The sequence below is a fragment of the Mesoplodon mirus genome (genome assembly GCF_964341445.2).
Source record: "Mesoplodon mirus genome assembly, chromosome: 18".
Classification (NCBI taxonomy): domain Eukaryota; kingdom Metazoa; phylum Chordata; class Mammalia; order Artiodactyla; family Ziphiidae; genus Mesoplodon; species Mesoplodon mirus.
The window spans coordinates 54318808-54390896 of record NC_138994.1 but is presented as its reverse complement, the minus strand read 5'-3'; the positions used below and the strand labels follow the sequence as shown (position 1 = coordinate 54390896).

The 72089-nt window shown below is 46.0% G+C and overlaps 1 protein-coding gene across 2 annotated transcripts; it reads right to left on the bottom strand.

Moving 5' to 3' along the window:
* Positions 1 to 15019: 15019 nt before the first annotated feature.
* Positions 15020 to 30042, bottom strand: LYRM9 (LYR motif containing 9). 2 transcript variants are annotated; one of them, XR_014291961.1, is made up of 5 exons: positions 29997 to 30042; positions 19119 to 19261; positions 17135 to 17227; positions 16094 to 16244; positions 15020 to 15249 (listed from the first exon to the last, which is right to left on the bottom strand). XR_014291961.1 is itself a non-coding variant. In XM_082604860.1 (4 exons), exons 2-4 carry the CDS (start codon positions 19242 to 19244, stop codon positions 16227 to 16229), a joined length of 237 nt encoding a protein of 78 aa, XP_082460986.1. In that variant the 5' UTR covers positions 19245 to 19261; positions 29997 to 30042; the 3' UTR covers positions 15020 to 16226. The 2 variants fall into 2 exon arrangements, 1 of the variants encoding a protein (XP_082460986.1); XM_082604860.1 differs by having other exon boundaries at positions 15020 to 16244.
* Between the last annotated feature and the right edge of the window lie 42047 nt (positions 30043 to 72089).

Here is a 72089-nt window from a genome sequence, read left to right as displayed (position 1 = left end):
ATCATCCACTTCTTCTTGCTTACTTAATTCTAGCCATGCTGGTCCTCTTGCTGTTCCTCTAACAAGCCTATTATGGACCTGCTGGGTCTTTGCACTTGCCATTCTCTCAGTCTGGAATATTCTTCTTCCAAATATCCACAAAGCTCACTCCATTTCATTCAGGTCTCTGCTCAAATATCACCTTAAGAGACTTTCTTAAGGTATGAAGACTCCGTTTAAAATGGCTCTCCCAACCCTATCCTGTGCTACTGCTTTACTTTATTTCTTTTCATAGCATGCATCACAATCTGACATTCTTTCTATCCATCCATCTATCTATCCATCATCTATCTATCTATCTATCTATCTATCTATCTATCTTTATTTGCTTACTGACGATATACTCTTTCCCCCAATGCTATCAGAATATTAAGCGCCATGAGAGCAGGAATATTTTCTGTTCTATTCACTATTGTATCCCCGGTGTCTAGAACAATTCCTGTACACAGTTCATACTTAATAAAGAGTTGTTGATCTTACCGAATAAATTCAAACAAGAAATATTTACTGAGTGCCTACTAGGCACCAGGCACAGTGCTAGGCTCTGGAGATATAACGGGGAGAAAAACAAACATGGTCCCTGCCCTTATGGAGCTCAAAGACCATCAGGAAAGACCAACATTAACTAAATAATCACAGAAATGAAATGGATAGTAGCTTCTGGGCCTTGAAGGAGAAATACATGGTGCTGGGGAGCTTTAACCTAGTCATAGGGAATTAGTCATGGAGGTGAGGGAAGGGTTCCCAAGAGGCAGCTGTGACCAACCTGAGAAATAAGGATTAAAGGTGGTTCAATAGGTGAGGAGAAGGGAGAAAGGGCCTTCCAGGTACCTGGCACTTCCTGTACAAAGACCCTGAGAGGTTAGGGAGCTTGGCATGTTTGAGGAGCTGAAAAAAAGATGGGTGTGCCTGGTGGCAGTGAGTTAGGCAAGGAGAGAGGCAGGCAATGAGGCTGGGGTGCAAGCAGGGAGCTCACAGACTAGGTCACACCAGCCAAGTAGGGGACTGCTCTTTACTTTAAGAGCAAAGAGAAGCCATTGAAGGTTGGTTCCACCTTTTAACCACCCAATGTACATGGAACATAATAAACACTCAATAAAACACGCTTGCATGTTGAAAACAGTCCTACATGTTACTGGTGGAAGTGTACATTAATCCAACTTCTATACAGGGCAACTTCACCACACCGTTCAAAATTACAAATATAGGGCTTCCCTGGTGGCGCAGTGGTTGAGAGTCTGCCTGCCGATGCAGGCGACACGGGTTCGTGTCCCGGTCCGGGAAGATCCCACATGCCGCGGAGTGGCTGGGCCCGTGAGCCATGGCCGCTGAGCCTGCGCGTCCGGAGCCTGTGCTCTGCAACAGGAGAGGCCACAACAGTGAGAGGCCCGTGTAAAGCAAAAAAAAAAAAAAAAAAAAATTACAAATATAAAAAATATATACCTTTTCACCCAGTAATTCCCTTCTTGGAACTTATTCTACTGATATACTACTTGCCCATGTATGAAATGACATTTGCTCAGGGTTATTCACTGCAGTGTTGTTTCTAACAGCAGAAGAATGGAGACAAACCAGATGTCTCTCAATAGGAGATTACTGAAAAAGTTGTGATGCCTCCACGCAGTGGACTAAAATGAACCACAAAAAAGGGATAATGAAGCCTTTAATGCATTTTTAAAAAAGAATTCCAAGACACATTATTAAGTTTTAAAAAATCAAGGTCAGAGTTTGTAAATGACTACCATTTGTGTGGGTTAAAAACAAAAACAAACAAACAAAACCCCGAAACAACAACAAGAAACAGGCACAGGGAAAAGAAGTATGTACAGCTTTTCTGTGCTTAGCATATCTCCAGAAGGAGACCTAAGAAACTGGTAATGTTGCTTGCCTCTGGAGAGGGAAACCAGATGGCCGGGGAGTGGGTTGGAGGGAGACTTTTACAGTGAACCTTCTGAATTTTGAGCCATGTGAATGTCATACCTATTCTAAAACTAAATAACTTCACATAACAAGCACTCATTGGTTAAAGGAACTAATGAACTAGAAAACTAATTTATTAAACAAATGGCTTCCATCCAGTACTCCTCTCTGCTATTTACGGTACGTGGACCTCTCACTGTCGTGGCCTATCCCATTGCGGGGCACAGGCTCCGGACGCGCAGGCCCAGCGGCCATGGCTCACGGGCCCAGCTGCTCCACGGCATGCGGGATCCTCCCGGAACGGGGCACGAACCCGTGTCCCCTGCATCGGCAGGCGGACTCGCAACCACTGCGCCACCAGGGAAGCCCCTCTCTGCTATTTAGAGGAAAAGGTTTCAGGAATTCCTAGCTTCTGCTCCTTCCCTAATTCCTGGCACAGTCCCCATGGGGAATCCACCAACAGAGGATCCCTTGCGGCCTTTGGAAAGGCAGGTGGGAGGAAAATATTTATTCCAGTCAATTGGCATAATTTCCAGGAAAGGCCTCCCTCTTTCACCTTGAAACCACGCTTGTCACGCGGCCCCACAGAGACACATCAGTTGGAGGCCTTTGCCAAGCTTGTTTAATTAGGTTCCTTGCTGAAAAGCTGCGCCATTGGTCTCCGAGGTGCCAAGTGGCCCCAAAAGATGGAATCACTTCTCCACAGGGAACTCTTGTCAGAAAGGCTGACATTTAACGCCTTCCTGCATAAAAACAAGCACCTAAAAGTTATTTGCAATACTGAGAAAAGCAAAGTGGTCATGCCAGAATGTCTTGAGCTCCCGAATTACAACGACCCAGAGAGCTGGTCTGTGAGTTCTGATTAAATTCCAGTGGAAAGGCCAGTGAACAGCACGGGTTCGTGTCTTGGGCAGCTCGGTGTCATCACCCGGGCTTGATAAGGAGGATGAAAGGGAGAGCAGCAGGCTCACCTTCAGAAGGAGCTCCCTGTTCCTCTGGGACCAGGAGGCGGCTCCAGGTGCTCCAGCTACTAATGAAGGAAAGCAGCTGGGCTCTGCCCTGGAGTCCCCTCCAGAAGGCCTAAGGCTTAGGCAGGCATGCGGGTCTAGGAGGGGCCCAACAACGAAAGGAGCAACAGAAAAGAATGAGAAGGAGGTGAGGAGTGGGGATCTTCAACCCTTCGTCTCCGTTTGTGCTATAATGTGATCCTTTCTATAGCAACTTTATGGAGAAAAGGATTACCGCCCCCTGCATACCTCATTCTACAGAAGAATGGAAGAAACAGATAATAGAATCAATGATTCTTTGTGCATCCATAACTATTGCTACCCTGAAAGGAGACATTAATTAAAGCCGAAAGGAAAAGATGAAGGTCATGGGTATCAGGGATCAAAGATCAATGAGCAAGTTACTCATCTCTGATTGGTCAACCCAGAGGATGCTGAACTTTGCCTTGTGCACAAGGATACTGCCCAGTACTATTGGTGATGTCTTTTGAAGATCACTGAAAATGTCTTCGCCAACCCAAACAAAGCTGAAATGACCAACAAGGAAAGTAAAGGGCACCACAGCTCACCTGCCTTTTCATAGTGATGGTTTCTGTCTACCAGGACCCAAGGTTCAATTCACTTCCAGGCAACAAGGACCTGCCCAATCCCTCTCTCTGCCCACAACAGCTCACTGAGCAAGTTCTAATTTCTATGATGAGCACTGGAGGGCTTGCCCCACAAGATCCATCAGGTTCTGATCCATCATGAGAACTTTTGTTTTTTCCTGTGGATTAAGAGTAAGAAGTTCTCCTGACAGCTCACTTAATGCAAGTGAGAACTAAATGAGATAATGATATGTGATAGCTCTTTGAAAAAGTTGAAAATTTTATATTCAAATGTCATGATTCTATTGTTGTTAACAACGGTGATTGTTTCTTGCTTTTCCCAGTTAATTTTTTTCTTTCCTGTTCTTAAAAAAAAAAAGAAAATAATAATTGTGGCATCCTTCTCAGGAGCATGGGAATGCTGTTTAATGAGAGCTTTCTAAACGGCTGTTTATTAATGCCCACAGAATTTCCTCTTTTACACATCTCTGTTGGAATGGAGAGCCCTCTAGGGAATGGAAGGCATCATCTACTCTTTATGAAATGCCTCTTGGGTCTGACTCAGTGTGGATGATAAAGTTGGGTGACTAACATGAACGCATGACTTCCCCCAGCTGCATTTCTGCCTTCTGCTTCCCGGACCCGGCCCTCTACCTCCAACTTTTCCTTGACTCCATCTGCAGTGCTTGTGAAGCGGTTTTAGCCCCTCCATAATTTCTATCAAGCCACTCTAAAGCTGCCTTACATAAACGTGCAGTCCACTAAAAGCAGTATGATGGTTGCCCAAATGCAGCTTCAGACCATCCCTTAGCTGCTTCCCTTCCAATCAGACTGTTACTCCAAGCCCCTCCTGTCAGGGGACTGTTGAGAATGCACACAGCGACTACCCACTGTAGCAGCCACCACCTGGCTGAGTAATCCAATTCAACCCGGCAAAACTTGACTGAATGTTGGAGTCACACAGACCCAGCATCAATCCTGGTTCTACCATTAATGTCTGTGAGAGCCTGGGCCAGTCCTTCACTTCTCTGAGCCCGTGTCCTCATCAGTGGAAACGTGAATGCTTCCTCACATGGTTGCTGCCAGAATTCGAGGTAACATACACCAAGCACCTAGCTCCATATCAAGTGCCCACTAAATACACACAGAAAGGGTGGATATTGAGTAAGTGCGAGAAACATTCTAGAGACGCTAGAATTCTTCGGGAGAGATCAGGGTTGCCTGTGGATAGAGGTCAAGAAAGACTTTGCAGAGGAGCCTTGTAAGAGCCTTGAAAGAAGGGTGAGGAGTTTGGCAGAGGGACTGAGGGGAGGGCAAACCGCGCAGGGGAACAGCACGAACAAAGCTGGGACTAGAGCCCAAAGCACTGGGCCCACTGGGGCAGGTAACAGGATGCAGCTGAAGCAGAGTAGGATTGGGGAGGGAGCCCTGGGAGAGGAGGCCAGAGCCAGGAAGAAGCTAGATCAGAAGCGCCTTTCAGGGTCATTGTTAAGTCGTAGGGGACATGGTTTGGCCCACAATATAGCGAGATTCTTGTCAGCAAGGGCCATGTCAGAATACATTAATTACAATAGCAATTGGATAATGAAAGTTGAATGTCGTATATTAAAACCCCCAAAATGCAAGGGTCTCTGAACGATGGAGACGTTTGTCTTCTCTAATCAGAGAAGATGGCAGAATAATGAGAAGATGAGGAACAACGATGAGACTGACCGGTTTAGGAGAGCTGAGTGAGTCCTTTGGATGCTTCTCGTATTGGTGCATTAATGATGCTGTGAAATGTAGTTCCTGTCTAGTCCCAGAGGCTTGGCTGGCAAGTCAGGTCTCCAAGTCAAGTCACACGTCCTAAACAAACAACCTTGGAGAGTCTTTCTATTTCAACTCTCACTGTGTTCTTACCACACGCAGGGCATTGCTTTTGGCTTTGGGGGCACAAAGATGAACAGGACCCAATCTGTCCCATAGGAACTTACGGCACAGCTGGGGAGACACAGACAGGCCTCAGGGCCCACCCCAGACTGGTACCCACAGCGAGTGTTCAAAGATGGTCAGAAGCTGGCTGAGGCTGGGCCTGAGGGGTTTTCTTCTGTTATTATATTAGACCCGTGCTTCATTTTATCCATGTTGGAGCGGCCATCTTTTTAAAAAAAATATATGGGAGTTTTTTTCCATTGGGGAAAATGTGACAAATTCAGAAAGCTAGAAAAAACTACCCATAATTTCACTACCACTCTTCACATTTTGGTGGATCTCTCTCCAATTTCCATTTCTCTACATGGGCAAGTTTGTCTGATGGTGTGTTTGTTAAATGATCTCACTGTACATACACTTTTGTGTACTACTTTTTCTCAGGAGCTTCATATCATAGGCATTTTTCTTTTCACTAAAGATTTTTTTTTTTTTTTTTTTTTTTGTGGTACGCGGGCCTCTCACTGTTGTGGCCTCTCCCGTTGCGGAGCACAGGCTCCGGACGCACAGGCTCAGCGGCCATGGCTCACAGGCCCAGCCGCTCCGCGGCATGTGGGATCTTCCCGGACCGGGGCACGAACCCGTGTCCCCTGCATCGCCAGGTGGACTCTCAACCACTGCGCCACCAGGGAAGCCCTAAAGATTATTTTTAATGATCATCTTTTAAAAACCTCATGACATTTGATCACGTGACTATGTGAGAGTCTACTTGGTCACGTCCCTTATTGCACTGCAGGCTGTGTGGTATCCAGTGGTGGGCACAGGCTTTGGAGTCAGGCAGACCCGCGTCCTCTCCAAATCCCATTCTGACACTTAGCTGTGTGGCTTTGGACAAGTTACTTAATCTCTCTGAACCTCAGTTTTGTCACCTGTAAATGAAGACAGTCAACCACTTTGCATGGTTTATGAGGATCAGAGCTAACACATGTAAAGCACTAAATAAAGCAAGTTAGAGTCCTAGAAATGAATGATGTTCATCTTAAATTGGAAGATCTCAGAGGCCAGGACCTAAATCTAAGCATTTATACAGAGAGCCTAACACAGCCACCAACACACACAGGCACTTTTGCAGAGAGAGCCCCCAAAACGACCAATGGGACACCCTCTACAGCCGCAGCCATCCAAAGGTAGCGGTACAGGAGGAAGAACACGGGCTTTGGAGCTTGACCGTGCTGGGTCTGAATCTCATGTCTACCGCTGTGTGCCTCCGCAACTCATGTAACCTCTCTGAGCCCCATCAATGGGAATCATAAAGCAGGACTTTGTGAAATTTCAATCAAATGAACTATTGCATGGAAAGTGCTTCATGTGACTGTTACCACAATAGGATACAAAACAGCCATTTCACTCCCAAAATGTCCCTCAGGCTACCCCTTGATAGTCACACCCTCCCTCCACCTCTAACCTCTGGTAACCACTAATCTGTCCTCCACTGCTGTAGTTTTGTCTTTTTGAGACTGTCATATAAATGGAATCATAACCTATGTACCTTGGTTACATGTAATCTATGCTTCTCTCACTTGGCATAACGCCTTTGAGATTTACCCAAGTTGGTTCATGCATCAACAGTTAGTTCCTTTTGATTGCTGAGTAGGATTCCATGTCTGGGCCCTTTGAAGAGAATACTCAAGACATCCTTGGTGCTATTTCTTTGTGAAGGTTGCCTTAGTGAAATTCAAAGCAATTGGTTCCAAGTAATAAATGATGTATTTTAAAATAGTTTCTTCAGCCATGTGCTCCGTTCTTAGCTAATTTTTACCCTGTGGGAGGGTGATCCCCAAAAACATATAATCTAAATGTATGTGCTTCCCCAGTTGGGAGATGAATCATTGAGGGAGGAGTACAGTAGCTATCACTGGCGTCCAGCCTCCTCACGTGCTTCTCCTGCCTCCAGCCAGGTTCTAGGCTGCCCACGTGGTCTCACAGGCAGCCATACTGTGGATATTCTGTGACAGCCTCCAAAGCCATCTCTATGCCTACATCTGGTGGCCTTGGTTTCAGCTCTCTGATGCCTTACTACTGCTCCCCATGAAGAGAGCCAGCCATGTCTTTGGGGGTTCTTCACTGCTATGTTCACATCACTCTCCTTTTTTTTTTTTTTTTTTTTTTTTTGGCCACACCGCACAGCTTGCAGGATCTTAGTTCCCTGACCAGGGATTGAACCGGGGCGCTCGGCAGTGAAAGCACAGAGTCCTAACCACTGGACTGCCAGGGAATTCCCCACATCACCCTCCTTGATTTCACTCCTGGGAGCCCATTCATTCCTGTGGCTTGTTTCTCCCGTCATGATTCCATTGCTCTCACTGAGAAGATACTCTCCTGATCAGAGGTTTGGGTTTTTTTCAGCTTCACGGAGATATAATTGACATGCAACATTGTGTAATAGCTTAAGGTGTACAACATGTTGATTTGATGCACTTATATGTTGCAAAGTGATTACCACCATAGCATTAGCTAATACCTCTATCACCTCATAAAATTACCATTTATTTTCTTGTGTTGAGAACATTTAAGATATATTCTCTTAGCAACCTTCAAGTTTATAATACAGTATTAGTAGCTATAATCACCATGCTGTACATTAGACCCCACAGAACATATTCATCTTACAATTGGAAGTCTGTCCAACACACCTCCTTTTACCCCACACCCCAGCCCCTGGTAACCAACACTCTACTCTCTGTCTATGAATTCAGTTTTTTAGATTCCTCAGATAAGTGGTATCATATAGTATTTGTCCTTCTCTGTCTGACTTACTTCACTTAGCATAATGCCCTCAAGGTCCACCCATGCTGTTGCAAATGGCAGGACTTCCTTCTTTCTCATGACTGAATAATATTTCATTGTATATTTACATATATCACATCTTCTTTATCCATTCATCCATTGACAGATACTTAGGTCGTTTCCATATCTTGGCTATTGTGAATAATGCTGCAGTGAACATGGGAGTACAGGTATGTCTTCTAGATCCTGATTTCAATTGCTTTGGAGATACACCCAGAAGTGGGATTGCTGGATCATATGATAACTCTATTTTTAATTTTTTGTGTGTGTGTGGTACGCGGGCCTCTCACTGCTGTGGCCTCTCCCGTTGCGGAGCACAGGCTCTGGATGCCCAAGCTCAGCGGCCATGGCTCACGGGCCCAGCCGCTCCGCAGCATGTGGGATCCTCCCGGACCGGGGCACAAACCTGCGTCCCCTGCATCAGCAGGCAGACTCTCAACCTCTGCGCCACCAAGGAAGCCCTATTTTTAATTTTTTTAAAGTAACCTTCATGCTGTTCTCCATAATGGCTACACCAATTTACATTCCCACCAACAGTGCACAAGGGTTCTCTTTTCTCCATATCCTCACCAACACTTATCTCTTCTGGCCATAGTTATAATTCTTTTATCAGAATCCTGAACAAAGTGACCTTGCTCTTGCAATGTCATATTGCGACCTAATTATTAAAAGTCTTTGATTTTTATTCTCCCTCAGTCCCTGACTCTAAGATTGATGAGAATGGCTTCTCCTGAACGTTTTTAGTGTTGCACCTCAGTGTTGCTTCCAAAGTTGTCCTTCCTTCAGCCAGTGTCTGACTTAAAGCATATTGTTTTTTTTTTTTTTTTTTTTTTTTTCCTTTTTGCGGTATGCGGGCCTCTCACTGCCGTGGCCTCTCCCGCTGCGGAGCACAGGCTCCGGACGCGCAGGCCCAGCGGCCATGGCTCACGGGCCCAGCCGCTCCGCGGCATATGGGATCCTCCCAGACCGGGGCACGAACCCGTATCCCCTGCATTGGCAGGCGGACTCTCAACCACTGCGCCACCAGGGAGGCCCAAGCATATTGTTTTTATCTTCCCAAAATTTAAGTTCCCAGCTCACTGGGTGTGGTGGATGGTCTCCAAAGGTGGCCACCATCAATGTCTCTCCTCATTGTATGTGCATGCTACTTGTTCCATCAAGATGTACAGTCTATTTCCTTTTCCCTTGAATCTCGTTCTGACCACCAGAACAACACAGAAGTGTCACTCTAGTCCTAGCCTTTAAAAGGACGTGAAAAAGGTGAGGCTCTCATGCTCTCTGAGGAAGGTGGCCACCATAAAGAAATGCATGGTCTTCTAAATGAGAGACCACGTAGGGAAAGAGGGAGGCCCCATAGAGGAAGGCCATGGTGCCAGACATGTATTTGAAGCCTTCCTGAACCTTCCAGCTCAGCCCAGCCACCATCTGAATGCAGCAGACTGAGTGACCCAGCTGTCACTACTTGTCACCACCCAGACAAGCCCTTCCTGAATTCCTGACCAACAGAATAATGAGAAATAATGTCATGGCGGTTCTGAGCCACTAAATTTTGAAGTAACTTGTTACCCAGCAATAGATAAGAAAAACATTGAAAGACAATCCCCCAAGTTTTCAAGAGGCAGCTTTTGCCCTTTTCCTTGCTTCAGCATCTCAGTCCAGAGCCAAACCTGTGTTTCAACTTGTCTTCATGCCTCCCAGAAGGGCTTGAGGGTCTTCGTGCAAATAGAATCCCTGGTAGCTTCTGTCATGTGCCCTGACCTGCCAACCCCCACCTGTGACAGGAAGACATGATTCCTTCTCTCTCCTCAGATTTCTGTTATGATGGAAGCTTTCAGGGAAAAGTGAAAATGAGTTTGCTCTCCCTAATCAGTGAAATAATGTACAGAAAGAAATCAGCCTGAAAGCCCAAACTGGCTCCAGACAACCTCCAGTGCAGGGAGACCCCATGCAATCAACAAGCATAGGAGCTACATTTATTTAGTGCTAGCTGTGTGCCAGGCTCCAGCTAAGTATGTTTGGTGCAGCATCTCATTGAAATCCTCAGAACTACACTGGGAGACAGCTATTATTTTTATCTCCATTGTACAAATGAGAAAAGTGAGGCTTAGTAAGATTAAGTAACTTTCCCTAAGTCACATAGCTATTAGCCCATCTTTTAACAAGATCAGATGTCTTTTTCTGGGTTGTGGTAGCCATATACACACCAGAGAGACACCTCAGCTCAGTGCTTTCAGCCACAGAAAATGCCAAGGAGAAGACCCCAGAGCTTTCCAACCCTTTTCATTCCCTGACACACATAAAAAGTGACAACATAAGTAGGGCACACTGGGATAATGGGTTAAGGTTGCTTCAGGTAGAGGTGACAAGCCTAGGGCACTCCAGTTGGGAAACTCAAACTTTTTGTAATCCAAAATCACTTCATTTCCCCAAGTCCTTTGTACCTCTTAGAGGGGATGAGGATAAAAAAATTTTTTTAAATATAACTTAATGTAGATAGGTTATCATCTCAGAGCCTTTGGAAGAGCAGCCTTCAACCTGTAGAAAGGGCCCAACCTGGGAGATGTGTGTTCTGTTTTTCTTTTTTTTGTTAAATAAATTTATTTATTTATTTTTGGCTGCACTGGGTCTTCGTGGCTGCACACGGGCTTTCTCTAGTTGTGGCAAGCGGGGCTACTCTTTGTCGCGGTGTGTGGGCTTCTCACTGTGGTGGCTTCTCTTGTTGCGGAGCATAGGCTCTAGATGCACGGGCTTCAGCAGTTGCAGCACGCAGGCTCAGTAGTTGTGGCTTGCGGGCTCTAGAGCACAGGCTCAGTAGTTGTGGCGCACAGGTTTAGTTGCTCCACGGCATGTGGGATCTGCCCAGACCAGGGATCAAACCCGTGTTCCCTGCACTGGCAGGCAGATTCTCAACCACCGTGCCACCAGGGAAGCCTGAGATGTGTGTTCTTGAGATGTGACCTTGGACAAATGTCTTAGCCTCTCTCGGCTTGTTTCTCTCTGAAGAAAAGTGAGAACTGCGCCAAAGGATTACAAAGTGAGCACAGTGGGTAAAGAAGGCATGAGGATTGGCCCTCATTCCCAGTAGAAAAATTCAGCCTTGGACACCACTGGAGAGAGAAGACAATTGTTCCCTTCAAGAGAAACTAATCAAGAAGGAAAGAATTTTCTAGAAATTAATGATAGTTTGGGTGTTACCTTCCAGATGCTTTGGGATTTATTCAGTTTTCTCCTGGCATTTTATTTTATCTTTAGGAGTTTTACTGATGTAACTCACATACCACACAATTCACCCATTTAAAGTATACAACTCTGTGGTTTTTAACATATTCACAGAGTTATACAACCTTCACCATAATCTAATTTTAAAATATTTTCATCACTCCATAAGGAAACCCCACTCTTCCCAACACCTACCCCTCCCAGCCCCTAGGCTAATCTACTTTATGTCTCCATAGATTTGCCTATTATGGATATTTCAGATAAATGGAATCATACAATACATCTTTGTATTGTGCGACGGGCTTCTTTCACTTAACATAGTGTTTGCAAGGTTCATCCATGTTGCAGGGTGTACCAGTACTTCACTCCTTTTTATTACTGAATTACATACTATTGCATAACTATACTACATCTATTTATCTATTCATCAGTTGATGGATATTTGGGTTGGTTTTTTTTTTTTGCTATTATGAATAAAGCCATGAACCTTTGTGTACAAGTGTTTTGTGTGGATGTATGTCACTTCCCTTGGGTATACGCATAGGAGTAGAATGGCTGCGTCATATGGTAACTCCAAGTTTAACATTTTGGGAAACTTTCGAACTGGTTTCCAGAGCAGCTGCCCCACCTACACTCCCACCAGCAGTGTCTGAGGGTCCCAGGCTCCTCAAGCAGCAGTGTCTGAGGGTCCCAGGCTCCTCAAGCAGCAGTGTCTGACACAGCCAATCACGCACAGGGGCCTGGACCAGAGAGAACATGAAATCAGCACTGCAGCTAAGATGAAAAAAAGCATGAGCTTTTAAAAAAAGCATTTACCTACATGCCTAGAGGCTGGAGGTTGAGGCTAGACTGACAGGTTGGAGCCTTGGGCAATTCTCTTTATCACTCCAATTCAAGAATTTTAAAGATTTACGGTAATACTAAGTTGAAAATGTCAGAAAAACATGTTTTCAAAGTCATTCACCATTTCTCAGCCAGACTTGTCAGCAGCAAATGTTATGTGTGTGTGTGTAAATGTGGGCTAATGTCTATAAATAGAAAACTTTCAGGATAAAAAAAAAATTTTACTTTGATTAAAAAACTAGATTCCTGGGGCTTCCCTGGTGGCGCAGGGGTTGAGAGTCTGCCTGCCGATGCAGGGGACACGGGTTTGTGCCCCGGTCCGGGAAGATTCCACATGCCGCGGAGCGGCTGGGCCCGTGGGCCATGGCCGCTGAGCCTGCGCGTCCGGAGTCTGTGCTCCGCAACGGGAGAGGCCCGTGTACCGCAAAAAAAAAAACCAAAAAACTCGATTCCTATGGATAATCATGGGTGCCCAAAATGAAATCTCTCCATACATCTCCAGAAACCATACAGATCAATAAGGAGAGCAATTAAACCACCCATAACACAACCTTAATGAAACTATAGATGGAATTTTTGATACATAAGAGGTGCTCAATGTTCGCTGAATTAATGAATAAATGGCAAAACAGCAGAGGAAATGAAGTGTGATTAACATGCTAGATCCACATTCTACTAATTCTGACACGCTGGCCTTATGAGCCAAAATCAATAGGAAAATGTAATTGGGATCCAGGTTAAGGCCTTAAATTTAGGTACCCTACCAACACCTGGCATGGTGCCTTGCACGCAGTAGGAGCTTCACATACATTTGCTGAATGAGTTGAAGTCATGATCCTTGCCACTGGAACTCACTATCTTGTGGAAGAGAGAGACCTTTAATTCCATAAATACCATCCCGTCTGAGAAGTACAGGGGTCTATATGGGTAGCAGTGGGTCCCAAAGGAGGGGCATGCCCTTGAGTGGGCACTTGGATAGCTTCATTCAGGATCAGGTTTCTCCAAACCTTCAGAATATCTCTATCTCTACCTCCTGTTAAGCAGCTGCTGTCAATACCATGGAGACACAGCATCTCTGAAGAGAATGAATCCCTTTCCATTGACATCTGGGGAGGCACCCGTTCCCTTTCAGCTTTGAGTAATGAATGCACAAGAGGAGCTTCATTAGAACTCTGAAACTGACTAGGGCTCATAACCTTGAGGTTGGCTGAGCCCAAGAGCCCCTGTGCCCCCTAATTTCAGCCACTGGCCCAAAGCAGGCCTCTCTAATCACCGGTCTCACCTACTCCTATTCCCAAACTGATGTGGGTTTTCCTGCCCCCACTGCTGACCTCCCTCTTGCCGCGTCCATGATGTTCTCTGACACCCTTGTACCTTGCAAATAAATTCCTCACTCTCCCAGCACCCCAGCCTGTTCCTGCCATATATATTTGCCCATGTTTCTCCTCCCATCTGGAATGCTCTACTTGACTCACTTATTCACCTGAAAAAACATTCTTTTCTCTATGAAGACTGAGCTTAAGCATTACTTCTCCTATGAAGGTGTCCTTTGCTTCCCCTAGCATCGTGTCTTCTAAGATTTTTTTCATGTTAACTGCCAAATGCAAACCAATGAGATGACACTGGTTCTTTAAAAAATGAATGCAATCTTAGGCCAAATTAACAAAGGCATGGTATCAAGAAGGGAGGTAAAAATCTACTTTGTATTCTGCTTTATTCAGTGTACATACAGAAACAGTGATTTTCAAGTATGGTCCATGGACTCCTGGGAATCCCCGAAATCCTTTCAGAGGATTCTCAAAGTCAAAACTACTTTCATAATAATATTAAGACTTTATTTGAGCATCAGTGATAAGAACACACACACACACACACACACACCAGTGCTTGGCCAAGAAATAATCACCACCTCCCAGCCTCCCCCATTATTAAAAAGCAATAAACACTCTAACAAAAGAGAGACATCAGGTTGCCTGGTATTATCATTCTCCCATTCAACAAATGCTTACAGCTCTCCACCTGGGCAGCAGACACACAGCTGGCCCAGAAGATTTTGCACTGACCAGCACATGGTCCCTGCCCTCCAGGGGTTCACTCTCAGGTGGGAGACAATTATATAAAGAGATGATTGTAGAACTGTCTCTTCCGTCCACAGGGTCTCAACCACACTGAACAGCGTGGGAGTTCCTGAGCAAGTCGTGCTATTCGGAGCCTTTGCTTAAACTGCCCCTCTGCCTGGCATGCCCCTCCACTCCCGCCCCACCCCCAAGTTAGCAACGGCTGCCCACCCGTGCCCCCTTCTCTGACAGCGTGTTTCCCACTGCCGCAGATCCCAACTGGAAGAGGGGAGATACCACCACCTTAATTCAAGTTCTGAAATTTTATTTTTACCTAGGATTGGACACTTCGATTAATGAATTAGGACTCTGAAGAATGATCCCTCCCAGGCGGCTTTCTGTTTGCCTATCTCTAATCCTCAACATCCAGTATGACAGCACACAGTAGGGAACAACATACACCAGAGCTTTCACAAACTGATGTATTTACTTCATTATCTGCTGACCAACTGAGTGCACTACCCCGACATTCCCTGCTGCTCTCCCTCCCTCCTCCCTCCCTCCCTCTCACTCTCCCTTCCCTCTTTCCCGGCTGCTCTCCTTTCCCTCCTAAATCTATAGTGTTTGGTACATTCACAGACCTGGCTTAGCAGTTTTGTGACCTTGAAAAGGGGCTCAGCCTCTCTGAGCTCCCTTCTCCCTGGCTCCCCAGGCCGGGTTCTGGGTGAAGCACTTGGTGTACATTACGGCTCATGACTCCTCACCGTGGCCCCGAGTGGTAGGTACGGTCATTACTCTGCTGGACAGACAGGGAAACAGGAGCTGAAGGAGAGGAGGTAAGTGACCCAAGAGTAACTTGTGTGGAGTTGGGATGTGACCCAGGTCTGCATTCTCCACCGATTTCAGGCTCACGATAACCTCATGACTGCTGGCTTGCTCCTCCCCGCTTTCCTGCTAAGATGGAGTAAAGTAGGCAAGGGCCGGTCAAAACAGATCACAGGTTCACACAGCCTGACGTGCCGCCATCTACTGCAGCTGCTCTGGCGTTCTTTGTTTCGCCACTCTGGGACACAATAAACCCCAAGGTGGCAAGGACCAGGGTTTCTGCCTCTCTGGGCTGGTGTCAGGAAGAGCAGCTGCTGGGCGGACCGCTGGGCACAGTGCAACTGCGGGGGCCTGGGGTGACAGGCAGGGATGGGACCAGCCCACAAGGAACTAAGACCTGATGTGGAGAGAGCTAGAGAGATGTGTGAGCACTGCGGGAGCAGCAGAGGACGGCTTCCTCAGAGGGATGTTTACTGGCCCCACCCCATACCGTGTCCTACGTCAGGCTCTTTGATTTCATCTTATCTAATCCTAATGAAGGAGGAAACTGGACTTGAAGCCAACACCCTTGAAAAGCCGCTGAGCTGAGATTCAAATCCAGATCTGTGTGGTTCTTAAACCTATGCCCTGCCCTCTGTACAGGCAGCTATATGAGGGCACACCAGCCCTGGGTCTCAAAGAATGATGCCCAGAGTAAATGAATCACTTTCAGTGCAAAGTGAGAAAACACATTCTCCCCAAATCTCACATCATAACCAGCTGGAAAAGCAAACATAAAGGAGACACTGGAGACACAAACATGGTAAGAAGATCCGTCTGAGCAAATATCAGCCTCTCCTACCCCTGATTTCCTGCTCCCAGCCAACGAGGCTAGTGGATATTCCAAAACTGCTGCCGCTGATTAGTGCCAGGCGAAGCGAGGGCTCTCAATATCAGTGTCTCCAAGGCAGCTGCACTCACTACGTCCTGGGGTCTCAGTTCTGTTTTTTATACTGTAAGACAGAGAGATCATTACGAGCGGGTGAGGGAAGCCAGCGGGGGGAAGGAGGACCCGGGAAGTCCTGAGAACCGTGGTCACTAGGCCTCAGCCGCCTCCTGCAAGGGCTTCTTAGAGGCAGTGGAACCCGGTCAGCAGGCATCAGACAGTCAAGTCTCTAGTTGGTTCCAGTAGAAAAGGAAGCTGATGGGGTTGGGGAGAGAGGATAAGAAAGACACTGGGAACATTGGAATTGAAAATTGTGGTGTGTCCAGTCTTCCCTTCAAGCTGAGTCTCGTTCAGAAGAAAAAAAAAATCTCCGGTTATAGAAGACAACATTCAGAAACCAACTAGTCCGATCACTGAGTTTAAAACACAAATCCTGGACCCCACCTCTGGAGATCTGATTCGGAAGGACAGAGGGGTGGGGTGTGCGCCAGCTCTCAAGGCTGTTCTAATACCAGTGTAAGGACCAGCAAGCCTGTCTGTATTCCTGACTGCCTTCCTGCTTCTACCAAAACAGACGCTCGAATGTTTCCTCCGCAACCCTGCCTCGCCCAGCTTTCCTCTCTGAGCCGTCACAAGGCTGCTGCCAGCTTTGACACTACTGCTACCAGCAGGACTGTTCTCTTCCTTCTTCCTGTGGCCCCATCTCAGCTTATTCAGCACTGAGGCAGAAGTTTGCCTTCAGGGATTAAGGATGCGCACCCCCTTGCATTAAACGCAACCAGAAGGGCCTCTGCCATCACCTTCGGGCTTCTGGAGGAGGGGAGCGGCTGGTGAGGGGAGGGGGGCCTCCACAGCGCTGATCGGTCTCAACTGTGGGGCACGGGCGACCCCTGGTGGTCACGGAGATTACAGCCCTCAACCCCAACTCGCAGGTGGAAGTCCAAGCCGAGCACTTACCTTGTTCAGGATCCAGTCAGCATCTTCAATGGCTCTTTTAATAATCTGCTGGATCCTCTCAGGGTTGTCTTCATCCGAATGAACTCGGAAACTCTGGAGGTTTAAGCATAGGGAAAGATGACTAGGCAAAAATCACAGGTCTGGCAGCTTCAGAGCAGCAGCTGTGGGCCAGGCACGCTGTGGGCACCGTACACTCAGCATCACTCTTACCCTCCACAGACAGTTATGATGATCCCACCCTGAGAGGAGGAAACAGGCTCAGAAACTCTAACTTGCCGTTAAGCAATGGCACCAGCATTTGAATCCTGGACTATCTGCCTACACAGCCTGTACTCCGAACAGCAGGGCAGCCGTGAAAAGGAAGACTGGCCCCAAGTTACCCCCAAATCAAGCTGGGCCCAAAGGTTATCGGGTAGCAGAGGCCTAAGGGAAACTTCCATCTCTCTGCTTCGTTTGCTCTTCCCAGGAAGCTGCTTTCACCAGGCTGAGCTCTCTGCATGGCTTCACCACAGAGAAGAGCAGAGTTTCTCCAGACCCATCTTGGAAAGCCATGCAGGGAAGGGAGGGGCAGTGGAGAGCGTGGCTTTGGAAAATCCAGCCAGGCCCAAAGCAGAGCAATGCAGGGCTGCTGTTTGCTTTGACCAGATGTTCGCCTTTGAAAAGCAACATGAGGGCCTCCCTGGTGGCGCAGTGGTTGAGAGTCCGCCTGCCGATGCAGGGGATACGGGTTCGTGCCCCGGTCTGGGAGGATCCCATATGCCGCGGAGCGGCTGGGCCCGTGAGCCATGGCCGCTGGGCCTGCGCGTCCGGAGCCTGTGCTCCGCAACGGGAGAGGCCACAACAGTGAGAGGCCCGCATACCGCAAAAAAAAAAAAAAAAAAAAAAAAAGCAACATGAGATTCAGGTTCACTGGTGTGGCTCTCATGGCCCTTCAAAAGAACTGGTTACTTCCTCTGATATGTCACTCTCAACCCCACACGTCCTCCTACTTATCTTTAGGAGCACCTCAAATGCTCACCTCCAGGAAGTCCTCCCAGACTCCCTCAGACAGCTAACTACTCCTTCTCCATGTTTCCACAATCCTCTGTTGCTACCTCTATTTTTTTTACTTTCCATACTATATTTATATAAATTTTAGCCTTTAACTTTCTATTTGGAAATAATTTTTAATCTACAGAAAAGCTGCAAGAATATTACGAAAGCATTCCCTACCAGAATCACCAACTGTTACTATTTTGCCACATTTGCTTTATCATTCTCTATATGGGTTTGTATAAAAATTTTTGGAAGCATTTAAAGTTTCAGGTGTCATGCCCTTAACCCCTGAATACTTTGGGTGTGTAAGCAAGGGCATTCTCTTACATAACCACAGTAATCAAATTCAGAAAATTAAACACTGATATAATACTGTTATCTAATCTACAGTCCATATTCCAGCTTCATGAATTTCCCCAATAATGTCCTTTACAATCATTGCTTTCTGGTCCAGGATCCAATCTGGGATCACTCCTTACACTTAGTTGTCACGTCTCTTTAGTCCCCTTTAAACCAGAACAGTCGTCTGCCTTTGCGTTTCAGCACGTTGACACATTTGATGAGCACAGGTTGGTTATGTGGTAGACGGCTGCTCAGTTTGGGTTTACCTGATGTTTTCTCATGATTAAATTCAGGTTGTGCATTACTGGCAGGTATGCCTGTCAAAATGATGTTATGTCTCACACTCTATTTTAATTATCTGTTTAGCTGCCTTATTCAAGCCCTGGCACAGAGCTGCTGTGCTGGGTGCATCCTGTTTCCGGAACAGAAAGCAGAGAGAGGAGCTGAGCTGGCCAGCACTGCTTTCCGGTGGCTCTTACAGAACTGCCACCCCCAACCCCACCACCGGAAAAACCATCCCTGCCCACTGCCCCTGGCCCCCAACCCTGTGATAGGCCCCCTATTACAGGAAGCCCCCCACCCCAAGCCCAGTGGACCCTACTCCCACCTGCCTGACAGCATGCTTATAATGCTCCTGGATGCCCTTGGTTGGCAGCTGCCGGCAACAGCGCAGCAGGTATCGGTAGAGCTGCAGCGGCCTCTGGACCAGCTCTGCCCCCGGCAGCGGGGCCATCTGCAAGACCTCGGTCCCTGGAAAACACAGAGCATCACTTCTAGGTATCAAGCCAATACTCAGCCCTGGCCCCCAGCTTCCAGCGCTCTGCGAAGCAGGCGTATTTGATACAGTGCGGAGCCAGGTCCCCAGGGAACCCAGACCCCCAGCTCAGGCTGGGCATTCGGTCCTGCAGAAGTCTCAGCTCAGAGCAGGCCTGCAAGAACCAAAGGTGAGAGGCACAGCCTCATCCTGTCGTCTTCCTTCTGGAGACCAGCTTCAGGTGGTGGATGAGGAGGTGTCATGCCAGGAGGAATAAGGGAGATGAGCAGGAAGATCCTGCGTCACAGTCACTGAGAAACCAGCTGACTTCAGGCAACAGAGGGAAGAATGCCCAGAGGTCTGAGCCTCGCTACTCAAAGCGTGGTCCTGGACCAGTAGCACTGACATCACCCATGAGCTAATTAGAAATGCAATGTCACCCCAGACCTACTGGACAGAACCTGCAATTTAACAAGATGCTCCAGAGGATCCTGCCTGGACCTCTACTACAGCATCTTGCCTGGTGCCCCTGCCTGAAGCCTGTCACTCCCCAGATGCCTCCACAGTGACACAAGAATGAGTTCTGGAACCAGTTTCTCAGCTCACCCCAGAGTCAGACACAAGGAACTTCTCCCAGACCCTTTCAGCCGGCAAGTAGGTTACCTCTTGTGCCTTTGCACACACAGCCCCCTCAGCATGGAGCTCCCTTCCCCGTCTCCTCCATGTGAGGAACTTGTGTTCATCCTTCCAGGGCCAGGTCAGTGTCACTTCCTCTGGGAAGCCCTTAGTGACTGTCCCTCCCTGGGGGGGTGCAGTGCCACGTTCCTGGAGCTGTAACAGCGCTTCCCACACTGCTGGGGATTCATCGGCTGCCAGACCTACTGAGCCTGGCCCGGGCCCCAATGCTTCGTGCCCTGTTTGTTGAACTGGACTGAATGGAATCTGTTATCTCCTCTGCACAGATTTCCCCTCTCTAAGAGAGAAGCTCACTGTGTTCCAAATGGAGAAGCTAACAGACCAAGATTAAGTGAGGGGCCTTAGTTTTAAAGTAACATAAAAAGAAGACAATCCCCACCCACTCAAAAAAAGAGAGAACCAGAATACTAAATCTAAATACTAATCTATCTCAAACTAGGAAAGGACACTTACTAAGGAGCTAGTTTCAGAGGCTCCTTCATTCCATTTCCAGCATATGATCTTCCTGGCAACAATAAATGTCTGTCTCCACAGTTTAAATTTGCCCATTGCTCCTGGTACTATGGCCTTTCACTCTGACACTGGGGTGGGCAGGTGGCCGCCTGCCCCCCACCCCAATCCTCCCACCTGGTAACATCCTGGGATGAGCCACTGGGAATCCACCCTTCCAGGTCTCAGCCCACAAGGTCTGGGTGGGGCTCCACTCCAGGCCTGACCAATCAGAGCCCTTTATCCACATGGTCACGAGGACTGGTTCACAGATGGGCACGTGACAAACTGGTCCAATCAGAGCAAACCTCAACACCTCTGCAGGAGTGAGTGGAAAGGCTTCATTCTTTCCCTCTAGACTTGCTGAGAGGACTTCACCCTTAGGAAAGCCATCTTGCCTCCTCCTGAAGCCTGAGATTGAAGCTACACAGCAGACGGCAGAGCTGAGACCCTGATTGAAACCAAGTCTAAAGAAGTCGCCTGAGTCCCAAAACCATGCACCTGAAGGCAGTCCCAGATTTGCCTAGGGTCCCAACAAACCGCAGGTTTGGGTTTGTTGTTTTGTCACTTGCAACCAAGAGTCCTAACTGATGGACAGATCTAGCCCTCCGAAATTCTGCTTCACCAATGAGCTCTGATGGTTCCAGCTCTAAGGAAGAGTGCAAACAGGGCAGGGCTCTTCAAGGTTCTCTTGCCACATATATCAACCTTCCAGTCCGACTAGTCACACTTCAGCACAACAAACAGAGGGGAGCCACATATCATGGGGACAGAGACCTTCAAGGGCTACCACAGAGGACATACCACTGAAGACTAATGGGCAGACTCCACTGGCAGGCTTTCCCAAACTATATAAAGTGCTAATCAAATATTGTAAAATGCTAGTCGTGTAACAGATGGTTACCATCTGCAGTCTTTAAAATTAACACTTGGAAAGAACACAACTTTGTTACATTACTTAAAAACCCAAGCAATACTTAGAAACCAACCCAGCAAGTATGGGCGGGAGATTATTTTCAGCTCAATTATAATACTTAGTCATTCTCAGTAATAACTAGAAGAGAATGCCTGTGTGGGTCCACTCAGACGAGTTAAACTAAAAATGCTTTAATTTAATTTGAAGCATGGGTTTGCTATTAAGGCACAATGAACCTCACAGCATCATTGCTAAATCTGTAGTCAAACCCTGTAGCCCTGGGAACCCTTGCTTCGCATATCCTGCTCTTTGGATTTGACCTTAGCCTCCCCACCTGAGCTCCCTGCCTCTGTAAAGACCCCTCTGTCTTCCCAGGCAACCAAACCAAAGCCATCACAGAGACAACCTGCTTTCTCCTCAGTCCGCATGCCACTGGTCTCTAAGTCCTACCAAATTCTACCTCTGGACGCCCCTCAAATCTGCCCCCTCCTCTCTATTTCCACTGCACATCCTCGGTTCAGACTCTTATCACAACTCAGGCAGACACCTGCAAGAGTTCCCAGCAATCTATTGTTCGACAATCTATTCTCCACTCAACAGCCAGAGTGAATCTTGCCAAAACATAAATCTCAGCATGTCACGTTCCTGCCTAAAACCCCTGATGTCCATCCCATCCCTACCACTCATGACAACTTTTCCCAAAATGTGGGACAAAGATGAAAATATTTTAAGCAGTATATGGAACGACATCTTTTTATTGTCATGCTTTTACGTTTATTTTCATGTGTAATGAGAAAAAAAAATCCATAATCTTATAGGTATTATGGCTTACAACAGTTTAAAAACTGAACGGGCAGAAAAGTGATTTTTAAAAATGTATCAAGCAAGTAAGAATGTAATTGAAATCTGGATATGCCAGGAATCATGAAAGTGGTACTGAACTTTGGAAAAGCACTGGTCTATGGTATCAAATCCATACTGCTTTCTATGGCCTCCAAGACCCCCTCTTGCTCTGGCCCCTGCCCACCACCCCACATCACATCACCCAACACTGGCTACTGAGTCCAGGCAAACTGAACTCTGATGGCACACGACAGCCTGTGTCACGTTTGCCTGCTATAGTCTCAGCACCGTGACAGAATGCTTGGCATATAACAGATGTATTAAGGTTCTCCAGAGAGGTAGAACCAATCAGATACATATACAGAGACAGAGAGAAAGAAAGAGATTATAAGAGATTGGCTCACATGACTATTGAGGCTGGAAAGTTCAAAGTCCACAGAGCTGATATCCCAGTTTGAGTCAGAAGGCCAGAAGCTGCTGCAGAAGCAGGAAGAGCCAGTGTCCCAGCACGAAGCCTGCATCAGGCAGGAGAATTCTCTCTCAGTAGGGAAAGGTCTATTCAGGCTTTCCCGTGCTTGGATGAGGTCCACGCACGTGAGGGTGGGCAATTTACTTTATTCAGTCCCCTGATTTAAATGTTAATCTTATCCAAAAGCACCGTCACAGACACACCCAGAATAATGTTGGGCCAAATATCTGGGCGCCCCATGACCCAGTCAAGTTGACCCACAAACTTAACCATCACACATGGCTTTCCATCACCTAGTGAATAAAGTCTTAAGCTCTTTAGGCTGATGCCAATTCCGAAAGCATCCTTATCTGCCCAGATTCATCCCTCCTCACTCTTCTACCTGCCAGGCACATTGACAAAAACCACCTATAGTTCCTTGAATGATAATAACAATCATCATCATCATCGTCATCTTTTACAGTTATTATTACAACTGCCTTGCTGAATACTTATCATGCGATAGGCACTATTCTAAAAATGCACAAGAATTAACTGATTTTAACCTTCTCAGTAACTCTACAGGAGGTACCATTATCCTCTCCTTTTACATATAAAGAAATGGAGGCAAAAAGAAGGGAGGAAATTTGTCCAAGGTCACACAGCTGTGAGAGCAGAAGCCAGGCCCTCCATATGGGAAGTCTGGCTCCAGAGCCCGCGGTGAGTGCTGCCTGGAACACTAGCCCCTGCCCCAAAAGGACTTGTATTCATCCTGTAATACATTTCTGTGGTTCTTCCTAACAGCTTCTTTCACCCCCAATTTTCTTTTTAAGGGATGACTCCTTCCCATTGAGTGTGGCCTGCTGAGACTGCCGCCAGTGGCTGCATCTCTCCCGACCACAAGGAGAGCATCAGACCCAAACTAGGCCACTTGAGTATATGCCACCTCTGGAAATAGGTTCCTGAACATGGTTACAAAGAGCCGGCAAATGAGTTTATGCACCCCTGAGAAGTGTGTCCTGATCAGCTTCTTCCTGCTCTGAACTGTCCTTGAAGGTCCTGCTGCCTGGCCTTCCAGAAATGTCTAGGTTCCTGAACAGTTCTCTAGGCTTCTCCCTTGATTCTGTGAGCTCCTAACACTCTTCCAGTGATTTCTTTTCGGTTAATTCCTCCTATCCCTCTTACCCCCACACAGAACTAGACTCTCTTCTTTAGTTGTGTGTCCACAGGCTGTTGTATGTGCAGGAATCACCCTGTGTTTGCCTGTCCATCTCTCCCACCAGCCCACGAGGGCAAGGACTGTGTCAGATCCTCCACCTCAATGCCTCAGTGCCTAGCACAGTCCTGAGCACACAGTGGGCTCCTCCATCAATGCTTGCTGACTGAATAACCTCAAAATCCAACCAATCCCCAAGCTTGAGGAAACAACAGCTCAGCCTTCTCCCTGCCTTCAGGCCCTGGAGGTCCAAATGTGGCCGAGACAGCCTGTGCTCCTGCCCATTATAAAGTGAGGACCGCTGCCCTCTGCAGGGTCCTCCATGCCTTGGTACTCCTGGCCATCACCTCTGGCAGAAACACCCTCCCTTTCCCACCCAAATACTCCAGGCCTCTTCCAGTCTCCTCAGCCTCCCTCCAGCTCACCAGCAGGAACTCCCGCAGGCCACTGACGCCTCCTACCTCACTCAGTCTGGAGAGGCCATCAGACAAGAATATCCTTGGCTCCCCACCACCATGAAATTCAGCCTCGCCTGAGAGCCGACTGATGCGTTAGGCATGGTGCAGTTTTACAACTACCCTCTGACAAAAAGCATTATAATCCCCACTTTGCAGATGTGGAAACTGAGGCTGAAAAGTGGGCTGACATGCCCTCGGATACACAACCAGGGAGTGGTGGAGCTGGGATGTGGGCTCCGGCTCCAGCTCCAGTGCTCTAACCTCCCTGAGTTCTTGAAGGAAAGGGGGCCCCTCCTTTTCCAAGGACCCATTAGGCTCTCAGAGACTCTCTCCAGGATTAATCCAACACCCTTCTGAAACGTCGACTCTTCAATCCCTCCCTATGCTCAGCCAGAATGAGCCTCTAAAAACAAAAATCTCATCTGTGAGCCCCTTGCTTGATATCCTTTAATGGCACCCACAGAACAAACTCTAGGGTCATTAGTATGTATGCATGGTGATGGAGGGGTGGGGTGTTGAAGACTTTCCCCAATCAACCACCAACTTCTATCCCATCTGTAACCAAATCCCCACGCACTCTACGTTCTTCCCGGCTCAGTCTCCTCTGTCACTTTGTCACTCCCACAGTGCCTGGCACACAGTGGCCACTAAACAGAGGGGTGTCAGACTGAATCCTCCCTCTCCCCAACAACTTTCAGGCCACTTTTCTGTCCCTGAGTACTGACTGAGTGGAAGAGTGAAGCATGTGGGCCCCAAACCATGGCAAGGCTGATGTGAGGATTAAATAAGAGACATAGATGCCTGGTTCATGGCAGCAGCTCACTGAATATGAGGTTCCTCTCCCAGGCCCTTCTCTGCCCCTGGAAGAGCAGCAAAAGGCAAAACAATACGTTATGATGCCCTTTTAATGCTTCTACCCAAAATAGGAATGGCCTGCTAAAGAAAGCCTCTGGTGCAGACTGAGGTCAGAAGAGGTTTGTGCATTTCATTGATTCAGTTAGCTCTCTATACATCAGAGAGAAAAAGAAATACATATTTTTTTTTACTTTTAAATCAAACTACAGATCACGTGAAACTTTTTTAGCTTTTTCCCAAATCAGAACTGAGTTCTGGTTACTCATCCTGCAGCCACCAAAGTAGCAGGCTCTCAGGAAAAGGTGTTACCTTGAATGAATAGAAACAGGACAAAGTAGGCCACCTTTCAAAAGCAGGATGCCAAAGAGCTGAAAGTGACCTTCTCCCACTTGGTGTCAAAGAATCTCTTCTCATGGCAGGGAGTCACCCACCTTTTCTCCCTCAAGGCAGGGCGCTGAAAGTCCTTTCGCTTCTGAGCTAAGATCTGCCCTGTAAAATTCTACTCACTGTTCTGAGCTCTGCCCTTTGGGGCTAAAGTCTCCCTAACCTACCACCAAGTCCAGTCTGTCATTATTCAAAGTCAATCATCCCAGCCCCCCAGTCATATCTTTTCCGAGATAAGCATCCTGAAGGTACCGTAACCCCCAATGCTTCTCCTTCTCACCGCCCTCCTCTTTCTGGACACACACGCATCCCTTCATTATCCATCTCACTCTTCAACATATTGTCCAGAGGGAAAAACCATGGTTTGCTTGTGTTCTGACCGGCTCCGTGGGCACTGGCGCTCACATGGCAATGCCACCTCCTTTACTTGGGAATCCAAGGAATGCAGCCCAGACTGCATTCTCTGCTCTGGCCCTCACATGGCCCTGGCATTCCCCTCAAAGGAACCATTTTTCCACGAACTATTCCTAAGTCTGTTTCCCCATCTTGTATTTTATTAGTTCCGTCCAGAGTCACAATCTGCCACAATCTCTGGGATACCTGATCTTGTCTGTTATCCAACTCAATTCAGCACAACAAAAGCACAGAAACAATCACATACGAGGTAAAAAGGGGGTACAAAGAGAGAGAGTAAGCCCAGCAAGCTGTGTCAGTCACCCATGCAAGGCCATTCTGAGCATCTATCCCATGTGTGACTCTGGACTCAGCCCTAGGACCACAGAGATGAACGGCCTGACGTGTTACATGGCTCTCCTACCCCTGGCCTCTGCAGAGCTGATGGCATGTCTTACTACCTACCATTCAGGGAGTGATTAGCATATGTCAGGAAGGTGTTGACAGCTTTACATGTGTTATCTCAAGTATCCTCACAACAATCTTATGGAGTAGGTATCATTAGCCCCATTTTACAGATGAGGAAACTGAAACTCTTGAGAGGTTAAGTTACTTGCCAGAGGCCACACAGCTAGTACATGGTCAGGTAAGGAATCAAACCTAGGCCTATTTTATTCCAAAGCCCCTGCCCTTACCCGCTTCTAACACTACCTATGTCTATATCTGAGCCATTCGCAAATGCTGCCCAGATCAGGGCTAAGGACCCCACTGAGAACTCTCCCCAGGGCTCCTTCAGGACCAGGTCCAAGCATTCATGAAAGCACCTGACTATACTCTATCCAGTTCTTGGTTTTCAACCTTCTCCATAAACCCTTGTTCCATGCTTTTCAGAAACCCAAGGACCTCATCTATGGCTTCCCCCTGCATACAGATGAAAAAACAAGTCCCAAGACTAATGTCAATTACACAAAGAAAAGGGGCAACTAGAGAAATACTAAAAACAAAAAAAGCTTTTAGGAAACCCAAGGAGAATGTGACAGAATAAAGGAAAAGAGTGAAAATAAAGTCACAAAGGGAATTTCCTGGGAGCCAAATGGTATCACCATTACAGATGCTGAGAAACAGGCCTTCGGCCCCATTTAATCCCACTGTCTTTCCCTAACCTGTGCCCTGACATAGGGCACATAAAAATAAATGGGGAAAAAAAAGTCATACATTAAAAAAGAAAGAAAAGAATGGAACTACAGAAAATAACCAGAAATTATGCCTCACTGAGCACTGATAAAGCTAAATTAAACCTGCACAGGACACTGTTTAAATATGCAATTATTCTTCTGGATGGGTAGAGTCGCAGTATAGGAACAGAATGGTTCTGCTCCCCCCAACTCCGGGGCTCCAGCTTGAACGCATGTTCTCCTAAGCTAGAAACGGGGAACAATCCTCGCTCCTCCAGTCTCTCTCCCACATGGTCAAGGCTCTCAAGATCCAGCCCCATGGACACTATCTCGGTTCCCAGCTTTATAACAATGCCTCCTTATCGGCCTCTCTCCTTCCAGTCCAGCCCTCACAGTGCCACCCAAGGACACTTCCTAAAAAACACACCCTTCTCCAAAACCTCTGTGGAATGTTCTTTATCCAAGGCCCTCTGAAGTCTGGTTCCCACTTCTCTCATTAAATTCACCTTCTCTGGTCTTCAGCTTCCTCCTCTGTAAACTGGACAACAGAATATGTACCTCATGGGGGGTTTGCAAAGATCACTCAAGCTAACATCAGTACACTGCCTAGCCCAGGGGCTGGCACGTGTTCAGTGCTTGGACGTCTTACCCTTTCCTACTCTACCTGACTACCTGTGTTCCTTGCTGTTTGTCAGCTTCTGGAGGACAGAGACTATATTAGTCACCCCTCCACAGTCAACAGTGCCTGGGACATAACAGAAGCTCAATAAATGTGTGCTGATGGATTCCCACTTACCAAAGAGGAACTAAAGCCAGGAAGAAGGGGACTGTCCTGAAGTCACAAAGCCAGCAGGTGGCAGAGGCAGGTCTCAAACTCAGATCCTTTGGCTCTGAATCCTCAGCTCTTTCTACCACACCTGCTGTCTCAAAGGATCCTGAACATCACATTTGTCAGCCCAAACCACCCTGGGCCTTTACAGTTTGAAGTGAGCCTAGTGAGCTATTCCAGCCAAAGCAAACCAGAAACATCATCCAAAAGCAAACATGCTGGTTCCAGAGCAGAGCAACCAGCAACCTCAACTGAATCTGGTGATATGAGACTGCTTTGTGCCAATGGACTTGCCCACACAGGCCACAACACACGCTACTCGAGGGCCAAAGACAGGAACTGACGTATTGTACAGCTACCAGGTGTCAGATACTGGGCTGGGTACTTCAAAGGGCCTACTTAAGCTCCAATCCTGTTACTCCCACTTTACAGAGGAAGAAGGCTGAGGCTCAAGGTCACACAGAAGAACCAGCTAAGAGCCACAGCTGGGCTTCTCCCTTCCTAACTCAAGCTCTTTCTACACACACCCAGGGCCTGTCTCCAAGGACCTTTGAGCTGAAAGCGCCTGGTTTACCCTTTTCCTCTCGTGCTTCTCCTCCCTCCCTCCGGCCTCCTTGCTTGTCCTCACAAACCCAACCACTCTTCCAGGCACCCACGTGGCTCACACGCCCATGTATCCAAGTCTCATTTAAGAAACCTTCTCTGGGGCTTCCCTGGTGGCGCAGTGGTTCAGAGTCCGCCTGCCGATGCAGCGGACACGGGTTCGTGCCCCGATCTGGGAGGATCCCACATGCCGCGGAGCGGCTGGGCCCGTGAGCCATGGCCGCTGAGCCTGCGCGTCCGGAGCCTGTGCTCCGCAACGGGAGAGGCCACAACAGTGAGAGGCACGCGTACCGCAAAAAAAAGAAAAAAAAAAGAGACCTTCTCTGACCACACTATAGTCCCTTCTTTTCTTCACAGCATTTCTTTTTTCTTCAAGGCATTTTTCACCACGATATATATTTACTTATTTGTTTGTATTCATTCCCTCACTGCAACGTAAGCTCCACGAGAGCAGGAAGTTTATTTTGTTCATGGCTGTATCCCTAGTACAGTACAGAGTCTGACACACAGAAGGCACGTGTGTGCTGAAATAGTCATTGGGCACCAAAAAGGTGCTAGCTGCTGGAGTTACGGAAACAATCAAGGCAACCCCTGACGCCACAGAACTTACACAGTAACAGAGGATAATAAAAACCAAGTATTCAATTATACCTAAATACTACAAAGTGGAATTCAGGTCCCTGAGAGACTGGCTCATGGGGTCCCTCACCCAGTCAAGGGTCAGAGAGGGTTTCTTGAGAAAGGAACATTAAATCTGAGGTCTGAAGGACGAGTAAGGTGTGGCTGGGTGGACGTGGACGTGGACGCAGAGAGCGCAGTCTGCGTCCTGCGACTAAACTAAAAGACACTGAATTGCGCACTTGAAGTCGGTGAACTGTATGCTGTGTAAAAACAAACAAAAGGAAAGATTAGTCCTAAGGGCTCAGGGGTTTAGGCCACGGAGTGACTTGATCAGTTAGGCAGAAGCGTAAATCAAAAGGTGAAGGTGACTCGAGGTAAGCGCGCTCACGGGGTGCTGCGGGCACTCGGCCCGTGCAAGGGCCACGACTGCTTTTGAAAATGGGCAAACTGAGGCCGACGGCGGAGACGTGTGCCCGTCAGGAACATTCCACCGGCGGGTCCGGCGCCCGCAGACCCCTGGGCTCCCCGTGGCGCCCCCAACCCCCCGGCGTGCTGGGCCTCCTCCGCCCGAGCCGCCCCCCGCGAGGCCTGAGGCACGTCCAGGAGCCGCGCTCCGGGGCACACGGCTCTCCGGAGGCAAGAGGGTCGGGGAAGGAAAGGCAGCGGCACTGAGTCTTCCACAAGCCGCGCCAGGCCTAAGACGCCCGAGACCTCACATCTCCAGCCACTCCCCGCCACCACGGGTGGCTCAGGCCCCAGTCCACCCACCCGCGCTCCCGCCCTCCGCCGGAGCCTAGCGGCTCACCAGCCTCCACAGGAAAACGTCAGCTTCGGACGCGGCGGACGCAGCGACCACCAGTGCGCTTGCGCCCCCGGATCGCCGAAGCACCGCCCCTGCAGGGCGACTTGAGCCGAGCGCCCTCTATCGGCCGCGTGCGGGACTTGGGGTCTGTGAATGAGGAAACCCTACTGGGTGCCCTTTCCCTGATCTGAGTACACCCGGTTGAAAAAGAAAGCTGTCCCACTCACAACCTTCTTTACCTTAAACTCCCACTCTTCCTTTTGGCTTTTGCTACCTCGGATATAAGCCTTGAAGACAGGCTCTCCCCATTTTCCTGAGTATGGTTTGCTGCTAAAATTTGAGGGGTGTTCAAGATCTGTGAAAAGGCTTGCAGAAGGACTTTTCCTAAACCACTCTTGTTGATGACGGGAATTATATTTGGATGGGAATCTGCGTTTTGAGTCATTTCATCAAATTACAGTCCCATAACACCTGTCAAAAGAATAAATATGAGAGTAATAGGCATGCTTCCTTTCAGACCCATCTATAATTATAATTGAGGAAAAGAATACAGAATTTAAACTCACAGCGACTGCCAGTATCATTCTTTGAAAATGAAATAATGTTGTTTTATTAAATAGGCTCTCCCCGCTTTCTAATGTTTAGAGCTAAAGTGCTTCTCTGAATTGATTTAAATACAAGTTTTATATCCTGAAAGAGATAAAGATGAGTCTTTATCTTAAGACAAACCCCCTGTTCAACGATGCTACTGATCTTCTCTCAGCTGATGCCTGAAAGGGAGTTAGGTTGTTAGTGGATAATATTGCTTCTGTTCACGTCTCTCTTCTCTAGGGCTTTTTAAAACTATTTGTAATGAAAAGGCCGATTTCCTTACACAGACAGACTCCATGTGTAGCTGATTTAACAAGGTAACTTTTTATTTTTCCTTTTTTTTGTTTTCCTTTTTCTTTCTTCTTCTTCTTCTTTTTTTTTTTTTAAGGAAAACACTGCTCCCTGGTGGCACCTGGGGATCTCTTTTCCTCCTTTAAGGTAAGAAAAGCAGGAGATATTTCCTAACAGAAGTGTTTTTTAAAGTTTTTCTCTTTTTTTCCTAACCTCCTTTAGAGTCTCCTTCCCCACTTCCTCCCTTCCTTCCTTCCTTCCTTCCCTCCCTCCTTCCTTCCTTTCTTTTCTTTCCTTCTTTTTTATCCCGCTTCACCTAACATACTAACCTTCCTCCAAATCATTTGGGGGTTCCTCCCCTGAAATATTCAGATAATGACCTCAATCCTTCCATTTATTTTCAATGTGTAGACTTGGACCAAATATATCTGAAACATATGATTGTACCCTCATAAATCAGCCCCCTTATTTACACACGCATAGTCAGAGGCACATCGTTAGTGTTGATCCAATTGACAAATCATTAAGCTTTTAGAGCCCTTTTAAGGAACTATCTGCAGTCACCATCCATTCCTGTTTTCAGCCTTAGGATCACTTAATATTTTGAAGAAATATTACAGTCTGTTCTTTGGCCCTATCTCTCTTTTGTTCCTTGATCGCTGTGTTCCTGCATCAGAAACATTGTTCTAATACCTAGATCTTATAAAATATTCAAGATGCAAGCTGTTCACTTTACCTCAGAAAGTCTCCATCTTCAGAACCATGGGTGCCTGTTCTGTCTTTACAAACACACGAGATTTTACCTTTCACAAACATTCCTTATACGCGTCCAAGAAAAAAATAATAATAACCCAAAGTAGAGTAGGCTTGGATACCAATTTCCAATTGTTTTCCAAATCGTTATGGAAACCTAGATTGTGAACTAATTGGATTATAATACTTTTAATATGACAGCAACCTTAGGTTCTCACAGCTTGAGTAGTAAAACTGAAGAATTCGTACCAGTCCAAACCTTCACTAAAATGACACCAGGCCCACAATCTAATGAAAACCCAACCATTCTTACCACGTCATTTTCCCTTCCACTGACATTTTAGCAGATGAACACCCTCATGTCAGACGGTGCATGATATTTCGAGATGAACAGAATTGAAAGACTTTTTTACTTGAGAACTTTGTCACCCAAGAGTTGGCTGTCCAGGGGACATTTTCTCCCAGGGGCGTTTATCGACTTTCCTAAGAAATACATCATTCTGTTCTCTTGATTTCTGACAATATGTCATTTAACCTGACAACTGCAGGTTTGTAACCATATTTGTGGGGAAAGTTACAAGTCCTGAAGTTTCTTCTAGTTTAAACCTGTTTTTAGATTTCAAAGAGACAAGATACATTTGCATCCTCTGATTAAATCAGGTTATTGTCTCAAAGGCTGACCATGTAAATAATTCAGATTCATTCATCACTGTACAATAGATTTAATAAGCATAATAAACACTTTGAAGAAAACACTTAGGACGCTTGGTCTGCCCTTGTTCTCATCCCCCATTATCTCAGATTTCCTTGTGAACAGACTGAGTGGTACTATGGGGTTCTCCTCTATTCAAAATATGCAAAGTTGCTATTGACCAGTTTGCAATTTGCATGTCTCAAATCCTGCCAGAACACAGGGTGAGGGGCATGAGGTGACTGGTGAATGTGCCAAAAGGGGACATCAGGGTGAAAATGTTCACCCCAGTGAACAGATCTTCTCCACCCTGGGGTATTGCAAAACATAACCCTCGCTGACTACTGAAGATTTCTTTTTTTAAGACAATGAAGATATTGGGTATGAAAGGTTACGTGAAATCTCAGACAACTGGTGTCTTTTTTCTTTAATTGCTGGGTTGAAGAACGGGATGAGCAAGGATTTAAAGATATTTATAAAAAGAGTAAAGAGGGTGGGGGCTTCCCTGGTGGCGCAGTGGTTGAGAGTCCGCCTCCCGATGCAGGGGACACGGGTTCGTGCCCTGGTCCACATGCCGCGGAGTGGCTGGCCCCGTGAGCCATGGCTGTGGAGCCTGTGCTCCGCAATGGGAGAGGCCACAACAGTGAGAGGCCCGCGTACAGCAAAAAAAAAAAAAAAAAAAAAAAAAAGAGTAAAGAGGGAGAAGGGTACAATTGTGACTGTTTACAACACACACTTGGAGAGTAATTTACCACCTGGGTTTTAGCCTTCCTGGACCTCTCTCTGTCTTGTGTTACTTTCTGCAGCTCCATAAATCTAAACTTGCTGACTGGTATATATCATTCTATATTCTTAGTGAGTTCTGTGGTCATATATTTACAGTGGCCACACGTGAGACCACACTGATGATCAGATGTATGTTATCTCTGAATACTGAGTCTCTACTTTTTCATCTCTTGAAAATATGCTCAATGTCTCATGATTTCAGATTATAAATAACATGCACACAGACATGAAATTTTTTGTATAAATCTGCTTTGGAATGGAATTTTTCCCATAAAAAGTATATGTGCCTCCTGGGTGTGTATATGGAGATATTAACAAAGGAGTGAATGTGCTTGGGAATATTTTTCTTTTTTGCATTTTGATGGCATTTGACTAAAGATCCACTTTAAAATCATCATGTTCGCAAAGGGTAATTCTGTTTCCACTGACTATATCTGCAGAGCCTTAAGATGGCCACAGACAAGAATTAAATGCCACAGTTAATAGAAATGGAGACTGTTTGAAATGATCAACTTTATTAAATAGGATTATTTGGAGGAAGATGAGAGACAAAGCATAGAGGGCGAGGTGGGAGAGAGAAGAGCGGGACAAAAAAAGGAGAGAAGTAGAGAATGAGAAAAAGTAAAAGGAAGTTATCTTTTTGATCCTTCCCCAAAGAGAAAGGCCTGATAAAGTTAAGTGAAGCAGCCCTGAACAAAAGAGCATCATTAATTAAGAGAAACCATTATTCATTTTGGCCAGGAAGTAAGGTGTTTGGTCAATCAAATAGGTAGTTAATAGTTACCTTCCACTTCAGCGAACATTTGTTCAGACTCCTCCACGTGCAAAACTCCGTGCAAAGCCCGGAGTCTTGGCAGAAGGCTCTGGGCTCCATCTCTCCCAGTTCTGCTCTCCTGTCCTTCTCCACTTTTTGTTAGAAGCACATCTGATCTTGACACTGTCCTCCTTTAGCCCCTGTCATGGCTTCTCAATGTTCCCTGAATAGATATTCCAGATTCCTTACCACATCCAGCAAGACCCTGCAGGGTCTGCCCTCTTAGGCTTCGCTTGGTGTTCCTGGTCCCCTGCTGGGGCCACTGTGGGCTTTCAGACCCTCAAATGCCCCATGTTCCTTCCATCCTGCTCCTCCTTTAGATCAACTTCCCTGATGCCCCTACTCCCACTAGACACTGGGGCAGATAACCCTCTCCTCCCAGACAGTAGCCTGTACTTCTCTCCGAGGCATGCATCACAGTTTATAATTATATAACCTTAGTTTGGGTTCCCCCAGAAGAAGATGACTTTGAAGCGAGGATTCGAGAGCAAGTAATTTATTTGGAAGGTGAGCCTAGAAAATATCCATTAAGGGCAGTGAGACAGGGAAGGGAAGGCAGCCCATAAAGAGAAACTTGCCCAGCAAGTTACCACCAAGGGAAACAAGCTTCATCCTGCTGGGGAACCAATGTGGAACACACACCTCAGTTATCCCACCGGAGGGTCGTGGGACCCGGGGTAATTATACATCAGTCCCTGTTAGTTACTGGTTGAATGATGCTCTCAGCAGCACTGACCCCCTGATACTTCTGGCTTGCAATGCTCTCAGGCAGAGGTGCAGATGCTGGCAGTTGCAAGTCAGCCAGGTATGCACAATGTAAGGCTCAAGGAATTATGGGTAAGGCACTGACGGTTCTGCTAGTTACATACACATGTACACTCATATTTAATACATACGCATATTCGTATGTTGTCTTCATAGAGCCCCATGAGAGCAAAGACTGAGTAGCAGTGTTGCAGTGTCCCCGTACCTGTGCCCCGCTTCCTGTGGTCCACCATTAAAATCACGCCCCCTTACCAACACCCTCAACTCCCTGGTTCCTCTTGCCCTCTGTCACACGTGCTCTGGATGACCCTGTCATCCTCCTTCTCCAACCTGCACCCAAGTGGATTAATGTTGGGAAAATGACACAATAGAGCTGATGAGTTCCACTTTATTTTTTTTTATATTTATTTATTCATTTATTTATTTTGGCTGCGCCGGGTCTTAGTTGTGGCATGCGGACTCTTAGTTGCGGCATGTGGACTTCTTAGTTGTGGCATGCGGACTCTTAGTTGCGGCCTGCGGACTCTTAGTTGAGGCATGCACGCAGGATCTAGTTCCCTGACCAGGGATGGAACCCAGACCCCCTGCGTTAGGAGCGCAGAGTCCGCACTGGACCACCATGGAAGTCCCATGTTTCACTTTAAATTTATGCTCCAAACGCAAAGGCATACTGGATGCTGCCTGGAAAGAAAATGACAATTTCTCAGAACTCCCACAGCCCACCTCCACCCTCCCTCTCCGCTGATGACCTCATTGAAAAGTTAGACACCCTCAGTCAAGCACTTCCTCCCCTTCTCACCCCTTCTCCTTTTCTCCTGTTACAAGGAGGACAGTGTCCTTTTGCCTTTGAAAACACCAGACCCCCTGCTGGTTCTCTGTCCCCTCTGCCTTCCTGCAGTTTACCCCTCTCTCCCACATCATTAACCTCCTCTTCTCCACCTGTTCATTTTAAGCAACGTACCACCGTGGTCCAGAGGCCTTGCTACTCAAAATGGGATTCACGGACCAGCAGCATGGGCCTCACTTGGGAGCTTGTTAGAAATGTAGAATCTCCCACCCCACATCTACACAATTAGAATCTGCATTTTAACAAGATTCCCAGGCACGTTAAAGTTTGAGAAGCACTGGGCTATTTATCCAGTCTATTTCTCCACCCCCCACCACAGCCAAATTTTATCCATTCATTTGACATAGGTTTAATACCTACAGGTACCAAGCGATCTTCTAGGTTCTGGGGATACAGAGAAATAAAACATGACAAGATCACTGTGCACGTGTGACGTCCTGGTGGCAGAGAACAGCAAAGAAAGAAAGAACACACGATCAGATCATAAATAAGTGTTTTGCAGAGAAATAGCATATAGTCATGTGATAGTCACCAGAGGGCTACTTCAGATCACTCCAAAGAAGTGACATTTAAACAGAGATCTAGGGACTTCCCAGGTGGCACAGTGGATAAGCAGCCGCCTGCCAGTGCAGGAGACACGGTTCGATCCCTGGCCCGGGAAGATCCCACATGTCGCGGAGCAACTCAGCCCTTGCGCCACAACTACTGAAGCCCACACACCTAGAGCCCGTGCTCCGAACAAGAGAAGCCACCGCAATGAGAAGCCCACGTACTGCAACGAAGAGTAGCCCGCGTTCCCCACAATTAGAGAAAGCCTGCGTGCAGCAACAAAGACCCAAGGCAGCCAACAATAAATTAAATTAAAAAAAAAACAAAACAAAAAAAAAAACTGATATCTAAGTGAAGAAGCCATCATTAGCTGTCTACACATGCTGTCTCATTTCTTCACTCATTCACCCCTTCACCCTTTGGGGGATACAGTAGGCTTCCATCTTTATGCCACTGAAGCTGCTCTTTTCCGGATGTGCAGACTCAACGGCCGTGGCTCACGGACCCAGTTGCTCTGCGGCGTGTGGGATCTTCCCGGACTGGGGCACGAACCCGTGTCCCCTGTATCGGCAGGCAGACTCTCAACCACTGCGCCTCCAGGGAAGCCCAACTGGAGTTGCTCTTAACAAGGTTTTCAGTGGCTTCCACATTGTCATAAGCCATGGCTCATTCTCTGTCCTTAGTTTTCTCTACTTCCCAGCAGTCTTTGCATCAGCTAACGACACCTTCCTTCTTGAAACATTGCCACATTATGTTAGTTACGTAATTAACATTTTCTTCGCCATATAGTGTTCAACATTAGCTCTTGTTAGAAAAAAAGACTTTTGTGAGTAAGAGAAGAGAGGGCAGAGAAGATAAAGGGGAAGGAGATAAATGAGATATATTTTATTCAAGCATAAACATGTAATTCCAAATCAGACAAAAAAATACATTTTATGTTTTTAAAAAATCCTATGTCGTGTCTGGTGTATCTGGAAGTGAGAGACATAACGGCTTTGATCCAGGTCACAAAGGAAAAGGTTGGTTCAGTATTCCTTCCAGACCAGCCTCTCTGAGCCCTACACTAGTTCTCAGGGGACCTGGGCAGGAAGGAGAGCTGGAGGGGGCTAGGAGGCTTCCTGCAGGACCGCGAGTCTAAATCCCCCTCCCAGTCCTGGAAGGCAGGTTGGTGAGGGACAGGGAGATTTCGGAGGAGGAAGATTACTTGCTGGAAACTACAGAATCTTACCCAGGAGATGGATGGAAGGTATTATTAGCCTGCTGATGTACGGAAAGACCTAATTCAGCACCGGGAAGTTGGTTTAGGGATGTCAGTGTGTAGTGTACCAAAATGTAGGTTCATAAAAGTAGAGGACAGTCTATGTATCACATTTACCACACATGGATTGTTAAGGTATTTCTTTTTTTTTTTTTTTTTTTTTTTGCGGTACGTGGGCCTCTCACTGTTGTGGCCTCTCCCGTTGCGGAGCACAGCCTCCGGACGCGCAGGCTCAGCGACCATGGCTCACGGGCCCAGCCGCTCTGCGGCACGTGGGATCTTCCCGGACCAGGGCACAAGCCCGTGTCCCCTGCATCAGCAGGTGGACTCTCAACCACTGCGCCACCAGGGAAGCCCTAAGGTATTTCTTTTTAATTACCAAATACTGTTAAGCCCATCGGGAGCGCTGCCCTAGTACTTGCATGCTGAAGCTTGGTTCCAGTCCACAGGGCCACAGCCACCGATACATGCATACGCCATCATGGTTGCTTGACACCCTGACTTTGTGGTTCTCTGCCGCCCTGGATCCAAGCTCACCAGCACTTGGCTCTCTGTGGTTATGGGGATATGTTCAAAAGTAAAGAAAAGCTCAGAGGTTAGGAGATGGTTACAGCTTCATGCCCCTGCCTACCACAACAGCAGAGGAGAGTAGTAAGATCAAAAGAAGAATATATTGTGACACGTGAAAATTATATGAAATTCACATTTCAGTGTCCATAAGTAAAGTTTTATTGGAACAGAGTGATGCCCATTCATGTACATGTTGTCTCTGACTGCTTTTGTGCTTTGATGGCAGAGCTGAGCAGTTGTGACAGAGACCACGGGTCCCTCGAAGCCCAAAATACTCTCTGGACCTTTAGAAAAAAAAAATTGGCCAATCCGTGGTCTGCAAAAAGCGGTGCAGGTGTTTCAGCCTTGGATGCTAAGTTCTGTGCAGTGGAGCCCTGACCTACCTTTGCAGCATTCCCTCTAGTGCTTTCCTTCATGTCCCTCCTGTAAAGGCCATGGTAAACATCTTGTTCCTCATTTAAATTTCATGCTGCTCCACCTCTGTGTTTTCTTCTTGCTGTTCCCCTCTTCTAGAGACCACACCCTACACTCTCAGTTTGCTTTTATGCCAATTTACCCCAACCTTCACGCAGGCCTTCCTAACTCCCTCAACTATAATTTATTCCTCCACCCTCTTTTTTGGCCATAATTCTTTCTGTACTGTCTCATGGCACACCAGTTCTCTACTTTGCATTATAATTATTTATGCACATGTTTTATTTCCCCGCTAGACTATAAACTCCTTGAAGAATGCATTGGCTCATTACAAAATTAGCATTCTGAGAACCCTGATTTGCATCACACATAAGATCTCTTGTCTTCAGCAAAAAGGAGTATACTTATGACACATATAATTGGCACTTATCACACAAATCAGTGATAATGGGGAACAAGGGCAAGACGGTTAATTAAAACCCACAGCAAATTCCTCCAAAATTCATTGGCCTTCCCTACCATTTTACCAATATGATATGCACTGGTTTGTATTAAACCCCCTTTCTGCACACTTTGTAGATGTGTAACTCACCATAAAGTGAGTAGCAGCAAAAAGACCAGAAGTGAATAATCCACCAGCTGAAATCATCAAGCCTCCAGTAATGGGAAGCTTTGGGGGCCTTCTTTCCAGGGAGGGTTATGAGCCTCTGAACTTTCCACCCCCGGGGCTGCATAAAGATTTGAATTTGTTTGTATGTCATTTGAAACTTAGACATGGAATAATAATCTTTTGGTATGACCCTGATACTCAAAAGAATAGGCAAATTTAAAGTTAAAAAATAAATCAAACAATCAAGTTCCCTGCACATATGTTTGATAACGAAGGCCAAATATTCTATTGCAAACATTAATTCAACAAGAGATGATAAGGAAATAAAATAAAGATGAAGAGTAACCCTGCTTGCCAAAGCACCATATGCGCTTGGGATGATTCTCTGCACCCATGACTAGTGTACACAAATATTGTGTTAAACCTCTCCTCCTAATAGCCTCATTTCTCACATGCTCTTCGGAGGGAAAAATGTGATGCTAATTTAAGATGACTTATCCTGCTAAGCACATAAATAAAAAATAGTTCAGAATCCAGAACATGACAGAACTCCCCTTTCACATCTAATTAAGTACTTTTAATTGGCAATTCAATTGGCAGACTGTATATTTCAGGCTGGAGAGAGGAATGCAGAACAGACCCCTACCTAGTAAGATCCAAAAGAGGAGATGTGGGGCATAGACAATTGCTTTATCGTATGAGATGCCGAAATGGGATGTCAGGCGACTATCTGTACATCTGGGAAGGAATTAGCAGTGAACAGGGCAAATGCTAGAGGGTCTGATCATGATTATAAAATGTCATTTAGAAAGATATTTACATTGTTAATTAAGCAATGAAGCTGATAACTGCTACGCTGTAAATTGTGCTAATTACCCCAGTGCCTTGGAAGGTTTTCTAATCAGCCAGATCAATAGGCTCCTGGTTTATGCTAATAATGCAGTGTCATCCTCCTAAGTGCTTTGCTTACAGCAGTCTGAACCCAGTACAGCTCCCGCCTACTGTCCTGTGCTACAGGCAGCCAGCATTCATCTGTCTGCCCACATCACATTGGTGAGGCTGATGCCCGCTCACCCCCATGGCCCACAGCGAGGAAACAAGAATCCCACCATGCACTGCGCCTCCACCAATTGTTCAGGAGAGAGGGCTGAGCCTTTGTGCTCTGTGAGATTTTTATGTGGCCACAGCCCTGTTTTCTTCCGACCATTAGAAATATCACATAGTCCTGAGAGATAAGGGCCACAAAGGAAGACCCAGATGCAAGTCTCTGCTCTGCCATTGCCTTTGATGAGATGACCTTCTTTGATGAGATGGTCAAAGAAGGTCAAAGCGGAGACCTTTTTCCAGTCTCCTTTGTAGCCATCTCCAGCCATGTGACTAGGTCCTGAAAATGGGATGTGAAGAGATGGGAGATGTGCTGCTTCCACCTTTAAAAAGGTCATCTCATCAAAGAAGCAGGACACACCAGTTGTTTCCACGAGGCTGAGTGTAGACCAAGTGAGAGGGTCAATTCAGTTCAACTACTGGGTGGACTTTTAGGGTTTTTTGTTTGTTTAATCACTGAATTAAGTGATTGTTAGTATGAACAGACTGGTCTTTTGAGCCAGAAGAACCAAACCGCTTCCAACACAACATCAGCCTCTCTGGAGCCCCAGCATGACAATAAGGGATCTGAAATATGTGATAAACGACAGAAACAGTCTAATGCCACGTGCTCTCATGTGTTCACCTGGCTCTTGGTCATCCACAGGAAGGCGGAGAATGTGCATGAAGGAGACCCAGAAATAATTCCTTTACCTCTTCACAATCTATAGTTTTTATCTTTTTCCCCCATTGAAATGCAAACCAAAAATCAGCAGCTGGTAGCCAAGTGGCCTGGTTTGAAGATGAATTTTCTGTTTCTCTCTCCTTCCTTGGTAGGTGTCCTAATGAACAGTCAAGATCCCACTTGGAGGGTAAACAGGGCAAAACAGAGAATTAGCAAAGGGCTTGGGTAACTCACGGGTTGATAATCTGTCTCCAAATTACCGAGAGTCAACTACACATGAACTTTAAGCTGCAGCCAAGGGAGAGCTCGGAGGTGGAAAGTCAGGGTGAGAGAGATGCAGAGGCCCAATAAGGGTGGGAAACAGCTGGCACCCATTTCTTCTCTAGAGAAACAGAACTCCTTCTGTGTGCCTCTGCATGGGGCTCCCCAGCTTTCATTGCCAGCTCCGGGGCCCCCATGGGCAGAGCCTCTGAGTTCAAGGCCAGCTCCTGTGCTGGGCTTTGGGATGGGGCCAATTTGTTGAGTTGTTTCAGTGCTTTGATGTGTAAACTAATCATCAGTCATTGTGCTCTAATTAAACTTAAGTGGTGCAATGGATTTGCTGTCATAGAGGCCAGGGCCCTTCCTGGACTGAGGGAGGGAGGGGCAGTGTCTGTTGGCCGAAAGCAGCCTTGCCCCAGGAGGGCAGAGAGCGAGGAAATGCCAGACAGGAATATGAAAGGAGCTGGAAACGCTGTCTTGGGTCCAGAAGGTTGGAGGAAAATGTGACAAATCAGAAACTAGGGCAGGTCTATGAGTCTCTGATTTCCTGGGTGATGTCGCCCTCAGCATGAGTGTCTAGACATAACAAGCTCGGGTCAAGTGGGTAATCACAAGGTGACCTTACTGTTTGCCATGGTAACAGACCTCTCAGGGGCCAGCTGGCCCTGGTATCGCCAAAATGTAACCCAGCTGCATAAGGTGGAGGAGCTATTTCCACCTCCACAAGCCAAACCCGCTGATCAAAATGTACAGGGAAGGTAGTATCAGGACTCTTTAGAAACTGTAGATCCTGATGACTATTTACTCACCCCTGCCCCCTTGGTATTTGTATTCTAAGTTAAAAGAAGTGTTTCTAGAATTATGAAGGGGAGAGTGGGTCCTCCTTCTGAAGGAGAGCCAGAGGAAAGGGGGAGAAGATGGTCGTGGTACAGTTGACATCGTGACATGTGTCCTGGGAGTAAAGTCACTGGTCCTAGATCTGACTCTTCCCTGGCTCAAGTGATCACCAAAGGGCAGGGAAAAGGATGTTTTTTATGTCCCTTACTGCTTCCACATTTTGTGAGAACTCCACATGGATAATACTGGTTTATTTGTACTGTTGACTCAATGTAACTGATAAATCCCATTCCATAGAGACAAGGTAATGGCATAATGACAAAACTCTTCTCTTCGTCACCCATGTATTCATTCAGCAACTATTGATTGAGTATCTAGGCACAAGGCATGCTATACGATCAAGGCTGTGCAAGATACAGATGAAAGAATTCATGCTCTCAGAGGACAGACAAGATGACCATACATGATTCAACAACTGCAAGTAATTCAATAGAAAATGTAACTTGGCAAGAAAAAAACTAGGTCAGGCATATCATATGGCACTATCTGGACATCTACAATAAGACAGTATAAGAAAAGAGAGTAGGGCTTCCCTGGTGGCGCAGTGGTTGAGAGTCCACCTGCCCATGCAGGGGACACGGGTTCGTGCCCTGGTCCGGGAAGATCCCAGGTGCCTCGGAGTGGCTGGGCCCGTGAGCCATGGCCGCTGAGCCTGAGTGTCCGGAGCCTGTGCTCCGCAACGGGAGAGGCCACAACAGTGAGAGGCCCGTGTACCGCCAAAAAAAAAAAAAAAAGAAAAGAAAAGAGAGTATAACCAACAAGGTCCTACTCTATAGCACAGGGAACTGTATTCAATATCCTGTAATAAACCACAATGGAAAAGAATATGGAAAACAATATGTATATACAGGTATAACTGAATCACTTTGCTGTACACAAGAAACAAACAGGACATTGTAAATTGACTTTACTTCAATAAAATAAATTTGTAAAAAAAGAAAAGAAAGTGTGGCAGACACTGCTGCTTCTGCCCTCCCCACACCCCCGTATCTGTTCTTTCCTTCTCTGGCAATAGAATTTTGATCTTAGATGTTTGACCAGATGAAAACGACCTTTTTCCAGTCTCCTTTGTAGCCATCTCCAGCCATGTGACTAGGTCCTGAAAATGGGATGTGCTGCTTTCACCTTTAAAAAGAAAGTGGCCTGTCTTCCCTCTTTGCCCCTTCCTGCTGCCTAGAACGCAGATGTGGCGGTGAGCCTTCACCCGTGCAAATAAATGGCGACATACTACAGGTGACAGAGCTACTGGCCAGCAGGATCCTGGGTTTCCCACACCATGAAGGCACCTTATCACTGTGGACTGCTTCTATTCTTACTCATACATGGAAGCAATACACTATCTTGTTTAAATCACTGATATATCCCAACCAATACGGAGTAGAACAAGCCAATTAACAGAATGGCGCAGAGGAGAGGAAACTCATCATGAAAAATATTCAGTTCTTCCCAAAATTGTTTTTCTTATCAAGAGCTTATTATGTGCCAGGCATTGTTTTGTCTCTGGGGATTCAAAAATATATGAAGTCCCTGACCTCAAGAAGGGAACACAAAACATAATCTTTTATTTTAATTTTAAAAAACTTTTTATTGGAGTATAGCTGATTTACAATGTTGTGTTAGTTTCAGGTGTACAGCAAAGTAAATCAGTTATACATATAAATATATCCATTCTTTTGTAGATTCTTTGCTCACAGAGGCCATTACAGAGTACTGAGTTCCCTGTTCTATACAGTAGGTCCTTATTAGTTATCTCTTTTATATATAGTAGAAAACACAATCATTTAATATGGAAATAGCAGTGATAGAAATAATCACAGGGTGTCATGAGTGAATGGGAAATGGACAGCTATTTCGGCCTAAAGGCATCAGGCATTCAACCTGGGCCCAGAAAATCCGGATGGATGTTAGTGGGGAAGATGGGAGTGGAGGAAAGCTTGTTAGCAGAGGCTGCCATCTTGCCCGGCTTGCATTAGTCCCACGACCTGGTATTGCGGCCTGGGAGGGTCTCCTCTCTCTCCAGGTCCTCGCCATACTCACAAACATGGTGTAAATTGCCACCTTCTCTGGAACATTCTGCTGAGCCTCCCTCGCCCTGACTCTGAAGTAATTTCTCCAATGACACTGGTGTTGGGCTGCACCCTGCAGGCTTGCAAGCCCTGTACTTGCCCAGCATCAGGACCAAAGAAAGAGCCCGGAGTCAGCGAGAGAGACATCAATGGTTTCATGGATGGAGGGGCTTACATGTCTAAAGCAAAGTCCTGGAGCAACACCCCACCTTGCAAGGCAGACGGCGGGCAGGACATGGCAGCAGTCTTGCTACCAGGGGAAGAGGGAGGTTACCAGTTAGAGGGGGAATTGAAGTCAGGTCGGCTCATCGGTTGCCAGGGAAACCAGCAGAGGGGCGCGCCTCTCACCGCCCCCCCTTTTTTTTATATATAAATTTATTTGTTTTATTTTTGGCTGTGTTGGGTCTTCGTTTCTGTGCGAGGGCTTTCTCTAGTTGTGGCGAGCGGGGGCCACTCTTCATCGCGGTGCGCTGGCCTCTCACTGTCGCGGCCTCTCTTGTTGCGGAGCACAGGCTCCAGACGCACAGGCTCAGTAGCTGTGGCTTACGGGCTTAGTTGCTCCGTTGCATGTGGGATCTTCCCAGACCAGGGCTCGAACCCGTGTCCCCTGCATTAGCAGGCAGATTCTCAACCACTGCACCACCAGAGAAGCCCTCACCGCCCCCTTTGATAAAATATCCTAGTGGAGATAGTTCTGACCTAAAGATTAGAACAATCACTAGCTGGGTCGGGGAGCAAGTACACGGGCATTTGCTCATTAGTCTCTATGATTAAGAGGGAAGGTCAGTCAGGTGAGCAGGGTGTAGGTGAAGCAGGCACTGGTCGAGGAGGGGTATGTACAGACAGCAAGAGAACAGCCATCTGGGGTGGCCTGATCATACAATTGGCATTTAACTAGCAATGCAAGGCCATATGTCAAACAGGTCTGCAAGATTGTCTTCCCTCTCCTTTTGCGTTAAACTCTTCAAGGACTGGAATGATGTTTTCTGAAGTTCTGTGCATCCTGCCTCACACATGGCACAGAGCCAGAAACTGGGAACCCCCAGAGCAGTATAAAAAGAACTTTCACTTTGAACCAAGGCTGATAGAGGTTCAGCTCCCAACCCTTCCATTCTTTGGCTGTGTGGGACTTTGAACAAGGTACACATCCCTCCGAGCCTCACATTCCTCACCTGTGAAAAGAGGAATAACAGAACCTATCTGGAAAAACTGTTGTAGCAACTGAAGAAGACGATGTTGGAAAAGTACCTAGCAGAGTGCCTGGCACAAAAGATAATTTCTTTTCCTTTTTTAAGGAAATATTTGTCCAAAAAGAATCCTTAACTCTGCACGTTATATCATTGATTAGAAACTGCAATGCACAAGCACTCTACTTACTCAAATTGACTGCATGATGAGGAGTCTGGAAGATCCCAGTAGATAGAGCCTAAATTCAGCTGATTTGTGTCATGGTCATCACTGATACCAAGCAGGGGAAGTGTGTGTTGATTGTGTGAAAGGCAGATAGGAGGGGGTTGCTGGTCATTTCTGCATCCCATTTACAAAGTTGGCTGTTAAGACTTGGCAGATTGGACCTACAAAGCAAAAATTGTTAGCAACCCAAGCTGGGAAAATAGATCATCCATGTCCTGGATGCCTCCTAGTAACATTTTTCATAGAAAGGAGATAAGACATGGTATTTGCAGTTGCCGGACCTTGAGTTTTTGATCCCTCCCACACACAGTCCCGTTCCCCCACCCACCCCCCAAAAAAGCCCATTCCTGCCCTCGTCTTCCCTACATCAATAAATGGCACCACCATCACCCAGTTACCAAAGCCAGAAACCCAAGCTTGGGTTTCCTTGATTCCCTTTCCCTTTCATCCACATCTGTCCTTCACTATCGATCCTCTCCCAACTTATCTCTTGAATACATCCTCTTCTATCTATCTCACCACCAACCTAGTCTAAGCCACCATTATCTGTTGCATAGAGCCTTGCCACTCAAAGAATGGTTTGGGGACCAGCAGCACTGGCATCACTCTGGAGCTTGTTAGAGATGCAGAGTCTCAGGCCCCCACCTAGACCTGGAAAATCAGAATCTGCATTTTAATAAGATCCCCAGGAGATCCATTTGCACAGTAAAGACCAAGAACCCTGCAAAATAATACAGGAGCCTCCTAACCTGATCTCCCTGTCCTTGTCCTACCGGATTCCAACCCATTGGTCTGGGCCCAATTTGCTAATTCCCACACCACTCAGATTGTGTAATTTTTTTTAATCTACCCTGCCACATGGCACAGGATGGCAGTTCTAATTTTTGACAGATTATTTCTCCCACCAAACCAAGACAAGATTTTTTGTTTCCTCCCTGAGCTGGTGAGGGAAGGTATTTTAAACCATTTCATTGGGGATTGGGAGACCCCTTTCAGGGTCCTGCGTTTATGAACGGATTTCAGTTCTAAGTTCCCTTTTCAAGCGGGCCCAGCACGGACATGAAAACTCCAGCCCCCATCCATTAGGGTTTGTATTCTGGAACTTTCTCCTGGCCTCACTCCTCTCCCCACTCCCCCAGCAGCCAGAGTCCACTCAGGATCTTCCTGCTCTGTGTTTAACTTCCCTCTTAGTCCCTGATCCAAGATTATTTGCCTTTCTTTCTATCAAACTCAGATACATAGCTCAGTTTCATTTTGTTTAGTTTTGTTTTCTTTAATGAAAGGCATTCCTGTGTGTTTGGGTGTGGGGAGTTTGGCCCAACTTATCCTGTTACTAGGCAGAGCCATCTTTTTAAAACTGAGATCAGACCCCACCACTCCACTGTTCAAAACGGGTCAGTGGTTTCTGCTCTTGTTTAGAATGAAATCCCAAACCCTAAGTAGGCACTCTGGTCCCTGCCTACTCAACTCTTCAGCCATTTGTGCCCAAACACACAGCCATCCTTTCTGCATCTCCCACACCAAGGACTTTCCAGCTTCAGGGTCTTTGCACCAGCAATGGCCTCCCCTGGAAGGCTCTCCTTCCGCTTCACATGCTGATTCCTTCTGTCCTTAGGTTCTAGCTTGGATGGCCCTTCCCGAGAGAAGGCTCCCCATCCCCTCACCCCCACCTATCACACTCAAATGCCCTCCCAACTCACTCTGAGGTTGCTGCTCATCACAACCAACAATTATTTTGTTTATTTGTATGTTTACTTCTTTACTACATCATCCTCTCTAAAATGTAAATTCCATGAGGTCTCGGACCAGATAGGCACCTCGCAGGTGCTCATATTTGAGGAATGATGTGGTTGAAAAAATTACATTCTAGGACTGTCTCTCTGATGCAGTAGCCACTAGCCACATAGGGCTTCTGAGCGCTTGAAATGTGGCTGGTCCAAACTGAGCTGTGGGGACTTCCCTGATGGTCCAATGGTTAAGACTCCACGCTCCAAATGCAGGGGGCCTGGGTTTGATCCCTGGTCAGGGGATTAGATCCCACGTGCTGCAACTAAGAGACCCTGCATGTAGCAACAAAGATCCCGCATGCCGCAACTAAGACCCAGCACAGCCAAATAAATAAATTAATTTAAAAAAAAAAAACTGAGCTGGGTGCTCAGTGCAAAATACACATTGGATTTCAGGATTTAATACGAAAAAAATGTGAAATGCCTCATTAATAAAATTTTATATCGATGACATGTTGAAATGATCATACTTTGAATTTTTGGGGTAAATAAAATATATTTTAAAAATTTATTCCACATTAAAAATATGGCTACTAAAGAATTTCAAATGTGTGGCCCACATTATATATATATATTATATATATATATAATATATATATATATTTAACATCTTTATTGGACCATAACTGCTTTACAATAGTGTGTTAGTTTCTGCTGTATAACAAAGTGAATCAGCTATACATATACATATATCCCCATATCTCCTCCCTCTTGAGCCTCCCTCCCACCCTCCCTATCCCACCCCTCTAGGTGGACACAAAGCACCGAGCTGATCTCCCTGTGCTATGCGGCTGCTTCCCACTAGCTATCTATTTTACATTTGGTAGTGTATATATGTCCATGCCACTCTCTCACTTCGTCCCAGCTTCCCCTTCCCCCCCCACCGTGTCCTCAAGTCCATTCTCTACGTCTGCGTCTTTATTCCTGTCCTGCCCCTAGGTTCTTCATAACCTTTTTTTTCTAGATTCCTTATATATGTGTTAGCATACGGTAGTTGTTTTTCTCTTTCTGACTTACTTCACTCTGTATGACAGTCTCACTACAAATCCACCTCACTACAAATAACTCAGTTTCATTTCTTTTTATGGCTGAATAATATTTCATTGTATATATGTGCCATATCTTCTTTATCCATTCATCTGTCGATGGACACTTAGGTGGCTTCCATGTCCTGGCTATTGTAAATAGAACTGCAATGAACATTGTGGTGCATGACTCTTTTTGAATTACGGTTTTCTCAGGGTATATGCCCAGTAGTGGGATTGCTGGGTCATATGGTAGTTCTATTTGTAGTTTTTTAAGGAACCTCCATACTGTTCTCCATAGTGGCTGTATCAATTTACATTCCCACCAACAGTGCAAGAGTGTTCCCTTTTCTCCACACCCTCTCCAGCATTTATTGTTTGTAGATTTTTTGATGATGGCCATTCTGACTGGTGTGAGGTGATACCTCATTGTAGTTTTGATTTGTATTTCTCTAACGATTAATGATGTTGAGCCTCCTTTCATGTGTTTGTTGGCAATCTGTATATGTCTGGAGAAATGTCTATTTAGGTCTTCTGCCCATTTTTGGATTGGGTTGTTTGTGTTTTTGATATTGAGCTGCATGGGCTACTTGTATATTTTGGAGATTAATCCTTTGTCAGTTGCTTCGTTTGCAAATATTTTCTCCCATTCTGAGGGTTGTCTTTTTGTCTTTTTTATGGTTTCCTTTGCTGTGCAAAAGCTTTTATGTTTCATTAGGTCCCATTTGTTTATTTTTGTTTTTATTTCCGTTTCTCTAGGAGGTGCGTCAAAAAGGACCTTGCTGTGCTTTATGTCATAGAGTGTTCTGCCTGTGTTTTCCTCTAAGAGTTTTACAGTGTCTGGCCTTACATTGAGGTCTTTAATCCCTTTTGAGTTTATTCTTGTTTATGGTGCTAGGGAGCCACATTGTATTTTTATTGGATATCGCTGGTCTAAGAGTGAAGTCCCAGGAACCGGAAGTGGTGGCCAGCATCATCCGAACTCACATCTCGTTTCTGTCTGCTGTCAGCGATTTGGGAAGCCATTCATTCGGGCACCGAGAGCTCCTGACTGTGCTGAGGGATGAGCCCTCTCACAGGGGAAAAACAAACAGCCGCATCAGGCTTTGTTCTTAATGCTCCTCCTAAGTGCTGATGACACCCCTGCTGGGTCCAGCCTCAGGGGAAACAGTGGGGAACTGACTGACAGCCATTAAGAAAATGGAATTGAACGGCTCAGATCAGACATCACGGCAGAGTCTTTATCAAGCAAGCATCAAACCCTGTCAGCTCTCCAGCTAGGAGGAAGGCTTGCCTGGAGAACCTTAGTTGCTTGTGGTTAGCTGACAATCTCCTCTGCAGCTTAATGTTTTAGGATTAGAATTGTAAAGAGGCACTAACATGTACTGCTTGCCATTCATTAGCCGTGTGGGCAAGTTACTTAACCTCCACCTCCCTCGGTTTTCTCACATGTAACGTGGCGATAATAATTGTACCTACCTCAGCGTTGTTATGAAAACAAGATGAGCATCAAGCAATGCACTTAGAGCACTGCCCAGCACACAGTTAGTGCTCGGTGGAGGCTAGTTGCTATTCTTATTATTGTTATTTATGTTTAATATGAAAACTTTTGTACAAAGAGCCATTTTCTAGAGCCAAAAAATCAAGCTAAAGCCTAGAGGTGTGCTCCTTATTACCCCACAAACAGGACAGCTGGGCCTGTTTGTTTGTTTGTTTTTTCGATCTTGTTAGTTTATTGAGTAAATCAATCCTGGGTAAAGAAAAAACAGAACTAGCTTTGGGGACAGAGGTCGGGGAAGTGAGAGAATCCCCCGGCCCCTGTGGTGAGGGTAGAGGGGTCGCTTGTAAAACTCATGCTACGGGTTTCCCTTGGTGGCGCAGTGGTTGAGAGTCCGCCTGCCAATGCAGGGGACACGGGTTCGTATCCCGGTCCGGGAAGATCCCACATGCCGCGGAGCGGCTGGGCCCATGAGCCATGGCCGCTGAGCCTGCGCGTGCGGAGCCTGTGCTCCGCAGTGGGAGAGGCCACAACAGTGAGAGGCCCTCGTACCGCAAAAAAACCCTCATCCTCCTGTTTGTCCTTCTTGATGACTGTCTTGTCTACCGGTGATGGACCCATACTGAAATATTTTTAATCTAAGATTCTTTTGCTACTATAGTGGTCATTTATCATTTTGGCTGTCAAGTGTGCATCTCCCTTTTTCCCAGTACCCTGATTTTCTTTTGGGAAATAAAGCTTCCCTCATTTTCTGTGGGTGGTAATTCCTAGCATCCCTCCCGGTATAAGCCCAGTTCCTGCCTCTGGGTCTGGCTACAGACTGGCGCAAGCATGACCTAAGCTGCTCTGCTGGACGGATGTCCTCTTGAGCACCTCACTCATGGAAGAAAGAGCAGGTTCCGGGTTCGTCTCTGCAGCCGCAGTGGGCTCACCAGCCTGCCCGTGCAGTGAGTCCGTTGCTAAGGCCCTCACGGTCCAGCCTGCACAGCACTTTTTCCTGTGAGCTGTCCCTCAACAATATTCTTCAAATCCTTTCCTTTTTCTGCAGCTTGGGGAAAGTCAGTTTCTGTTGCTTGCAAGCAAAAACCCCAGTGATAAAATCCTTATCCCTCCCTTTACTTTCTCCCCTGCTCCCGGCTTCTGTCTTTATTCCCAGTGTCACCAGAATATAGAGCAGACCAGATGGTCAGAGGAATTGGACTTCTATAGGTTCTTTCTTCAGAGTTCGAGGGTAGGAGAACATTCCACTTTCCATTAAACAGCCTGAAATCAAACGTCCTCTAACCCGCAGTGTTATGACTGGAGAGACAGCATCCTATAGTGGAAGGTAAACTTTGTGGTGCGAGGGAGCTGGATTCAAATCCTGCCACTTCCTGGCTGCATGAATTTGTGCAATTACTTAATTTCTCTGATCATCAGTTTTCTCATACGTACACACACACACACACACACACACACTCTCTCTCTCTCTCTCTCTCTCTCTCTCACAATTGTGGGGGCTGGTAAGTCTAAAATCTATAGGGCAGCCTAGAAAGTCAGGCAGGAGATGATTCCTCAGTCTTCTTTTTTTGGCTGCATTGGGTCTTCATTGCTGCACGCGGGCTTCTCATTGCGGTGGCTTGTCTTGTTATGGAGCACGGGCTCTAGGTGCGTGGGCTTCAGTAGTTGTGGCACGCAGGCTCAGTAGCTGTGGCCACAGGCTTAGTTGTTCCGTGGCATGTGGGATCTTCCCAGACCAGGGCTTGAACCCGTGTCCCCTGCATTGGCAAACGGATTCTTAACCATTGCGCCACCAGGGAAGTCCCAATTCTGCAGTCTTGAAGCAGAATTTCTTCACCAGGAAACCTCAGGTTTTGCTCTTCGGGCCTTCAACTGATTGGGTGAGGTCCACCCACATTACTGAGGGTCATGTCCTTTACTTAAAGTCAGCTGATTGCAGATGTTAACTATATGTACAAAATACTTTCACAACAACGCCTAGATGAGTGTTTGAGTAAATAACTAGGTACTCTACGCTACCAAGTTGACATGTGAAATTATCACAGAGATCATAATACTACTCTGTATCCTTGAGGATTAAACAAGGTAAGTGCCTATATAGTTCTTAGCACAGTGCCTGACATTTACTAGGTACTTAATAGATGGTAGACTCTATTCTTAGAGGCAGAAAGGATAATATCATTCATGCAAGTCCTATGCACTGGACTCTATTCTAAATAGTTCACAAATATGAACTCATTTAATTTTGTCCCCCACCAATCCTAGGAGTTTGGTAGTGTTGTTTAAATGAGAAACTGGAGGTCCAGAGAGGTTAGGTAAGTTGCCCAAGGTCACACAGCTAGCATGCAGTAAGCCAGGATACATGTGACGGCCCCTCTGAATCAGGCTGCCCCTGAGTGGTCTCTCCAGCATGTGTAACTCAGTTTCAGTTAAAATTCCGAGATGATGTGTGCCCTCCCTTGTCACTTTAAGTAAAACTCCACCCAATCCCACCAACCTGGCCAGATTTAGCTGCCAACATGTTTTAGAAAAATATTTTCGGGTGAAATATCACACCCACACCACACACCCACTGCACTATCACCTGCCACCCATGATGACAAAAAGCCAACACCTTTCCTTTAAGGAAACTTGGCAGAGGTCTTCCCACACATAAAGAGTGGCTCCTTCAACCCACTCCACTAGGAGCATCGCACAACAAATGAATTTTCCCAACAAAGACATTTCGAGTCAGAAATAAAATCACTCGTTAGTTGCGGGTTTTCTGGAATGGATGACTATATAATATCCTAATCAAAAAGTTGGAATCACATTAGCATTTAGATAAAGGCTTATTAAAAAAGAGATGAGGATAAAACAAGGCTCTGAGACTATGGGTGCTTCCCCAAGGCCAGTCATTACCGACAAGGGCAGGCAGCCAGCAAGTCTCAAAGTTGCCAGATTTTGGTCAAGTCCAAGAGGGACTCCAGGGATGCCCTTTCATGTCCAAAGGTCTCTCAGGGCCCCCCCAAATTCTGCATCCACTATGCCCATTAAGGGCATTCAAGCAGCTCCTCTACCAATTTGAAGTTAGCTGGAATCCTCTCTCTTATAGCAGGTGTTTTTTTGCTTTTCAAGAATGTGCTGGAGGGCTTCCCTGGTGGCGCAGTGGTTGAGAGTCCGCCTGCCGATGCAGGGGACACGGGTTCGTGCCCCGGTCCGGGAAGATCCCACATGCCGCGGAGCGGCTAGGCCCGTGAGCCATGGCCGCTGAGCCTGCGCGTGCGGAGCCTGTGCTCCGCAATGGGAGAGGCCACAACAGTGAGAGGCCCACGTACCGCAAAAAAAAAAAAAAAGAATGTGCTGGAAATGTAATATTCAGAGTGCCAAAATAAAGATGTTAAGATCAAGGGCCGGCGAGTTCTTAACTGTGACTGCTTGCTTGGGACAGAAGACAACTCCATATGGCAGCGGTGGAAGAGTAAATACACAGGAAGACATTCCCAGGTGCTACTGCCCTTTTGGAATAAGGAAGATCCCACACAGACCATGGGCCACACTTGGGCAAAACCGTGAAATACAGACATCTTATCTCTGCAGAGCTTCGCATTTTCTGTCTTCTTGTTCCTCCCTCACACCAAGATTTTTTTCTCTCCTCTCCAGAAACTGGACTCTGGGAGCCCCCAGTCTAGAGACTGGGGCTGTCTGGTTGGGCAAATGGCTCCTCCACATGTCAATTCCAGAAGCCTCTCTCCACTTCCATTCCAAGAGGTGGAGATTCATATGCCAGGCTGGCGTGATCCTGGATCCCAAGGATGAATTTGGTGGCGCTTGAATGATACTGGTTAAGCCCTGGCGTTTGGCTTCTCTCTTGTCTGTATCTGTCAATGTCAGTGTCAAATTAGGGAGAGAAATGAAATAGGACAAGCCAAGGGCAGGCTTTCTGGGAGTTATGCCAGGTTGGCAAGATGAGGCAATGTGCCGGCAGGAGGTCACGACCGGGTCAGATGACAGAGACAGAGGTGTGTGCAGGGACGGAGGGGGCGCTTTGAGTCCAGAGGACCAAGCTGAGGTCAGAGGTTGGGGAGGTAAATGGGAGGCAGGGTTCAGAAATGCAGACTGGGCAGGAAAGTCACGGTCTGAGCTTGAGATCCAGGCCAGTCACAGAAAAACAGACTCAAAAGGCAACCTCCTTTCCTGGGCCTGGGGCTAGAGGAGAAATGAGGTTCATGAATCGTAAAGGAGCACATTTCACTGGTCCTCTTCCCTGTCAACAACTTCGGAGCCAAAAGCCCCCTGAAAGACATTCTTTTGTTTTGTTTTGGTTTGGTTTTTTAACATCTTTATTGGAGTATAATTACTTTACAATGGTGTGTTAGTTTCTGTTTTATAACAAAGAATCAGCTATACAGATACATATATCCCCATATCCCCTCCCTCTTGTGCCTCCCTCCCACCCTCCCTATCCCACCCCTCTAGGTGGACACAAAGCACCGAGCTGATCTCCCTGTGCTATGCGGCTGCTTCCCACTAGCTATCTACCTTACGTTTGGTAGTGTATATATGTCCATGCCACTCTCTCACTTCGTCCCAGCTTCCCCTTCCCCTCCCCCGTGTCCTCAAGTCCATTTTCTACATGCAAGACATTCTTATTGCACCTTCCAGTCATTTCCAGGAGTCCAGAGGGATTCTCAAGTGGTGGCCCTCAAATAAGTGGCAACCATGAGGCCCTAGTTTTCCCTTTCTAGGCTCCTTTCTGCAAGATTCCCTGTGGGAACCTCCACTGCCCTGACAGAGCAAGCTCATGCGTCCATACCATCCACCTCCCTCATGCCCGGATCACTGGAGTACCCTCCGAGGTGCTCATCATCTCTCCTGGGCCTCCCCACTGCAGCCACACCTGCATCTCCTTGCCTGAGGGTTTTCTGGGGTGGTGGGGCCCCACTCCCCACACAGCAGCACAGGGCAGAGAATTAACACCTCTGCCAGCCACAACAGCAGCTTCCCTCAACCAGTGACTGAGGGAGTTGGTATAAATACCCACCTTCTTCCTCCCGAAGGTGGATGTTTTACACTGGCCCGCAGAGATCCTCAGGAATACTAAGCTCTGGTTTTCCACAGTGGTAACTCACTTAACGCACCTTTCATCGACCCTTTCCCTTCCCTGTCCCACTTCCCTGCATCTCCACTGTCATTTTCTGGGATCCTCTCCCAAGTAAATTCCTTGTACTTAATGTTTGACCAAGTGCTTCTGGGTGAACCTGATCTAAGACACCTCTCTGTCCTCCCTGTGCTCCTACTGTTGACTCTTCCCATGGCAACCTGAGTGGCCTTTGACAATCAGTCAGAGCAGATCACTGCCCTGCTCAAAACTTTCCAATGGCCTCCCATTACATCTAGAATAAAAATGCAAGACTTTTATTATGAACTGTATGTTAGTCCATCCGGGCTGCTATAATAAAATACCATTCATTGGGCAACTCATAAACAACAAACATTTATATCTCATGGTTCTGGAAACTGGGAAGTCGAAGATCATTGCACATGGGATTCGGTGTCTGGTAAGGCCCACTTTCTGGTTCACAGATGGTGCCTTCTAGCTGTAACCTTACATGGTGTATGGGGCAAGGGAGCTTTCCCAGATCTCTTTTATAAGGGCACTAGCTGCATTTGTGAGGGCTCCTCCCTTATAACCTAATCACCTCCCAAAGGCCCCACCTCAAAATACCATTACCTTGGGCAATAGCTTTTCAACATATGAATTTGGGGGTAGCACAAACATTCAATCTACAGCAGACCGCAAGGCCCTGTATGATCTGGCCCCTGCTTTACCTCTCTGTTCAGTCACTCTGCCCCAGACCCAATGGCAATCTTGCTGTCCCTCAAACACTGAGTTTTTTCCTGTCTTCTGTCTCAAGCATCTGCTTTCCCCTTGCCTGGAGAATTCTGCACCCAGATCTCTATGTGGCTCACTCCTTGTCAGTGTTATTCAGCTCAAAAATCACCTCCTCCAAGAAGTCTTCTTTGACTACCCACTTTCATGTAGCCCTATGCACATACTCAACACCCCAGTCACTCTTCATAATATTGATAACTACCTAAAGCTCTCTCGGGTATGTATTTTTTTACTTGTTAATTTTGTGCCTCCTGCTCTGACCTCAGTGCTTAGAACAGTGCCCAACACTTAGTAGGCACTTGATAAATATTTGTGGAATGAGGAATGATCCAGACAAAAGAAGAGGAGTTGAATCAAGACAATGAAAGTAGCAATGGAGAGGAGGAGGCTTTCGGAAAAATATTTGAGAGGAGGAATCAATGGTATTAGACAACCAATTAGATGTGGAAGGTGAGGGAAAGGAAGGAGAAATCCAAGGTGACCCCAAGCTTGGGAGCCTGCAGGAATGGTGGTGCCATTCATCATGACCACGAGTACAGGAAAGGGGAGGGCCTGGTGGGAAAGATGATAAGTTCATGAGGACATATTGAGTGTGAGGAGCCTGTGGGATGTCCAAATGGAGACATCTAGCAAAGGACTAAAAACATGGGTCTGGAGCGTCAGAGAGGGGTGGAAACTCAAGATTTGGAGCATGTGGAATTGAAACTATGGAGGAAGATGACATCACTCAAGGAAAGCAATAGAGGAGGAAGCTGTAAATTCAAATGCTTTCATAGGCCAGGAAAATAATTTAGATGCATGAACTAGCTTAGATAAAAAGCATAAAGAGTGGTGGTTACTGCAGTGGGAATTAAAGATGATATGTCCTCTATCTAAAGACATTCATAGTAAACATTATTAAAACATTGTGGGGACCAATCAAAGCACCTTGGGTGGGCCACTAATTTGAGACCCCTAATGTAGAATGAGAAGATGAGTTTTCCTGTGTCACTAGACCCTAGGAACACCAACATTTAAGGGGCAGGCATAGAACTAAGAGAGAGGAAACCCAGGAGAAAGCCATCGTGCAGGAGTCAAAGAAAAAGTAGTCAACATTATCAAGTGCTGCAGATAGGTCAGGCGGAAGAGAAGCCAAAAGGGACATTGGATTTAGCCAGTGGGAGTTCACTGATGGCCTGATCAGGAGTAACTTCAATAGGAAGGAGGGCAGTGGGCAGAAGCCAGGCACAGTTCAATGAGAAATAAATGGAAAACGAGGATGCGGCAACAGCAAGAGGACAGACCAACCTTTTGAGAAGTTCATCAGTGAAGGACAGAAGATAAAGAGGACCCAGCAATTTCATTCCTGGATATGCAACAGAAAAGAGTGTTTATGTGCATTTAAAAATATAGAAATGTTTATAGTAGTTTTATGAGTAATAGCTAGAAACCAGAAAATACCCAAATGTCCAAAAATATTAGAACAAATAACTTATGACATGTTCATGCAGTGGAATGTTACCCAGCAATGAAAAAGACCAAATGACTGCTACATGCCCCACATGATGAATCCCACAGATACAATGTTGAGTGAAAGAAGGCAGGCACAAAAGAATACATACTGAATTATTCTGTTATATGAAGTTCAAGAATAAACAAAACACAACTACAGTGGTAGAGGTTAAAATGGTGGCTACCACTTACAGATGTAGAGAACAAATTAGCTGTTACCAGTGGGGAGAGGGAACGGGGGAGGGTCAATATAGGAGTAAGGGGGAAAAAAGGGTTATTATGAGATTATATGAAATCATCTGTGTGAAACTTTCAAAACTTGTAAAGCACTATAGAATTTAAAGAATCTTTCATTCAATAAAAAATAAAATAAAATAAAATAATAAATTGGTGGCTGCCTTTATGGAAAGTGAATTAACTAATAAGGGGCACAAAGAACTCAGCTAGGGAGTTGGCGATATTCTGTATCTTGGTCTGGGTGGTGGTTATACTGGCATAAACGTGTAAAAATGCATCAAGTTGTATGCTTAAGATTATATACACATAAGATATACATAAATTATACCTCGATTAAAAAGTAAGAAAAAAAGGAGAGAAAGAGGACAATAGACTGAGAAGGAGACTGGGATTTCCTTCTAGAATGAGCTCTGTTCCCAATTTAGACCTAATATCAGGGCTGCTGTAGATATTTTGGCAAAGAAGAAAAAGCTGAAACTAAGAAAGGCTATTTTTGTTATTATTTATTAACTACAAAGGGAAAATGGGAACTGTCTAGTAAAGAAAAACTAAATGACCAAAGTTAACATCACCAGTATTGGAACAAACCAGCATTATGTACCCACTGATATGATGTACCAAAAAGAACACGATATTACTTCAGTGATATTTCTGCTGCAAATGTATATAACCTGAATCTAATCATGAGAAAACACCAGACAAGCACAAATTTAGGTACATTTTGCCACATTATTGGCCTTTAATCTTCAAAAGTGTCAAGGTGAAAAACACAAAGAAGGACTGAGGAACTGTCCCAGATTAAAGAGATCTGATTATCTAACACACTGTGCAATCCTGAAGTGGATTATAGACCTGGAAAGATATCTATAAAGGGCATTATTTTGATAATTCCAAGAAATTTGAGTATGAATTATTGATTAGATAATACTCTTGTATCAATATAAAATTTCTTGATTTTGGTAACTACTGTGGTTATGTGGTTGTTCTTAGGAAACAACATACACTGAAGTATTTAGGAGTAAAAGGGACATGATGTCTCCAACTTATTTCTTAATGGTTCAGGAAAAAATGCAGAGAGAGAAAACAAATGAGGCAAAATGTGAATAACTGGTGAATCTAAATGAAGGTTATACGGGAATTCCTTGTACTATTCTTACAACACTGAAATGACATCAAACCAAAAAGTTATTCAAAAAATATAAAGCAAAGCATGACAATTTAATAAACAAAACAATACCCCATCTGTATAAATCTTTTTTAAAAATAAGAGGAATGTGGGGCTTCCCTGGTGGCGCAGTGGTTGAGAGTCCGCCTGCCAATGCAGGGGACACGGGTTCGTGCCCCAGTCTGGGAAGAGCCCACATGCCGCGGAGTGGCTGGGCCCGTGAGCCATGGCCGCTGGGCCTGCGCATCCGGAGCCTGTGCGCCACAACGGGAGAACCCACAACAGTGAGAGGCCCGCGTACCGCAAAAAAAAAAAAAAAGAGGAATGTGAAGTATCTGTCCCTTTCCTTGTACCTTTGCCATGGAAGCAGAGAGCCAAGGCCAGTTTTGAGAAAAATTAAGGAAAGGGAACACCGTTTTTACCCAGGGTAACATGCCTTTCCTGACTTGAATTAGGAAACGAAAGAGGCACTCTTGTGGACAAACAAGCAGAACACAGCAGATGGCTAAAAGACTGCAATCCCAGCTATGGGGATTTTCTGGTTAAACTAATAAGACATTACAGAATTTTCTTCAGTTATATAGTTCAAAAACAAACAAACAAAACCCAAAACAAAAAACCCTACAGCAAGGAACTCTACTGAGACTAAGTTGTGTTCATCTTAGAGTGGCAATACATCAGAGCAGGTAAGGTCACAAGCCTTGGAGTTTATTTGTTCTGTGTTCAAATCCTGGCTCCACCACCTACCTGATGGATGGCCTTCAGAAAGCCCACACGACCTCTAAGGGCCTCAATTTACTCAGCCTTAATCAAGACTTTCAATAGTACCTATCTCCAAGGACTGTCGTGAGAAATACACAAGACAATGAATAATCGTACTGGGCCTGGCACATGGAAAGGGCTGAAAAAAATGGAAACGCAAATGTAAAAAATAATAAAATGATCCTTGGAGTTAAATGTGTTCAGAAAACTGGTTAGGGGCTGAAGGGTTTTCTAAGAATAACTTACCATAATGCTATGGAATATTTACTCCATGCCTGGCCCATGGAATACTTGATCTCGTCTAATTTTCACAGCCACCCAATGAGATAAGTATTTTTCCCATTTTACAACTGAGACTGTAAGACCTAGAATGGTTAATCTACTTACTGAAAGTCACCCAGCTAACAGGATTTGAATCTACTTTAGAGAGTTCAGGCAACCCAGTTTGGTTCAAAGACAAAGAGGTAGAGGGGTGATGTGAGAAGTCAGGTGACTGTCTTCAAGGTTGTCTGTCTTGAATCTGGTTACCTGGAAGGGTCAGCCCCTTTGGATGGGGATCAAGTAAGTTCCAGGGTCAAGGGACCTATATTGACTTTTGAAGGAAGTCAACAAAAGCTATTGCCTAAGATACTCCAGCCTTCTCAAGGCTTAAATGACAACCAGCGATGACTCAGAAATGGTTCTGGCTGCAGCAGGAAACAGTACCCTTGGCACAGATATAACAGCTCTCAACACCGGGCATGGCCTCAGCATAGATGCTGGCGGGCATCAGCAGCCATGCATCTTCTGTTGGTATCAGCAGGAAACACCCGTGACAAGCTGGAGCCTTAGAGCAGGAATATGGAGTTGAGGTAGGGGGAATTGGACAAGAGAACCAGACCCAGGGACACATATTAACACTGCTGCCATGGGCGACCAGCCAGAGGTTGGACCTACCCAGGGGAAGTAGAAGCAGAAAAAGAATATTACTGCTTGGTAAGAGGACTGTATTTTTTATGCCCAGGCTGGAGGATTGCTTATAGCTTACATTTCATGAAGAATTCTGATGCTCATATGATGCAAGCCAAACGGTAGACAATATCTAGATGATTTATCTTCTTATATCTTACATTAGTGAAAGTTTTGGGGTTTGTTTGTCTAATAACCGCCTTCATTTAGATCTTTGCGAACCGCTTAGAATGAGAAATGTCCTTACCACTCTGAGAACACACAGGACTCAGAAGCGACTTTCTAAGAAAAAGACTCACCCATCAAACTTCAAAGGCACTGACTCCTGTCATTTCCTCGGAAATAGCCTTCACGGAAAATCGGCCTGCACAGACGGCATCATGTGTTTTCTTTTTTTTGGCCTCACTGCGGCAGCACGTGGGTTCCCTGACCAAGGATCAAACCCGCGTCCCCTGCATTGGAAGTGCGGAGTCTTAACCACTGGACCGCCAGGGAAGTCCCTCCTGTATGTTTTCTGCTGGTTGGTTGGTTTTGGAGACAGTAATATAATGAAGACTATTAGTCAGGAATGAGGCATAGGTCCCAAGTGGGCCCTAGGACACTGGGCTATTAATTTTTCTGGGCTTTAATTTACTTATCTGTAAAATAAAAAGGACCTGAATATAAGACCGAGAAGGCCCATTCCAGCTCTGAAATTCTTGATCTATGTCTCCACATCAGTCCTCTCTAGAGATCTAAGATTTTATTTAACATCGCGTAGATTCTTGGGTTTCTGCCATTCATGTCCACTTTTTAAATTCTCCCATAAACTTTATACTTGAGCTTTATAAAATCTCAAGCAACAGGAAAGAAAATGATGCTTTATAATCTAAGAAATCTGTCCGAATGTTAGAATTTTTTCTTTGAAGCATATCACAGGATGAACAATCTCTTCTCTCTTGGCTGGAAAGTCAGTGTTTCTTTTATTCCTACCCTATTCACCCTATTTCTAAGTGTCACTTGGCAAACTTCTGAGCAGGTGAGATAGACTCACCGCTTGACTTGTGGTTATTTCTATATACTTGGTGGAAGAAGCATTCCAGAACAGTTCTTCCAGCAGCTCTGCCAGACCAGCTGGCATCACCCTCCCACCTGTCACTTTCATAGGGTGACTGATGCCTCCTTGTTTTTGTTGATCACATTTCTGTCTTTCCAAGTATAAGTGGTCAGTTTAATTGCATGCTAATCGTCCTATCTTCTGAGTATAAGGCAGAATCTCAGCTGAACAGACAGGTGTCCTATTCATGCTTTTCCCATAACAGAGCAGTTTCTGGTGCCTAAAATTATACCTTTTGGACCCCATATCAGTTTGTGTTCTTAGTTGCAACAGATGACAACTCTGAGTGATTGAAGCAGAAAATTAAGTTATTAAAGGATGTTTGTAGTTCGCGGTATCTCTGGAGAGGCTAAGAAACCAGGTTTGAAGGCTATACAGAGAGTGTCCAGGTCACACTTGGAACTGACCTGAGATGACAAGGGAGCTGGTATTTTTAGCTTCCAGGGTTAGGTAATGGACTCTACTTCTTCCAAAACTCATCAGGTGGAAACACTGGAAAACGGCAGAAGCTGGAAGGTCAAAGAGAATAATAAATGTTCACTATAGTTTCACCCTCTGGTTTTTGTACTATCCCTGAAACATCTTTTTTTTCTCCAGGAGTCTCAAAGTTGCAATGCAGTGCACAGTCAGGTAGAAGGAAACTGGCATTTATCTAACACCAACCTTGTGCTTAGAAGGTTTACTTACAATATCTTACAACAACTCTGCAACGTGGGTCTCGCTATCAGCATCCTTATTATGTAGTGTATTATTATCCTCCAGGGATAGATTAAGTAATTATTACAGGTTGAATTATGTACCCCTCAAAATTATATGTTAAAGTCCTAATCCCCAGGTTGCGACCTTATTTGGAGATAGGGTCTTTACAGAGGTAATCAAGTTAAAATTATTCATTAGCATAGACCTTAACCCAAAATGACTAGTGTCTTTATAAAAAAGGGGAAACTTGGAGAACTATTCACCCAAGGGGAATGCCATGTGAAGATGAAGGCAGAGATTGGGTGATGCTTCTACAAGCTAAGGAACACCAAAGATTGCCAGCAAACCACCAGAAACTAGGGGACAGGCATAAGACAGATTCTCCCTCAAAACCCTCAAAAGAACCAATCCTGGTGACACCTTGATCCAGGACCTCTGGCCTTCAGAAATGTCAGACAATACATTTCCATCGTTTAAGCCTCCCAGTCTGTGGTACTTTGTTACCGCAGCCCTACTGAAAGAATACAGTAATTCACCCAAACTCTCATAGCCAGTGAGAAGCAGAGCCAGGTTTGAACCCAAGTCTGACCAATTCCAACACCGCAGTTTTCTTCACTATGACTGTGTCATAATTCCTCTCTACAGAAAACCCTGGGATGATCTGTAACCTAGGCTTAATGGTGATCAAGTCTTTTAAGTTGAAGGACCTAAGTTGGGTGGGAAAGATGTCAGCTTGGGTTCGAGGTGCCTGAGGATATCCAGGTGTCCAGTGAACAGCTGGATATATGAATCTGAAGTTCAGGGAGATAGCCAGGCTCAAGAGAGATGGTTGAAGTCATTAATATATAAGTGAAAACTGAAATCCTGAGTGTGAATGAGATGAACGAGGAAGAACACACTGGGTAAGAACCAGTGGGCTGGGGATGGAACCCTGGTGCAGTAGAGACTTCTATTTGCTTGCCCTCACCAATATCCATTCTTTCTATCTCCCATAGCCATAGAAACTTTAGCTGAGCACATGACTTACCCAAATAAAGATTGCATTTCCCAGGCTCCTTTGCCTCTAGGTGTGGCCGTATTCTGGCTAATGGGATGTCAGATGTCAGCTTCCTGAGCACATTCCTAAGAGACAGTTCATGCCCTTTTTACTCTTTTTCTACATCTTTCCCCTATCCTGCTCCCTGGAATTGAATGCTGCCTTGAATCACTAGGATGAGGATCACTCCCAGGGAACTGTAGGCAGTAATTGAAAGAGGACTTCCTGAAATAGAGATGCCATACCAGCTCTGGACTGCAAATATCTGGACATTTGTATGAGGGTTAGTTAAATTGCTATCTTGTTCAAGTCAATGTTGCTTTTTCTGGTTATACAATGCTATACCGAATCCCAGCTAACATACCTGGTGAACACTGGCATTTAGAGGGTAGATATAGGAAGTTGAGAAGGAGATCGAAAAGCAATATAATGGACATCTAGTGCTCTATCTGCTCATAGGAGCATCATTCTTCTGGAAATACATCTTCTAACCAGGTGGCTCCATTGGGAACTGCCATCTATTTATAGGTCCTGCCTTCCTGACTACAGTGATTAATCTATTGCAGTGATTGGTCCAGGGATGGGCATTTGACTCAAGGTAAGTTAAACAGAGGCCCTCCTTGAGATTTTTTACCTTGAGGTCAGAGAAAGCAGTTCTCAGACTCTCTAAGATATTTGAAGCCAGGAGCCATGTCTCTTATCGCATAGAGAGACCTGGTCTGAGAGAATGAAGACACCAGGGAGGAAGGAGAAGCAATGAAGGGCCTGGACAGTCCTACCACCATGGTCCCTGATTCAGTCACTCCTGAATTCCATCCATACGTCTGTCTTTATCAGAAACCCAACTTGAACTAAGCCAGTTCATGTTGGGTTTCTGCCACCTGTTACCAAAAGAATCCTGAGCAATACAGTCAGGGAGGTAGGAGGAGAACCAAGAAAGTTTAACTGTCACAGAAGAAGATGCTAAAGAGGAATCAACAGTGTCAAGGGCAATCAGTTATACACCAAAAACTGTCTGATGGATTTGTCAATTAAGGTGGTCACCATCACAAGAGCAATTTAGTAGAGTTGGGACTGGGACTCCAGTGAGCTTCAATGAGTTCAAGAGTGAACAGAGGGCTTCCCTGGTGGCGCAGTGGTTGAGAGTCTGCCTGCCAATGCAGGGGACACGGGTTCGTGCCCCGATCTGAGAGGATTCCACGTGCCACGGAGCAGCTGAGCCCGTGAGCCATGGCTGCTTGGTCTGCGCGTCCGGAGCCTGTGCTCCGCAACGGGAGAGGCCACAGCAGTGAGAGGCCCGCGTACAGCAAAAAAATAAAAATAAAAAAAATAAAGAGTGAACAGAAAGTTAAGAAGAGGCAGGGAGGGGAAGGGGGGAGGGATAAATTGGGAGATTGGGATTGACGTATACACACTACTATATATAAAATGGATAACTAATAGGAACCTACTGTATAGCACAGGGAACTCTTCTCAGTACTCTGTAATGACCTATATGGAAAAGAATCTAAAAAAGAGTGAATATATGTATAACTGATTCACTTTCCTGTACAGCAGAAACTAACACAACATTGTAGATCAACTATACTCCAATAAAGATTAATAAAAAAAAAATTAAAAAAAAAAGAGGCAGAGAGTACAGAGACCTTTTCTGAGGAACCAGAAGGGAAAAAAAAGGGAGGAAGTTTGAAGGGTGGTTACAGGGGACCTTGGGTTAGGGAGAGTTTTGTTAAAAAGCAAAAATCTTTTTTTTTTTTTTTTGCGGGCCTCTCACTGTTGTGGCCTCTCCCGCTGTGGAGCACAGGCTTCGGACGCGCAGGCTCAGCGGCCACGGCTCATGGGCCCAGCTGCTCCACAGCATGTGGGATCCTCTCGGACCGGGACACGAACCCGCGTCCCCTGCATCGACAGGCAGACTCTCAATCACTGCGCCACCAGGGAAGCCCCCCAAAATCTTTTTTTTTAAAAATATACTTTCATTAAGTTAATTAAAGATGTTTCTTCCACATATTATACACATGAATGGTTTCTGAAGGCACGGGAGATAAGTCAGAAAAGGAAAGAGAAAGAGAAAAGAGTCTTTCAGAGAACTTTTAACTATACAATATGCACTTAAAGTATAACTGCAACATATCTAAAATAGAACCTATGCTGTTTTGTCCTACATAGCTTTCAGAATTATTAGAAGTTCCAAATAATTCCATGAAATACTAGAATACTTACTTAGTTATCTATGTGATTAATAAAAACTGTGAATCACCGTAATTACTGTTTTTACAGCACAGTCATTAAAAAGCAAAAATCTTGAGCATATTTATAGGCTGAGCAGAAGCAGTTGGAGATATGGGAAGGGGAAGGGTCATAAAAGTTGATGAGGCAAAAGGCCCAGATTGGAATGGGAGGGGATGGGACTGAGGACAAACGGTAGGTGTTGAACTAGAGGAAAGATACCTAATCTTCCGAAGGAAAGGAGGTAAGGATGGGGGTGGTTTTAATAATAAAGATCTAGGGGGTAGAGTCACTCTGAGCCCAAGCTCCGGGCAAACCAGCAGGAACCCAGGGAGAGGATCCTGGCTGACCAGGAACTCCTCGTGCAGCCATATCGGGCCACGAGGATCACCCTTCCTTAGGGAGCGGGGAACCGACTACAGGAACCACTGTGAGGCTTGATCTTTTATAGCCTATAAATGCAGATCACACTTTACATCTAGGTCTCATTTCAGAGTGTGGATTCACTTACCCTTAACAAATCCTATGGTCACTTTCAAAAAGTCCCTGCTTAGAGAAACCTATAAAGTGGCACCCAGACCCAAGACAGAAACCCAATTTAAACTGGCTTAACAGAGAATTCCCTGGCGGTCCAGTGGTTAGGACTCCATGCTTCCACTGTAGGGGGCCCGGGTCTGATCCCTGGTCGGGGAACTAAGATCTCGCACAACATGCGGTATGGCCAATAAATAAATAAATAAATAAATAAATAAACTGGCTTAACAAATAAAGGGATTTTATTAGTTCATGTATCCAACAAATATTTATTGACAACCTACTATGTATGTGTCAGGCAACTAAAAGTTTGGAGGCAACTTTAGCTTCAGGCAAAGCCTGATCCAGCAGCTTAAACGTTTTCAACAAGGACTTGATTTGTCTCTGTCTCTCTGCTCTTCCTTCCACACGCTCATTCTTAAGCTCCACGTGGTTGTTCTATTCTCACTACCCCTCATCCAGCAGCTCATCCTCCTCACATTGCACCGTCACATAGAAGAGACGGACTCCCCAGATAGCTCCCTCAGAATCCCCATGACTCTCCCTCTGTGGCCATGTGCCTGTCCCTTACCAATCAGGGTGGCTGGGGATGGGATATGCTGATTGGCCCAAACAAATGAAGACCCACCCCCTGGAACTGGGGATGGGGCCACACCCACCCCAACCACCTTCGGGAGAGGTGGATTCACAGAGAGACTAGAGAGCTGTTGGCAGAGGAAGGGTGAATGAATCCTAGAGAAACAAGCACCAAATAGTGTTTACTGCATCTTATCATTGCTCCAGCTACTTGGAAACTCTACATAGTGGTTAGAGCACAGATTGCAGTTATCCTACCTGAGTTAGAATCCAAGGACCATGCTTCCCGACTGTGTGATCCTGGGCAAATTACTTAACCTCACTGTGCCTCAGTTTCCTGTAAAGTGAGGCTAATGATAGTACCTGCCTCATAGGATTGTGATGAGGATTGACTGAGTTAGCATTTGTAAAGCAGTTAAAACAAAGATTAGCACTTAACAAGCACTTACTAGCATTTGTTAAATAAACGTGTTCAGAACTAGTGGGGATTGTGCACCTAGCAGAGAGGCCAGTAAATGCTTGCAGACTAAATGGAGTGAGTGACAAAGCTGGGAGCAAGTCCCAGTACTGTCTAGACTTTCCTCCCCAGCCCCTCCATTTCTCAGGGCTGGTCCTCCTGCCCTGGCGTTCGTTGTTTGGAAGCTGTTTTCTGAGGAAGCTGGCGTCTGGGTGGAGATAAGTGCCCCCCCCACACACACACACGCACAATGATTAAGATGGCACTGCCCTAGAAGGCATCATTTGAGCAACATCCTTTCCTATGAACTGACAAGAAATCCATAGGATGGATCCTGGGGGCCCATCAAGGCGCTTCTGGAATAAATGATCTACATGTGTCCCGATCATCTGTATGATGATTTAGGGCTGGTTTATCCCCAGCCTGTGACTTTTCACGTTTCTCAAGCTGTATAAAAATGAACTGTAATCAAGCTGATCTATAGATAGACAGTTCCTGTTTCTGAGCATGCTGAATGCGATGGGTATGGTTATACATTTGCATAAAGCTGATGGATGTAGAGGGCTATGGTGTTTTGTTTTGTTAAAGATGGGGATGGGGTCTCCTCCCAGAATCAGAGCCAGAGGAGAAAAGGTGAAAATAAGAAAATAAGGAAGAACCTTACCTTTTCCAAATGAAGAGGAAGGAGGGATTAAACACAAGGTAAAGTTTCTCAATACTCTGTCTGCAAGGAAAGAATGAGCTGGTTTAAAAAAGAAACTGACCAGCAGGTGAATGTGAGTGACAGGGGAGGGGGTGTGTGATCTGACTTTCCTGTCTACCTCCTCCCTGCCCTTTTCCTGTATACACATTAGGGGAAGATGTAATCGTCTCTGTTTTCTATGTACAGGGATATTTAGATATGCAAATGAGCACAGCTTGTTAATGAGCCAAGGGTGATTACACTGCAGGGAGCTGCCAGCCCCAGCTGAACAATAGGTGAAGGGACGCCAGGTGTCTGCGGAGGGATGGGGTGGGGGAGGATGGATTATTCTAAGCCCCCCTCCCCGCCCCCGCCTCAGTTCCACGGACCTGACTGCAAAATGAAAATGTTGGGCCAGGTTCTTCCTTCTGTTCCTTCTAGGTCCCAGATTCTAAATCTGATGAGTTAAGATGAGAAGTGGGAGACCAGGTAAGACCTGGGTCTCATCAGGGAACTTCCCCAGAGGCTACCGAGCTTAGCTGGGGTCAGGAAGGGTGGATGGGTAGCCAGTGAAACATGGGCTTCTTCCGTTGGGAAGGACCACCTAACAAGTACAGTGGAATTGGGGTCCTAGGGAGAAGTGGGACCCTGAGGTGTGGGCAGGTCACTTTGTGCCTCTTTGGACAGCATTTGTTTGAAAAATGGTGATTGGGAAGTCTGCATGCTTTTCAGAACTCAGGACAAAGTTTTGCAGTGGGAAACAGGAAATAAAAGAGACCGTGCTTTGGATTTCTAGCAAGAGATGCTCAGTATTATTAAAAAGGGTGGACTTTGTACAGACCTGGGTTTCTTGAGCCAGATTCACCAGACCTGTTTTATCCATGAACCCTGGCTAAATAGGTGCACAGCTCACCTTCCCCTACTGATAAGATATAGGACTTGGCCTGTCATATATCAATATTATAGCCCTGACAACCACTTGAGGGTTACCTAGCCTAGGAGGAAATTACAGAAGAATCTTATGTTGCCCAGACAGGTGCCCAAGACTGAACATCCTGGGTCAGGAGGAGTGGTCCAAGCCTGGCCAGCTTGAACAGGATCTGTAATGTACTTTCTGTTTTGTTTTCTTTTTGGTGGCCACGCTGCACAGCATGCAGGGTCTCAGCTCCCTGACCAGGGATGGAACCCTCACCCCCTGCCGTGGAAGCACAGAGTCTTAACCACTGGACCGCCAGGGAAGTCCTGTAATGCACTCTTTGAACTGCTGTTCTGTGAGCAATAAAATAGGACACTGTCATTTCCTGTCAGTCCCCAGTCTCGGTGACACCCAAATAAAGAAGCGTGGGCTTTTCTCCCAAAGTGAGATGTCTCTGCTTGAACTTTTATAGATTCCCACGGAAGGCTTGAAGCTATCTCAAAACAGCCTAGGACTTTGTTAAGTCCCCTCAAATCCCTTACAGCTGCTGGGTGCCTGGATTGCTCCCAGATGAGGACATGTCCCTAACCTTCTGTGAAGGGCATTTGGCTTGGCACCATGTCACTAACAGCATCACTCAACCCTGTCTATTAATATGGATGCTATGCTAACAAGACTTATTGCTAATTTAATGACAGTGAAGTACAGGCTTGTGTGCTGCACACATACACAGCAAATGGTATTGAAAAATGGGAAAAATAATTAGAGTTTAATGAATGATAATTTGTTCCTTGCTGCTGAGTGTGTCGGGGGCTGGAGAAGGATAAAATAGAGTGGGGCCTTCCAGAAAGTGAAATGGAGACAGCGGGTCTGCCATGACGGCTTTATTTTGATTCTAATATTGCCAAGGATTGAAGTTAATTCTCATTTACCTACAGATCCTCTTCCCTGAAAATACTCCCTGTGGAACATGAATGGAGGAAACAATTAGATCAGAAATATTTATCACGGAGACCAAATTTTAACTAGAGTCACAGAATGTAGAGGCCAGGGCTCCAGAGACAAAGTGGAGCTGAGAATTAAAACAATTATCTGAATCATTCAAGAGAAATAAAATCATCATTTTTGCTTGAATGAGTGTCTGAATTATCTGAATCATTGTTTCCGCCGTCTTTTTGGTTTGGTAGTGAAGACCTGGACGATAGATCCAGTAGTAAAGAATGGAAGTTGTATGTGGAGAGAAAGGACAGGAAGGCTGGTTAAGCCTGAATCCCCCTCAACCCACCAGAGACTGGCTCAGTCAGGAGCTGGGGATTCTTTGGAGCTGGTGGCCAGAAAGCAGGCAAAGCTTGAAAAGCACAAGGTCCAAAAAACCAGTAATGCAACCTGAAGGGAACTGGGAAAGATATGTGTGTGAAGGCAGGAAGCTGGAAGATCAAGCAAAACAGAATTAAGAGGTGTATGTGTGTGTACAAGTTTAGGGAGGGTAAAATAATTGCCTACACCAGGGGTTCCCAAACATGGCTGCACCTGACATTTACTGGCTGAGAGCTTCTAAATGCGGATTCTTGGGCCCCACCAGTAGACCAAGAGAAGTGGGATTTCCTGGGGCATTGGTGGCCTGCTGGGGTGCACATGGAAGGTACGATGTTATTCTCTGGGCCCTGGAAGCCTCTCCTTTACAAAGCCAGGGACTTTACTTAAGTGCCTGAATGATCCATCACTAGAGATTCATTCACTGCCCACTTGTGTGTTCATTTGTCAAACACGGATTTCCCTTGGAAGGCAACACAATAGTTTTCAAGCTTGCTATAGAAATTAATAATAGCTAATTGTGTTGGATTTGAAATTCTACAAATTATTTGATACTCTTCCCTTCCAGAGTTGGAACTTAACTCCCCTCTCCTTGAGTATGGGTTGGACTTAGTGACTCACTTCTAACAAATAGAATACAGCAGAAGTGATGGTGTGTGACTTAAGACTAGGTCATAGAGGGCATTGCAGCGTCCGCCTTCTCCTCTCTTTTGGATTGTTCACTTTGGGGGAAGCCAGCTGCCGTGTCATGAGGACACTCAGCAGCCTGTGAAGATGTCCAAGGGGAGGAACTCAGGCCTCCTTGTGAGGGAGCCTTGGTGAGGGAGCCATCTTGGAAGCGCTGACATTTGACTCCTGCCTCACAAGAGACAAAACCAGAGCCATCCAGCTTAGCCACTCCTGATTCCTAACCCTCAGAAACCGAGTTATTTAATCTTTGTAGTTTAAGCCGCAAAACTGGGGGCTCATTTGTTACTCAGCAATAAAAAAAATACACTAATCATAGCTAAGATTTACTGAACATGTAATGTGGCAGGCTTCACATATATTAACCTATTTAATCCTCATAGCAATCCTATGAGATAGTTAACTGTTATTGGCTCCACTTTGTAGAGGAGGATACTAAACTATACAAAGTTAAGTCTAGCAGACACAGTTAACCCTCTTTCTGGGGTAGTCACACCCGTCCTCCAACAGCTATATGTGTTGTCTGCTAATGATTCATAGCTGCCTCTCCTCCAGAGAATTGCCCTTGGCGAAATGGGAGTGGTCTCACCTAGTGAAGTTACACACTGCTTCTCCTTCCACTGTGGCAGCCCTCAGCCAATAACAGTTTGGGGGGTTTTTTAGTTTAATTTTTATTTTATACTGGAGTTTAGTTGATTTACAATGTTGTGTTAGTTTCAGGTGTACAGCAAAGTGATTCAGTTATACATACACATATATCCATTCTTTTTCAGACTCTTTTCCCATATAGGTTATTATCGAATATTGAGTAGAGTTCCCTGTGCTATACAGTAGGTCAACTGTTGAAGGATGGGGCCACTGGAAAGTGGGACCAGCTCTGTGGTGCAATTCACCCCCCTGTGTTCCCTGTGGGATCAGGTGAAAGACAGACTCTAGCTGGGATTACATCCTTGCTTAGATCCTTCTGCCATCCCTCACCCCTTTTCTCCCAAGAGTACTCACTCCCTCAATAAATCAAGTGCACTGAAATCCTGTCCCAGGATCTGCTTTGAGGGAACTCAGTGCAACTTGGGCATTAAGTAATTTGCCCAAAGTCATACAGCCCAGATTAGCACCCAGGCAGACTTATTCCAAAGTCCGTGCTCTTATCAATGTGTCTGGTAGAGGAACTAATACCAAGAGGTACCAAATTCGGGACTCCTCTTCTGGCATGAGACAAGTGGAGTCTGGTTCAGTTGACTTTTTGGAAGTGCTAGTCATGTCCATATACCTCACAGCTAATGCCACATAAAAGCCAGTCCCTACCCCCACCTCCAGGGTCTCCATCCCTCCCTCCATCCCTTACCTCTCACCCTTACCAATCTGACCCAGATCATCACCCTTGTCATTAGTTTTAGCCTCCTCCCGTGAAAAGAATTTAAACTTTCCCTCTTGTAGCAGATCGAATTGTCTCCTCCCAGAAAAGATATGTCCAAGTCCTAACCCCTGGCACCTGCGAGTATCACCTTATTTGGAAATAGAGTCTTTGCGGATATTGTGGTGCTCCAAGGACAATGGTGCTTCAAGGACAAAGGACGACCCTGCCTGAAAAAGTGTCGGCGTTACACCCCCTACCGGACTCTTACTCGCCCTCCCCACCATGTTGCGATGGTTACGAAATTCCTGAGCCCACCTGGGTGATGCCCACGTGGGCAACGGGACTCGTCCCAAATAAGGAAAGGCATCTGCCCTGTCTCAC

Excerpts from the sequence above, each read along its gene's own strand:
- LYRM9 (XM_082604860.1), bottom strand. The coding sequence starts at position 19,244 with ATGGCCCCGCTGCCGGGGGCAGAGCTGGTCCAGAGGCCGCTGCAGCTC. Across the intron at positions 17,228-19,118 it reads ATAAGCATGCTGTCAGGCAG|AGTTTCCGAGTTCATTCGGA; the intron begins GTGGGAGTAGGG and ends TTAAACCTCCAG.